Source organism: Spea bombifrons, chromosome 5, assembly GCF_027358695.1.
Source record: "Spea bombifrons isolate aSpeBom1 chromosome 5, aSpeBom1.2.pri, whole genome shotgun sequence".
Taxonomy (NCBI): Eukaryota; Metazoa; Chordata; class Amphibia; order Anura; family Pelobatidae; genus Spea; species Spea bombifrons.
Window position 1 is genome coordinate 101,121,123 of NC_071091.1, and position 72,089 is coordinate 101,193,211.

Genomic DNA, 72,089 nt, shown 5'->3' on the forward strand with positions numbered 1-72,089 from the left:
ATGCTAGTATTTTAATTCTTTCCATGCAAGGGTTTTTGTGAAGATTGTGCTTGGTCATAAAAATAAAGCAAAAGTGGCATAGGTTAACAAAGAGTTTAAGCATGCATGGGATAGGCGTAAGGCTATCCTGCATATAAGACAATGCAGGAAGATCAGCAATCTACAAACAGATTTCCATGAACCACCCAGTATGCAATATTGATTCACATCCAAATTGGAGGAAGGGATTAGGAACTACAGCTCTTTAATGTGTAGCCCCCTCTTATTCAAGGAACCAAAGGCATTTGGAGACTTGACTCAAAAGCCGTTTGATGGACAGGTGTGGTCTATTCCTTCATCAGTTAAGCAGGTAAAAGGTCTAGAGTTGATTTGAGGTGTGGCACTCACATTTGGAAGCTGTTACTGTGAACCTACAACACGCAGTAAAAGGAGCTCTCAATACAAGTGAAACAGGCCATCATTAGGCTGCAAAAAAAAAAAACATCCATCAGAGAGATGGCAGGAACATTAGGGACGGCAAAATCAACCGTTTAGTACATTCCCCAGAAAAAAAAAAATTACGTGCTGGTGAGATCTGCAACACAAAAAGGTATGGACAACAGGGGTGTATGATCGTAGGATCCTTTCCATGGTAAAGAAAAACCCTTTTGCAACATCCAACCAAGTGAAGAACACTTCCCAGGAGGTAGGTATATCAATACCCAAGTCTACCATAAAGAGAAGACTTCACAAGAGCAAATACAGAGGGGTTCACCACAAGGTGCAAACCATTCATGAGCCTAAAGAATAAAAAGGCTAGATTAGATTTTGCCAGCACAGTTTTGGAACAGCATTCCTTGGGCAGGTGAGACGAAGATCAACCTATACCAGAATGATTGGAAGGAAAAGGTATGGAGAAGGCTTGGAATGGCTCATGATCTTAAGCATACCACATAATCTGTAAAACACAGCGGAGGCAGTATGATGGCATGGATGGCTTCCAGTGGCACTGGGGTTACTAGTGTTTATGGATAAAACATATTATGAAAACAGCCCAGTAGTTTTTTTTAAGGCAAAGAAGAGGAATATTCTGCAATGGCTGAGTCAATCAACTGATCTCATGCTAAAGACAAGAGATAAGGCAGGAAGCCGCAAACAACTGAAGACAGCTGCAGTAAAAACCTGGCAAAGCATTACAAAGGAGGACACCCAGAGTTTGGTGATGCAAAGGGTTCTTGACAAAGTATTAAAATCAAAAACATTTTATTTATGATTTTGCTGACTTCTCCAATTACATTTGAGCCCCTTAAATGAGGCTGTGTATGAAGAAAGTAGCAATTCCTAAACATTTCATACAATATTTTTGTTCAACTCCTTGAATTAAAGCTGAAAGTCTGCGCTTCAATTGCCTCTCAGTTATTTCATTTCAAATCCATTGTGGTGGAGTACAGTGCCAAAATTATGAAAATTGTGTCAGTGTCCAAATATTTCCAGACCTAACTGTATATGGCTGAGGTGTTTAGGGATGTGTTACAGCGTTTAACCCAATGAAATCCTCTGGGCTCTAAATGCCATGCCTTTTCTTAAGACTTCTATACATTTCCTTGTTTCATTCTTTGTTTTAAGTACAGATTAAGTTCTTCTCATTTACAGCACCCAAAAAAAATTATATATTGCTTTTGATTCAGAGCAAGAGCTTTCTTACCATTATTTTCATCATATCTAATTTACTATAAAAAATATATGGTGAAAAAAGCAAAAAAACTTAATTGAAAAGTATTTTATTCATCTACAAAAGCTAATGAAAAAACCTGCTAAATAGATTCCAATTGTCCTGATTTTAGAAATTTCCAATTAACTCCATGATATGCCAGGCATGTATATTGTTGGTAACTGACTGTTTTTCTGTGACGTGTCTGAGGTAACACTGCTGATACACTCAAATTTCAGTTCTGGGTAAAACATTTTAAAATATTAATGCGCACTAAAATGCAGACAATAAAAAACTAATAATGTAAAACTGCTTTATTCACAAGTATGAAGTTAATACAAATTGTTTTATTTACAAAAGTAACCAGTTTAAACAAACAAATGATAAATGATTGCTTCGTATTGTTACTATGTACAGCCTTACTAGTAAAACAAAATTCAGAAAAATATACAAAATAGAGAAAAGCGGACTGGTGGTTATAACGTTCCTGCAGAAGCCTGGAATTATTCTCCTATATTCCAATTCTAATCAACGTTATAATTCTGACTGTTTTTCATACGCCATTAATCAAGGAACTTTTGTGAACCCTGGAAAGGCTACATTTGGTAAAGCTGGTGCTTCAGTCTGGAGGTCTGAGTTACTTTTGTGATTAGATATGCGTATTGTTTATATTCAATGAATATTAGAAGCTATCTAAACTCTTTGTTTTAAAATATTGCAGTGAAAACACTGATTTATTTTCCGCCAGGCATGTTATCAGGCAAACATCGTAGGCTTTTGTTTTGTTTTTTAAAGAAATATGATGTTGATACAAAACAAGGTACCACTGAGTTCAACTTGGCAATTTTGGTTTCTCAAAAGTAAGCTTAAATAACATGGTAATCCAAAAAAAGCCATTAAAGGTTTATAAGGACGGTAACACTCAGATTCTTTCCAGGTGCCAATAAGGGGGGAAACTGTGAATTCAGCAATGACTGCCCCCCCCCCACGCATTATCCTCCAGCAGTATGGCTGAAGACTGCACCCGGCTAGTAACCATGCAGAACAGGCTAGCATGTCTAAGAAAAACAGCCAGGGCAGCGGGCTCTGCAGAGACAGGGTAACTTAAGAAATGTAATTTAAAAACTTGTGTAAAACAACTTACTTTACCAATTACTTAAAAATCCACTTTGGACTGAATTTAGATTTCTGGCAACATTATTTAGGGCTGACATTTTCTCTAGCCTTATTGGCCTGATTTTTGTTTTAAATCTGTGTTTTTGACACATGTACATTGTGGGGTTTTTTTCAGCATAAAGCAAACTACTGCTTAGACAGGAGGTGACATTAGTTGTATAGAATTCAGCAAATATTTTTGAAGAATTATAGATTTGATTGATCGACATGGGTAATGTTCTTTAGGTTGGGACGTTTAGTAAAACACTGCTGCATTATTACCATATATTAATTAGTGTAAATAAAAAACACACACAAAAGAACCGCAGAGAACTAGTCCTACGCCTTGTGAATTCTTCACTGGAAGGATAATTCAACCTCTCCATTTCACTTTATAAAAAATAACGTGGTTTCAAACACTGGCTCTTATTCAGGACCACAGGTATGGATGTTTTTAGTAATATTCAGACTTAAGGCAGGTGTTTCAGCCCAAACAAAAATATCTGCAGCCACCTGGACCCACTACAAGATTTGATTGCTCAAGGTTAACGGTGGTCAGAGCTGAGAATGGCTATCTGTGTCTTTACGTGATTGGTTAACAGCATGCCAGAGAAACATTAACCAGAGACTTTTGTAACCTGTAAGAACAGGCCAGCTCAGTCTGACAGCGACGGGGAACGGAGTGAGCGCCCACTAGCGGGGCTGTTTGAGAAGGCAACAGGTTCGCGCTCCTTATCTTTGCTTTCATGCTTGTGTTTGTGCTTATGCTTGTGTTTATGCTTCTTCTTCTTCTTCTTGTGGTCATGGTGGTGATGATGGTGATGGTCACTGTGCTTCGATGATCCTGATTCTTTAATAAAAGAGGACAGAGGTGTCGGGGGCATGGGATGAATGTGCATGTCCAAAGAGGACTGTTCTTTCCCTAATAAAAGAAAAGTTCAGAGTTAGTAAAATTTGTTAGGGTTGCACTAAATGAACCTAGATATTTACAGTAATTTCTAACAATTATCTACCTGGAGCTTTCGGACCACGTGGAGTTATGTTTCATATATTTGTTGCCATTTTCTTACATGGTCCATATACGAGACCTGAATTTGATTTCTAATTCCAAACTCTGTACTGTAAAATAAGACTAAGTGCAGGCAGGGCCAGGGTAACTTGCCCAGGGCCGGTGGCATCTCACTCTGGCTCTGGTCATTAAGACTTTTATTTTACATTTTTAAACAGCAAATTATTTTACCGAAACACATGTTTACAAGTGCATTTTTTTGTTCATAACAGTAATAAAAAAAAACTATTAATCCCTGAAAGGATCCGTTTACATTTAGTATTTAAAGTGTTACAGGATCACAAGGGAAATGTGGCAGGAATGAAGTGACACACACCAGGACAGGGCTGTATCAGCGTCAAGGAACTTAAGACTTGTAGGTTCATGCAACTAATTAATTGATCGTCGTTCTGACAAGGGCTTTATTGCAAACATATGATTGCTTTCAGCCACGGTCTGGAGTCAATAATTCACTTGTTGGGGGCTCTGTTTGCACAACGGAGGAAACAGCTGACAAACACAGCAATTATATTCTTTATGGCTTAACAAAAAAAATATGGTAGAAAACTTCTAGCTAGCGATCGAAAACTAAGTTAATAATCCAATAATGCCCTTAAAGCTACTGTCCCAAAACATTAACTGATATTTCACGCAGGTTAAGCAAATACGTCTCTATTAGATCCATGATTATAGTCTGTCTATTCAAGTTTAATATAAAGACAACAAAAGACTTTTCCAATTTCTATGGCAACAACCAATCCGTGCCTGCTCTTGGGGTCTGTTATGTACGGCATAGTTAAAATCACTGCGATTTCTTGAGTTTACTCACACATCAAATGGTGCATCGCCATCATCCCTTATAAAGAGCCATAACCAAAGTAATGGCAGAAACGGGCTGATGTGTTTATTAACCTCAGGAGCAACGTATAGCACAACTGATGTCAAAATACGGCTAGAAAACGCATTCGAAAAGGATAAATGGGCAGCCCACTGGGAGCGAGCAGCACATTAACACAGAGAACAGATGTCCCCTTAAAAATTAAGGCTCTCTTTGGCGGAGAACTCTGCGGAAGATCCTCCATATAACTAAAAGAAGGCAGAGTGAGCGGGGTCATGAGTGTTTCCATTTGTGTACACACTTTAATTAACTGCGTACAGAAACCAGAACGTAATTATAAACAGGGGATGCGACCTTAAACATCCAGATGGCTTCGATTTGTGCAAAGACTCAAGAGTATTAAAGGAAAAAGTGCTTGCTTTGCAAAATCCTGAGGTTATGGAAATCCCATTTCTTACTTTTTTTTTTTTTTACATGATGATATTTTTGTTCCCTTCTAAATAATAAGAATATAAAAATATTAACCATTATCTATATATGTGTTGTAGCTCCCCTGATGGATAGTAGTCTGGATAGTCCTTGTAATTGTACTGCAGCCACCTGCAGATGGACTCTTTTGCTGCGCATGAGAATTCAAGGGCCAAAGTACATAATCCATAGTAAACACATGAAATCAAACCCAACTGTACCTGGTGTCGATGGTCTTTCCAACATATTCAAATGATGATATATGAAAGCCTGGCTGTCGTGCACTGTATCCATGTCAATTTCTTCTTCTTCCTTGAAGTTCAAAAACAGAAAAAAAACGTTTCTGACACTGAAATACGGTGCCCAATATCAAATGTTGGGTTTGTAAACGTCCTTAACGGTATATGTGCTGATATTTTACGTCTGAGAACGGCTTACTCAGTCTAATGAAGTGTTCTCGGCCCTACTTTGTGCTGGAGTTTATAAATATTTTAGTGCTATGCTGCTGCTTATAACCCCATTTGTATTAATATGCATATGGATTTGGGATAGTGCGCAGGTAACAATTTTTTTGGTGCTTATTCTATGTATTTTGGACTGATGAATACTATAGCTTTTGCTGCTGCCCAAGAGTGATGGGAGTTTGAGCGCAGGGCTTTCTTTTATGTGTTTTGTATTTCAATTTTGTATTTCACAGCCTGGTAACTATTGCTGCCGCCCATCCCATGTGGTCCCTATTAAGGGTTAATAAATGTGTAGGGGTTCAGAGAATACCCCTTCCTGCCTCATTAGAGATTTTTACCTGTAGCTCATAGTAGCAGGGTGAATTACTCAGTGCAGGACTCGCCTAAGAGGTTTGCCGTGACGTGGCAGACGAGCTTCCACTTTAAATGGCCATTGGAGTGAAACTAAAAACCTCCATTTGTCTAAATAAGCATAGAGATTTGCGCAGGTAACTATTTTTTTGGTGTTTACTATTGCCATTGCTGCCACCGAAGAGTGATGGGAGTTTGAGCGCAGGGCTTTCTTCTATGTTCTGCTTATAACGATTGTATCATCGTCGTGGCCCCGGTGGTATCTCAATGGTAACCACACACTGGCACATGCGATGCCATCGACACTGGCCTTCATACACCCAGAAGGTTTTTACTGCACACTTGATTATTGGCAATAAACCCATACAGCAACACCACCGTTTCATTGCATAAGATCAGGACAGGAGTTCAGAGCTAAAAACAAACGACTTATCCAGGATAAGTTCCCCTCTCCTCATATGGGAGCTGAAGCCCAATTTTCTTACTCTGATTTTGAGTTTCACTTTATTGCTGTCCTCATTCTTCTCCAGTACCTGCCCGGGTTCCAGCTGCAAGTCGAGTATGGCGTCCAGCTTCCTTTTCATACCCTGTGGGATGGGCATGTTTTCCTTGACTACGGAGTCTTCATCCTGAATTAAATGCGGATTAGTAACTGCATGGAAATGAGTTCCCAGAGTCACAAAAACAGAAACATACCCAGCGCCCGTACGCGCTTATCCTAAGCACGGCCATGTTACTAGAAAATCACTAGAAATGGTAGCGACGGCTTTCAGTAACCTGAATATTTCTCTGATCCCATCGCATTACAATCTCCCTGCAACAAACTACTAAAGATTTTATTTTATATACATAACTCCAAATGTGACATTAAAACCAGCGGCATTTAGATCTTTACACATTTCCAGGCCCTTGTTGACCTTCATGTTTTTAACCCTCTCTTTTATTCTGTAAACAGGGCTTTTTGGTCTTGCCTGTTCTATATTTGATATACTTTATAAATATTTTAGTCAATATAAGCCTCAAAAAAGGTATTCAAATTGTCAATCTAACATATGAAGGATCTTTATTCAACCTTGCTTTAAAGCAGCGTTAAAAAGCCTTATTAAAAGGTGTCTCCTCCTGTAAGCAAATACCGTTCTGCTTTCTTTCTAGAGAAATTAGACGTTTACCAAGAAAAAAAATACCGCGATACAAGGCGACAGTGTTTTCTGCCTAGCAAGTCACAAGAGTCAACCCTGAAAAGCCTATTTACATCACAGCAGCTGGCCTGGATTAAATGCATATAATTTACATGATTACCTAGATAGTTCTGCCAACATTGTGGATTAATTCAGTGCTAAGAACGGAACATGACCTTAGCTGTGCATTAAAGCATAAAGACATTATAAGAGACTTTGTTAATCTTACGTGGCTTTGGAATCCTGTAACTTGCCCGTGCATGTTGGCATTTGGCAAAGGATCCAGGCTGCTCGTTACGGGCTCTGGGATAATAGTGGGGTTCAGGACAGCTTTCTTCTCCTTCAGATTAAGGACTAATCCAAGCTCTGGCAGGGGCAGACACGAGGGTCTGCTGGGGCCGAATAGTATGTGGTACAGGTCCACAGCCCCACATCGCAATCTCCAGTCATGCGAGGTACCTGAAACGTGAGCAAAACGAATACTTAAATATATTTTCACAAACGGCATATTAGAGGAAAAGAATTCTCAAATCAGAAATGAAGCCATTTTACTGAAACCCAAATCAGTGAAGGATTTTCGGCCTCATTTTGTTTCTCCCCCGACTGCCTCTATTGAACGCACGGCGTAGGTTGAAGTACACTTCCTGCGCATGCTCTGTAGCGCACCCACTTAACTCAAACTGAGCTGAGCTCCCGTTAACCACTTCAATCCCAGGGGTTTTTCGTACCTCAAAGCCCGGCGCAATTTTGCCATTTTTGTTGCAAGAAGGGCAGGACGTACCAGTACGTCCATAGGGGATTGAAGAGGTTAAAGAGTAGCAGTTAATCATATGTACGGCAGTTAACTGTGATTGCCTGTCACTGCTGCCCTTGATTGCAAAGGGGGCACTACTTCCTACCTTACTTAAGCATAAAAAACATACCTGTGCAACTTTGGCCCTCATGGGCATCCTGTGTTATCCAATCTATATCACAGATATCATTTGGAAATGCATGTGTTTTTCCTTGACCCTTCAGCATCATTTAAAAATGTCAGCCTTCTTACAGAAACAAACTGGATTAAAAGTAACTGAAGTAACTAAGTAGTCGCTGTGCCTATTTTTGGACAATTTAAAATAATAAACTTATCTAACAGCATCTTAAACAAGTTGGAAGGAGAAGGCGTAGCAATAGATCCATCGCATTTATACAGAGAATAGGGCAACGTCTAGTTAAACATGGCAACAAATAAAAAGGTTCCCTGGAGAGATCTGCTCAAAAGGCTATTTAGTTCGGACAATAAATGGTTTAATAGTTTCTACCGGTGCATGAAGTGTGTCATGAAATGAACATAATCCAGACACTGTGTACTTTTATACCGGAACCACAAAGCATAAACAACACGGGTTCTGTATTTTGGAGGGGACTTAAGAGCTCCGGGATACGACACAATCCTACGGGTCCTTGTTTTAACATCTGGCAGCTTTCTGTGCTTGGCAGGCAGCCCCCATTCACCCCGTGCCCCCCAGAGTGCAATGAAAACCAACGAAAGAAAAAAATTATAATAATTAAGACGCTCAGAGCAGGACAGCAACAATAAAATCCTTGTTCGTGTGTCTACAATCGAGTGGGGTTATTTTTTTTTTGGAACAACTTCTGCAAATGATGTTTCTTTTTCACCAATAACCACTGCAGCTTTAGCACTTACTCTACTAATCCAGAGTACTGAATACTGATTCCGTTCTGGAGTAATGTCAGTTTTGGATAACCTTAGGAGAACCTTTAGGAGAACAAACCCAAAAGGCTAACCAACACTGCTAGTTATTATGGCAAAATAGCTGTCTCAATAACAACAAGTATTAATATAATTGTGAGTATAGCGTGAGACGGCTACAGGTGAGAAGGCACTCCAGGTCCAGTAATTGTGCTCCTCAGGTAATACTCCTATACCCATATACCTTACCCCTGCCCAGCGAGAGAGCTGGCGTGAGTTGTGGTTTCAACTCTCTCACTACACTATTATTAAGGTCCAAAACCACCAGGTTTTTCCCAAAAAGGGCTCAGCTGGCCCTGTATAATGGAAACTTTAGTAGTGTGAGCACACTTTGGAAGAATCTCACTGATTTATATATGCAGGTCCAGCTAATTTCTTCCTGTAGCAGAAGCTTAATGGTGATGGGCCTTCATAACAAAAGGGGACTGAAAACAACTCTACTATCAACTCTTTCATTAGTTGCCCCCAACATGACATCCCAATCACGTCATCTCCATTTTGCTTAATAACATTTTATGGAAACCTTTGGACTTGCAGCGGGGCACGTGACCTTCCATCCTATCTTATTCCCCCATGCAGTCAAACCACGTGGGTGATATAAAAACGATGGGTTACTGACCCAAATGCCAAGAAATGGAAACACATTGCATCAGTTTCTTCTTAAAGTAAAACACTTGCACATGGGTTGTAACTCCTTGCAACTGTAATTTTATTAACATGTTTATTTCCCATGGCGTGACACCATATAGAACTGTATGCTTGCAAGGACACAGTCCTCTTCAGTATCAGAATGTGTTAGTGTGTGTTTATGGTAATTGTTATTGGTAATTTTCTACTCTACCATATTAAATGAAATCTGCTGGCACACTAAGATAAAAAACAAAAACAAAACATTTTTTAAGATAAATATATAAAACAACACTAACCTAAACTTTTTAAACAGCCTCGTCTGTGTAAGGCTGTAAGTTACAAGATGTGAGCTAAATATCAACATTAGAAATACGCTGTGTGATTTTTATCTGCACCTCTTGGGGAAATGAAGACATTTGCTTGTCCCTTTGAAATCAGAACACTTACACCTCCAGCCATATGCTTAAACAAAATAATAATAAAAGAAGCACTTTTTTTTTTTTTTTTTTTAAGTGAAAGGTTCAAATATCTACTTCACACATCTTGACAGGAACTTGAGCAGGAAAACCAATTTCCCCAAAGGAGGCCTTGATGGATAATTAACCTTGCAGTCTGTGTGTGGCATCCCGTGGGGTTTATAATTGGTGGTTAAATGCATATGCTGATCACTACAGTTCTTTTCTCAGTGAATTTCTACAATATGAAGTTTGTAAACTGCAGACTGGTTGTCCCTACATGCTCGGTTAACCCCTTCGTGACAAGACTATTTTTTGTACCATTTCATGAAAAGGGCTGTTTTAACATTTCTAAGGCATTTGTATTTATCTATAATTTTGTTCTCGCTCGTTTACTGTACCCACACAAATTATATAATTTTGTTTTCAGGACAAGAAGGGTTTGATTACTTTAGATACCATTATTTTGATAAGCATGGATTCTATAGTATATAATTCTAATTTACTATAAACAAAATATGGCCTTTTCTGACTAATTTTACAAATATTTTACTCATCTACAAAAGCTAAAGAAAAACCTAATAAATAGATTCTAATATTTGTCCTGAGTTTAGAAGTACCCAAAGTTTGTTATTTTTGTAAATTATAGTACCAGTAGTGTATTATTTCAAAATCTGGTCATACTGCGCCCATGCCCTATTTGGGACATTTTTGAAGCTGACCGATTCAATTTACCCTATTAAACCATATATTTTGAAAACTAGACAGCTCAGGATATTTCAACATTTTCCATCCACCACTTCTACCACCAGCCTTGTGGTAGTAATTTCTTGGGTTTATTTCTTACTCGCATTGTACTTCGGGTATGAATTTACAGCTCCTGGTATGTGTAACTGACAAATAACCAAATATGTGCAACATCTTTGTACAGCGATAGCACCCATGCATAGGTTTGTGGAGTTGTTTGCGGGCTAAAAGGTCCCATTTGGGACATGCACAATTTTCTACTTAACATCTGGTAATCCTGCCCCCATGTCCAATTTCGGACATCTTTGCAGCCGACTCATTTACCCAATTAAGCCATATTTTCTTGAAAAGTAGACACCCCATGGTATTGAAAACGCTGGTATTTTAAATCTTTCCATGCACTAATTCTACCACCAGCCTTTGTGAAAGTTTGTGGTTGTAATTTTTTGTGTATTTCTTCACACACATTGCACATCCCAATATGTTGAGCACAGTGATACACCCCATGCATAGGTGTGCCAGGTTGTTTGGGGGCTAAAGGGCCACATTTGGGAGGTGGGCATTTTTTTCAATATGGAATTTTGACATCTGGTCATCCTATTCTATTAGTCCTACTTGAAAAATCTTTGAACCCGGCTAATTCAACTTACCCAATCAATAGGCTAGAGTGCAATTAATGTTTGGTCTAAATGGAACAGTTCCTTTCCATTAAGGTTAAGTGGCTTCCTTACCCAACACCTTCGAAAAGCTATTTCAAACTCAAGAAATAATCACAGAAATGAAAATAATTACAAATGTTAGAAAGAGGGTTCGTACACAGAGCTTAAAACGGTTACCTGAATTCATGAGTTTCCAGAGCTGATCAACCAGAGCTTCATTACACAATGGAGAGTCCACGTTCTTTGTAAATGGGGGGTTCTTTGACAACATGTACAGAATCTTGTGCCTAGAAGCAATCATAGTCAGTTTATTATTCAAAAAGAAGAATGATTGTCCTCTTACGGCAGTCAAGTACGTTTAAGTACCAAAATGTTACTAAATACTTTCAAGTAACGTAATTTGAAACAGATTTCAACAGAAACAGACCAATTTCAAGAGGCTGACTGGTGAACGTTACATTATAGCATCCATGCTGTGGTGTTACATAGATGGTAAATATACCCAAGTCAATTTGTGGCTTTAACTCGCTCATGTCACTATTCATTATGCAGGGCTGAGGTATATTTATATTGGGAAAGGTTTGTGTCTGCCAATGTTTAGCTGCAGGGGTCATCCGTATCAAGAATAAAATCAACTAATGCTCTACAGAAATACTAAACTAATATTTTCTGCTAACGGAACACTAGATGCTGTTTATAAATCACACCAGGGAAAACAGGAGCCAACGGACACCGATGTAAAACTTTATGCAAGATTTCTTGCTTTGGTACTCAAAAAATCCAGTTAGAGTACATTGCTGGATATTCTACTGCAGGGGTTGACAAATTTGGTTTGGATCTATTTAAAACAAGTTGAAAAGGGGCTCAGAAGGCGGCAAGTTAGCCAAGAACTCCATTAAAGGAGGAACAGCCCAGACCCAAACTTGATGACCAACTCAGCTGGACATCAGTAAAGACCTACTTAACTTAATGATTAGAATTTTTCTTTAGTAAAACCAGCTGCGTTAGCGCTCTTATCCGATGGACAACTTGCTGTTTGGTGAATGGTCTGGTATTATTTTAATGCATTATGCAAATATTCTGTTTGGGGAGGAACTTGGCTAGTCACAATAGCTAAAAATGAGAAAATCTGTAGAACTGATGCAACAAATACATGAGAAACACACACACAAAATAAGATTTTTTTGCTTTTTAATTTTGGGTATTTTAAAACCTTTAGTAACGGATTGCAAAATCATTCCGAATAACAGATAGTTTGTACTAAGTGTTAGAACACTGGCAAACAATATGAAAACATTGTGTCTCAAATCAAGATACGAGTAAACAGACAAGACATTCACGCACTGCTACAAATAGCACTTCCACGTAAAAACATGGGGGAAAGGCTCTTATATAAATAAAATGTTCTATAAACCCAAATCCTACCATTTACTATGTGGAATGAAATTCTTATTGGACAATTGGGTCTGCCCTTGGCAGCAAGCGACGGAATTGCATTTAGAAGAAAAATCTTGGGGCCTAATCTATGCAGGGCCATTTGGCACCGCTGGCTTTTCGTAGATTCAGATCGATGGTTCATTTTAATGCCAACAGTAAAGCAAAGTGCTGCGATACCCATTACGCTCAGCCTCCCTATAAAGCCATCCTTGACCAAATTCCCTGTACCACAGGTACCCGGACACCAATCCATCACACCGTCTACTGTTAATCGGAGAACATCTTACTTTGGACCCACGTGAGTTCATGTATGATATCATACATTCAATGTAATTTTTTTGAACATTGTGTCTCTATTTCTGATGTCAGACAGCAGTACTCTTACCGATCAACTGTGTGTGTGTCGATTTCTAGTGTTCTTATGCCACCAGCCTCATGGCGCACCCCAACGCCAACATGGTTAATGGGACGAAATAGTCAGGGTTTACTTATCTTGGTCACGTGCATATTATTAGTCTTATTCTACTTTTTATTACGTTACATACTTTAACACCGATCATTTTTTCCACGAATAATTTGCGCGCGATAGAGCTGCCTCGGAATGACTCCCTTCGCCGATTCCCGTGTCAGCAAAAATGGGATTTATACGTTTTGCCTTCTATGCTGGTTATATATTTTGGGGAAATTTCCTCTTCAATAAAGGATCTGTTATTATCTAATTACATCATATATTATGTCATTTAGCAGCCATAAGCACACTACAAAGGGTTCAGTATTAAAAAGCCCTCAGCGTCCTGGAACAGCTCTGACGATGCTGGCACTTTGTCTATGAGCTGCTGTAATGGGGGTAGCTGAACGCCTGTTTTCAATTCCATTTGGCGTTCGCCTGCTTTTACTGATTTAAAAAAAAAAAAAAAACAAAAAACGAACACAAGTAAAGTCAATTCAGTAACCAAAATAATAGCCGCCTCGGTGAGCTTTACAAAAGGACCCCTTACAGTTTTACGAGCTTTTTAAAAACCAGAGTTCCTTTTCTAGAGTAAAGAAAAACAGACAATATTCGGGCTTTACCGGGGTCTGTGTCGGTCACCACAGAACGGGGGGGAGGAAAAAAGCTGTTATAAATGTGTAAAAGATGACTAAACACGTAAATGATCCAACAGAACACACGCGTTGTATGAGAGCTGCTTTCCACGCATACAATAAATGGCGTTTGCCAGATGTCTGATGTATTGCTAGTCAAACTCTTGGCAACATTCATTACAGTTCTAACCGGTACTGGAATACAGTTTCCAGTAGGTGAAGTAATGACGCGTACGCATAGCGCCCATCATTCTATTATTGGGCTTTCATAGAACACACACACACACACACACACACACCGAGATATGTAGACAGACTGTTTACCACACACACATAGACCAAAGCTGGCATAGATATATTGTTTGGTTGCTGTAATGACTCCTTATTTTAAACTTCAATAATATAAATGATTTTGCCTCCCTGAATAAAATGTGTTTTTTTCTGTGGTTGATTATCTTTCCTCTCAATTCTTGAGGTATAGACCACGCAAGGTTTTATAGAACTGTCTCTTGTCTTTAGCCTTGTGTCAGGGTTTTAGCTCGGCGCAACCACAAGGCCACGAAAGGTCATTTTCATGAAAAAGCTACGGTCAGGAAACGTATTAAGCCCCTTAACACGCGTGTTTTATTTCTGCGTTCGATAAAGCATGCAAAATAGCGTTCCCATGGAAACTTATGGGGGCACCAAATGCACATGTCACGGGGTTCCTATTTAACCCCCTGCTTATTGAATGCCTCGCGCATGAGGAGGTGATACAGCCAAAGGCATCACCTGCAATAGACAGGAGCGGGGAAAGGTGATTTCAGCAAACAATCTCACTATGTCACGCAGTAAATGCCTGTATTTTTGGTAAGGGGCTAATTCCAATTTAACTAAATTTAAATGATGAAAACAAATGTCCTGGAGACTGAGGAGGAATCATTTACACGCTGCACTTTACTGCTTGTGCAAAAGGCAAACCGTATTCCCGGACAAGATGAACAATATGTTTCTTATTAAATATAATCCCTGAATATTTAAGCCCCGCTTTATAAATCACACAGACATTCTACAATATGACGCTAAAAGGAACAAAATCACTTTTGCCCCATTGTACGTGTTTCTGAAATCTCGGACAGAAAGACACATGTTGGATGACGTCAAGCAAGCAGAAGATAACGCGTGCGGGTCCTCTGGAGTAAATCGCAACAATAAATTGAGACCTTAACAGTGGAGCTACAGATCAAATATTGGCCAGCGTCCGGCTCGCTGACATCACCGGCATCTGGATGATATAATTAAATAAATTTGGAGAAGCAGGGGGAGAAGCCCCCCCTGCATGCTGAACAGGCTTATTCAGGATTAAATCTTCTTATAATATACTTTATTTTTCCAGCAGCTACACGCGCTGCACAGAAGATTAAACGCATAGCCTGCCTCTGAGCGAACTTGGAACTGTTATACTTTAACTCCATCTAGTGCGAGGGAACCAATTTACAGCCTGCGGTTTCGGGTCAACCTGTAATGAAGCCGCAGCAACCGGTGAGACCCGAGCCGAGGTCAAAGTAAACATCTTATCCCAGCAACCAAAGTATGAAATCATGATGATCGCACAGATTTAACTACACATTATAAAGGGCTGACTCTATTTTTGTCCCATGCAGAGAACGTTGAGGGAGCTGAAGTGAAATCTCACTTCAGCTCCCCAATAATTCCTGCCTAAAGCAGACTTGTTCTCTTCTGCAGGCGTTGAGCTCTAAATATGTTAGTTGCTGGACCTTCGGTAGATTATTACTAGATATAATATAACCGTGGCATAAATAAGACTCGTTTAACTCATTCGTACTGATAGCAAACCATAAGAAGTATTGTAATGCCAAACACTGTGCCCTTTAATAACAGACACTTGTCTTATATTTAATGAGACAGTCATGTCTGTTTTTTGTCTTTTAGACTAGTGAAGCAAACATCTCACGCTTCATTGAAGGCGTTCGATTAGAGGTCCTGCTTGTTGTGCTTCCGCAGCGACCAATTCTTTACCTCTAGCAGCCTCGCCGATTTGCTTATGAAAGTACAAATATTGGTAGCATTTAGCCCAAACGTTTATACGCCGAGCGTCACCGCTTACCGTATATAAGGCAAAGGATCGTTCTGGGCCATGTTGAGTAACCACTGCAAATCTTCAGAGCTCCTGTCAACTACAAAAACAATATTTCTTTTAATAAAAAGTTGTGGTTTTTTTTAATAGCAATCATGTTAAGTCAGATTTGAATGAAAGCATCTCATACATGTAAATTTATACGAACATTAAACATTTCCACTTAAACAATGCAAATCTGTAAAACGGTGCGAATATTCTTTAATTACTGGAGTCACAAAATGTAAACTCCTCCACCTGTCAGCATTTACAGAAAGAGTACTTAAATACACTTCCTTCAAATTAACTAATTAAAGATAGCATTCAGCCGTGATTGGCTGCCACAACACCCATTAGTTCTATAACAGGAGCTCTACAGCGCATGCCCTGGAAGCGAACTTTAAGAACACCTCCTGCTTTCGGTAGAGGGAGCCGGGGAAGGAGGATATAATGATTGCCTGCACTGACTTACATGGAGCAAAATGCACAGGAGCTCACATAAAATGCAATCCAATATTCATTATTTTTCTCTTTAATGGAGAACTAGACTGCTACAGATGACCTAACCTCACATTCATAAACCATCTAAAACCGCTACAATAAAAGCCCTTGTCCTTCATTTCATTCCAACCCAAAAATCAATGTAGCACCCGAGTATTTTCCCGCAACTCCTATTCTGCTAAAACAAATCCATTTATTTTTTTATTTTCATTTAGGAAAGGAAACCCAAACACATCTCTTTTCCAATCTTATGCTGACCAAGGCTAATCCTTGTGTGTTTGGTTTTCTGTAGAAACCGATGACTTTGGGAGACTGAAGGAAGTACAACATAAATGTTTACATTTAGTTGATTCTTTCACTCTCACTTCATTGGAAAGTCTCCCTACATTCCCTGTCAACCACTTCCGTGTCCCTGTCTCCATCCTCCGCAGCTTCTGATCTTGCATCTTCTTATTCTTCTGTCTTCTATTTCCCCCTTCTTTCTCTGAAGCTCAGCTAAGTCTGCAAGGAGGCCATGTTCCTGTCCAGTGGTCCACGGAGAAGCAGACAAAGAACAAAGACTTCTTGGAAGAGTGGCAGACGACAGAAGAACAAGAAGATGCAAGATCAGAAGCGATGCTGTGCGGCGTGGAGACAGGGACACAGACGTTTTCAGCAGAGACATTCTAAGAGAGCATGAGAGAGTGAATGAGGGCGAACAAATTTATTTCCGAATGAAAAAACCCGGAACAAATATGCAGAAAACTGAACTCGTTGTACGAAAATGAAAATAAATTTACCAAAAACTAAACCAAAGTGACCAAATGGGAATACCAACTATAAAACCATTATTCAGAAAATCTAGTGAGTGAACAGTGCAGACAATGAAAGAATGTAGGAGTAAAATATTTTCTTGGCAGATGAGAGTATGCCGTACACCGATCAGCTTACAGCTCTGTGAGGCTGTTGGTCCAGATGACTTTTCAGCTTCTGGCCAAGGGGTAGTTTAGGTCTGGAGAGTCACACGTGGCCATCACTTATTGAACAGGATCAGCAGAAAAAAATAAATCAAATTTACCTTTAGTGTAATCAACAACGGCCTCCAAAGCTGCAACTCTGACATCCACAAAGTGTCCATATTCTGCGTAGGATTTAAAGAGTGTTGGGTCACTAGGAACGTGCCCATTCTTCTGAAGGACACGAATGGCTCTGAGGCAACTAGAAAAGAAAAAAGCAAACAAAAAAGAGCTATCAAAACATGTACATAATCTTGAAAAGTCCACGCTGCTCCAAACAACAGCTACAGCGGCAACGAAAAGTAAATTAACCTTTTGGAATTTCCTGGTTTTATGCATTCATTGTTCATAACATTGGATCTGATCTACACAAGTATCGACCAACACAATGTGCTTAAGCTAATAACACACAAGCAATGATAATCTTTCACGTTTTTATTTAACACAACTATTAAATATTCACAGTGCTGGTGGAAAAATTAAGTGAACCCCCCTTGGATTTAATAACTGGTCTAACGCCCTTTGGCAGCAATAACCTCAAACAGGCACTTCTGGTAGCTGCGGATCAGACCTGCACAACATTCAGGAGGAATTTTAGACCAGCATAAGAGCTCGTGCTCAGCCATATCCCTAGGATGTCTGGTCATGACGCCCCCCACACCATTGGGGTGATGTCTTCACGTTATGCCCTTTTTACACCATACGTAGTGCTTTCTGAACTGCTCAACCTTTGTTTCATTAGTCCACAAAACATTGTTTCCAGTAGCATTGTGGAGCATCAAGATGCGCTTTGGCAACTTTTACTCGAACAGAGATGTTAAACTGGAGAGCGGTGGCTTTCTCTGTGGTGTCCTGCCACGGACTTCATGCCTGTTGAATGTTTTGCATATGGTAGACTCATAAACATAGATGGAAACCAGTTCCAAGGATTCCTCCAAGCCGCTGTTTCTCTTGGGTTATTTTTTTACCTCATCGAGGATTCTGCGTTGTGCCCTTGGAGTCATTTTTGCTCAGCGTTAACTTCCAGGGAGAGTAGGCACAGTACTAAGCCGTTTCCTTTTACAACCAAATTGTCTGTGGACTGCTGAATACGTGAACTCCTTGAGATTACTTTGTAATCCATTCCACCTTTATGCAAATCTTCAGTTCTTGATTGTAGGTTTTCTGAGAGGCATGGTTCCCATCAGCAGATGCTTCTTGATAATAGTAAACTGAAAATGTTGAGAAAGTGGCTCTAAAGCACACCTCCAATCCTGTTTCATTGATTGGACTCCAGGTTCGCTGACTCCTGACTCCAATTAGCTTTTGTTAAAGTGATAAGCCTAGGGGTTCACACACACTTTTACCCACCCGGTGAATGTTCGAACAATGTATTCAATATGGACAAGAACAATACAATACAATCATTTGTCTGTTATTGGTTAAAACAGATTGTTTGTTATCGTAACTTAGATGAAGATCATATTTTAAGCCAGATTTCTACATAAATGCTGGAAATGCCAAAGGGTTACTATTGCCACTGTATATTACATCATTAAACGCTGAGCAGAACAGCTTAAGCTGACTGAAAGTACAGAGAACAAACTCAGATTAGTACATTGCCGACACCAAGCACACTTACTTGCATTGATTGCTGCTGCTATATAAATAAATGTCGTGTTTTACAGAGTGGGAAACTCAAACTGTGTTCCGAGACGCTTGCAACATCTCTTACTGGTCCAGCATTCACAGGGGAGATTTGGGCTTGAAATCCTGTAAATGTGAGATTGTGGAATCTCCTCTGACATTTTACAATATAAATACTTGACTATTAAAAGGCATCTCTGGACTATCTTCTCTAGAAACAGATACACTATAATTGTTTGTGTTAATCGGAGACACGTGATAGGGATGGCCAATCTCACAAGATAACATATAGAACGCACCTGACGGTTATTGTATGCCTGTAACCGGGGAGTAGTTTTTCCATGTTTAGGAAGCGAGTGATCTCCTCTAGAATAAGACGGACTTCAGCATTCAGATTATCCAGAGTCCTCGATTCATTATTGACACTCACAGCAGGCGTTACCGAATTCGCAAGTGCGTCGATCAGCTCTGCGCGGTAATAATTATCTGAAAACTAGAAGGAGAACATCAAAGTTAAGGCAAAGACATAATTTGTCAATTAAGGGAATTATTGTGCCATTAAATGTCTACATTACAGCAAACTGACCAAGAACAGATTCACAGCAATTCACCGTCACCTCTTCAGCTTCATCATTTCATACAAACGGTTAAAAAGAAAAAATACATCCCCACGCTAAACTAATTACAATAATTTCCTGGCAACGCATCGCGTAAACAAAATTAGTCAAATGTCTTTCCAACTAAGATGATTCAACGAGTGGGAACAAGATCAGATATGAAGAGAAGCTCATGATGTTTACCAGATCTGGGGCCAAACCTATTTTCTATATACATATTAATCTTGGGCCAGCTCCATAACCCGTGTATATAAAAGAAATCATTCTCGCTGGAAATGCTGCAATCGGGGCCAGGTCCATAGTGAATACAAGTAAAGGGGTTAGTGTTGCTATTTGTATAATGTGTCCAGGGAGTAATGTGTCATTGCTCTGATGGTATACACCAAGGGTGTATATTATTACATATATATTGCTTATTTTAATCACTAAATACATGGCTTTATTTAACATACAGAACTGTGAAATGATACATTTTGGGATCTATTAACTAAAGAAGGAGTTGGCACGAGAGTTGTGATTTCACTATTCATTCTGTTTAATGTATAGTCACCCAATGAACTTTGCATTATACAAGGCATCGTGCCTTATTCTCAAAGAAACTCCACTTTTGACCCTTTATAATGAATAGTGAACTCTCCCTTTATTGAATAAACCCCTTTCCGTTAGAGTCTTACCTTGTTTTTCCTGTTGTCATTGTACTTGATGAGGTCTAAGATAAACGAAAGTACTTCCTTGGGGCAGAGATTATGAACATCTCTCAACAAAGCCATAGCGACCGGCATCGTCTGTAGGAAACCAAACAATATTTTTCAGGCATACATCGATTGTTTACAAAAAGCCATAAACCTAGAACTTATACAGTAAACAAGCCGATTACCTAGAAATCAGGAACCCACTCTGGACGCGTAACACACAAAGTACACCACAAACATTTGGAAAGTTTCTCTCCGAGCTGCGCTGTGCAACACAGAGGCATGAAATCAAACCCCTGCAAAAGGAATCACTAGGAGCGGGGACATTTATAAGGACAAAATATACCGGCTCGTGTTTTCACTGTTTGGCTCGTCCTGTTCAAGCTTTTTGTTCTAATGATCATTATTTTGCCTCGTTAATGCATACATGTATCTTATTATTATCTTTTTATTTATAAAGAAGGAATGGAGTGAAGAGAAGCATAAGATATGGAGAAAGGGGAGAGATCGTGCCATAGGGGGGTGTGGGGGTTGTATTGGTGATAGAGGAGTTCTATATGGGAGGGAGAGTGAGTTCCAGAGGTGCGGGGCAGCACGAGTGAGGAAGAAGTGATAAGTGAAAGCCTTACTTATAAGAAGAATGTAAGGATCGAGTAGGGGAGTATTTTGTTACAGGGCAGAAATGTATGGAGGAGCCGTGTTATGGAGGGCCTCATATGTTATTACACGGATTTCAAATATAAGGAGTCAGTGGAGGGGAGGGAGTAAGGAAGCAGAAGGAGAGCATCATGTAAGGAAGATAAGCCTAGCGGCAGCATTTTGGGTAGATTGCAGAGGAGAAAGTCGAACCAGAGGGATAATAAAAAGAAGAGTGTTGCAATAGTCAAGGTGGGAAATGATAAGGGGATGAACCAGAAGGGTTTTTGAGGCTACTTGGATGAGGAATGGGCGCATGGGAGAATTTTTTTTTTAGGCGCAAGTGGCAGGATCTGACGAGGGACTAAATGTGAGGGAGGAAGGAGAGGTTTGAGTCAAAGATGACTACAAGGCATCGGGCCTGGTTAGTGGGAGTGACGTGTCGTTAATGGGGACAGATAATTCAGGTATTAGGGTGGAGACGGAAGATAACAAGCTCAGATTTAGACAGATGTGCCAAGCGCTATAGTCAATAACCGATTCCAAACAAAAATCAAAACTCAAACAATGATGTGGGCATAGCCCGCTATGTAGATAGGCTGTAATCATACTTATTTAAATGATTATTCAGAACAATTACCGCATTTGTTTAACAGCTAATCTGGTAGATTGTGAAATAATGCCAAAAATGACAAATAAATATTTATGATAAGATTATTTCTAAGTGTGTATCTTTCCTTTTAGTTCACTAAACACTTGCGTTATGCCAGGGCTCGACAAATCCCAGGCGCCAGGTCGCCATGGCGACTCAGAATTTTGTCCTGGCGCCTAGGAGTTTGTCAGCCTCTTACATTCACAAAAAATGCCACCGTGTCACCACGCGGGGGCGCTGCTGTTGCTGTCTGCCCAGGAGTCTGGGCAGACAGCACAGCCACTCCGAGCCCGCCCCCGAGCCTGAGATCACTCCCACGGAGTGATCATGTAGGCTGAAACCGCGATTGCAGAGAAACCTGCAATAGTGTTTTCAGCTGCCACAGGCAGCTTCAGGAAAGGGGGTTCAGTGTTGATTGGTGTGGGGACCTGACAACATCCCCCTGCTGCCTGATCGCTCCATGAGAGCGACAGGGCAGCGTTAACCCCTTCAATGCCGCGATCGCGGCATTTAGGGGTTAATTCCCGTTTTTCAAGGGGCTCTGCTGCTGGTGGTCTGCCTGGAAGTCCAGGCAGACCAGCAACAGCAAAAACGAGCCCCCACAAGCCCTTTGATGACTCCTGTAGGCATGGAAGCCTACAGCAGTCATCAGAGACTCCCCCCTGCAATGGCTGGTCTATAGACCAGCAATTGCTTCCCAGCTGCCAGAGGCAGCTTCAGTGACAGGGGGAGAGGGCTCTTTGGTCTCCACATGAGTGTGGAGACCAGCCCCAACACCCCCCTGCTGCCTGATCGCTCCATGAGAGCGACAGTGCAGCGTTAACCCCTTCAATTCCACAATTGTTTATAACACATTCGTGGCATTGTAGGGGTTAACATTTGTCCCCACAAGCCACAAGTGATCGACTGGATTATGAAATCATGTCTTACGTATAGATAACATAGCATCCGACACTTCGAGATCTAAGAACAGTCATGGAAATACACGTATAATTTGGTCATCCTAATTGTTATTGGGGCCAAAAAGTATTAAATTCACTCAAATATAAAACACAAAAGGGCCCAGCTCATTGCCGGTGCTTGTCTGATACAGTCTATGACATTACCTCGCATGTATTCTGCACAAAGCACTGTTCAGGAATCCCCGACAGAATATAATATTACCTTCTGTAGGAAATAGCTCTGGAAGTTCATGAAGTTGTTGGTCTTGACAATGTTGGGGCAGCTCTTACAACAGAACATGCGGGTAAAGAGAGATTTCATTGCGGGGGGTCCCGTCCACGTGCTCACCATCGCATTAGCTATCTGCGTGATCGAATAATATGAAGTTTTGTTACGACATGAAATAAAATGCTTAGCGTTGCAGCACATTACACACTATCATCTCCTAGTATTGTACCGAAGCTGCTAGAAACTGAACATTCCTAGATTCTGAGATCTGCAAAATATGTTGTATTGCTCTCTAGACCGTTACAGAGTCATGGGCACTTACTGGTGGATAACCTGCGCCATGTTCAGTATCTCACCTTGGCGAGGCAGAAACATGCCATCATTCTCACTCGATAGAAGCACTGTTCTTGTTCAAGGATGTCCGTCAGCGCCAATCGCGATGCGGGAGTCGGGAAGGATTCCAGAGCGAGGATGGCTTCTTCCTGCGCAACCACGTCTCTTTCAAAGCGCAGCTGATATTGCCACATGAAATCTGCCTGCTCAAACTCAACCTTCCTCAACACCGACATGTCCGGATCAATTCTTATCCACAGCAGTGGAGAATCGGCACTGCAAAAAACAAAATATATATTATATATATAAATGAGATAAAATGCATATATCACGCGACCATACTGATGCCCCCAAGGTCCGGTCGTTCAAAGCTGTACGACTTCATGTAGATTTTCTTGGCACATATTTCATATAATATGGCATCGCAGACACAGAGCAGACGTGTGCAGGACTACTGCATTCCGCTTTGGGAAGGGTCTCCGCAAAAAGGGATGAGCTGGTGGAGCAGAACGCGAGGTGCAATCCTTAAAGTCAAGAAAACTCACTGACTGAACAATACATTATAAAGGGACAGCAAAGCTTTTCACGCAGGAGACGCTCACCGGAGCGAGTCCTTAATGAGTAGTCAAGGAGTTGGAACCCCCATTCACTTTTAAAGAGTGAATATATACATAGATACATATGGATCACACAGTGGCCGCTAGGCACAGACGTTTGTAGAGTAAATGGGCCCAGATAGTTCTGAGGAGGCTCACTGGGAAGCCAGAGATGATGGCACATCCAATGTAAAACAGGACAGTCGGCCCAGGCCAGAATACTGAGCTGTGTATAATTATTCATACAGTGTCAGGAGCCTTTGGTTATTGCTATGGCCCATTCACATTTTTCTATTTTACACAGGTCTATTAAATCAACAAAATGGAAAAAACTCAACTTACTCCATTGCAGACAGATCCATGTCTACTTCTTCTCCGTTCATCAATGGAATCTTTTTCTTTTTGTTCCTGGTGAGAATAAATAACCGCTAGGGTCATGTCTAAAACGGTAACAGAACACGTAGGTCTAGGCTGCGATGACATTGACACAATGCATTCACCGGCTGCTGTGATAAATCAAATGCATGCATAGAAAAGGAGCGCTAACCACTTATTGATGTTTTTAGATCACCTTTTAGGCGTTTGCTGTAAGTTGCAGGTGAATTGTAAAAAATAAATAAATAAAAAAAAGAGATGGTGATGAGATGGTGACTGAGATGGTGGTAGATCAGGGCCGGCCACTCAGCATTCCCAAAAGGGGGCAGCGGGAGGACATGCAACATTAGACATTTTCCCCAAACATTTTGAACCTTAAGAAAACTAAATGCGAGATCGTTAAAAGGGGCTGTACCTCCAAAAGCGACATGGCATAATCACACTGATTGCTGAACAAAAACATTTCCGGTCCAAAATTTTGTAGTTACAGCTGAAAACCCTGAGATCCCGGGTATAAAAAGCAAGCCCCTGCGCTGACCCAAAAGGGAGCGAGGGGATCTATTCGCTTAATAGTGCTCATTGCTGCAGCAATTACCTTCTGCTTTTCGAGTGGCACGGTATGTCATGCTTCAGGCTGTTTTCTTCAATCTGTAGCGTGTGGTTAAAAGACCCATCAAGCTCTTGAACAGTTACTTTAAGTGGACCCTGCAGACGATAAAACAGGTTAAGAGTGTCCTCAGCCTAATATATTAACAAACACTAAAATCACGCACGGATCCGGTAAGGTTAAAGGAGGTGGGAAATAACTTTATGGGGATGAAAGATTCCGCAGATCCTTATAGCAAGAGGTTAAGATACCTTTTCCCACTGTCCTTTTTTTATTACACATGCACTGCCACTTTTATTATGTGAGCACCTTTTGCATTTGGGGAAAGCGACAGACCCACTTTAGATCCCAAAAAGATTATCGGTAAAAGTCCTTCGTGAGAGATATCACAATTACAGCAATGCGGCAGAAAACATGGGATGGCTTAGGGTTTAAACGAATAACACCTTGCAGGCTATTAAAAGAATGACATTGTAACGGATCTGGGTTCCTCCGCTACTCCAACTGCCGAACCTCACGCTTTTTATCGGCCGCTACCGCCTTCCCTTAAAGTCGTGAAATACTCTACATATGCGTTTTAACTCTCTCTCCCAAATTTTACTTGGCAAACGGAGCGTGGCAATTTATAACAGAAGCTTACCACGTATTTCTGAGTCCCCAGAGAACTGCAGTCCTGCTTTATTTCCAATTCCAGAACGTTTCGCTTTCTATTAAATGCAAAGCTGCCGTAGAACTTCACAACCCCGCTCTGGTCTCTGCAAGATACTGTTAAGACGTAACGTGCTCATAGGCGGTGGGTGTATTAGCCCTCACAGCACCCAACTCTCTCCCCTCACAGCACCCAACTCTCCCGACTCTTCCACACTGGCTCAAATTGTCCGAAATGCCTAAAGGCTATAATTGCTTATTGCAAATATCTTAGAAACCACCTACAGTGAGCTTGCTTAGTTGACTGATCCATTTTAGAGACGATTGTGTCCAAATGAATGAAACACCACCACATAGATCATTATTAAATGTGTTTAAACCCAGATGTAGCTTGTAATTGTAAGATGCAGCTGCCATCTTCCACCTGTGGTCTTATGATTAATGCAGCTATGCATTGTGCGCATGCATTGCTGGATCGTCCGTTTAATCCATCGCTACAAAGCTATTTAAGGTATTTAACAAAAAAACTAAAGATGAAAGTAACTGTAGATCACTGCCTCAGGTGTAAACACATGGGGTAGGTTTCCAATAAGTAAACCAACATTTTGTAAAGTTGCCCATCCTGTTGAAAAAAAACCCCAACTATATTATGTCCGACTTTCTTTCATTTCAGCACATCTATTTATTTATTCTCTAAACTAAGTGATTACTACCAAATGGATCTCCCAGCATTAACTATGCATCGTCCAGGGCAATACTCGCAAGAGAAGCTTGTCTATCTTAATGCAGGGTGCAGCCATGGCAAAGTTGAACTTGCAAACTCCCAGTTTAGTGAACAAAGCCCTTAGTGTCTCCGCCATGTTTAATGCTGTTGGTCTACATCACCAGTTTGACTCTGTCCCCAACCGCATTTTAATATTAATATATCTATATATATATATATCAATATATATCTATATAAGTTGCATTCTGCCTTTTCTTCCTTTTGGTACATAGATAGCCTTGTCCTGTCCACATATCCTAAAGAAATCAAATCTGTTAACAGGCCAAATGGCACGACCAGTAACAGATTATTTTCAATGCAGACTTTTACACTTAATTTTGAATTAGTACCGCCATGTTCAAAGCACTGAAGGCACCCCGCAGTTTCACTGGATCGCCCCCACCCCTGCTGCCAAATTAAGTGACATTTGGCAGAACGTCTCCAGAAATCACACATGTGCCGAGTTAGCCTGCCTTCTGCATTGAATATAAAGAAAATATGTTTCTTACACAAGAAGGATACACCCACTGTTTTATTAAAGGTTGGATGTCTTTTCCAGACACGTTGGAGATGGATTTCAAAAAGCCAGATGTCGAAACCAACATTTGACTCCACATGTGGCACTGGAACTTTTGAGATGAAGCCGTGCTGGCCAAACTTAAAAGCTTGTTGAAAACCTACAATGGAAATAAAATATATTTTAGAAAAAGAAAAAAATTCTAGGTGAAAATCTTTCAGTAGCTGTCAATCAGAAAAAAAAATATCTTTAAAAGGGGAACAAGCCCAATTTAACTCAGGGAAGCTGATGTGACAAGGCCAGTTCTATGAGCTTTCCTCACTTACATAGACCATCTCAACCAATTAGTAACACTTAATTCAAAATGAATGGAAAAGATAACCCCCCCCCGCCCCATGGCACTGCAAAGGTTAACCCACTAGATGGTATACATTAACTTTATGAAACTTACGAATAAGTCAAAGCGTTTTTATTATAGAGCTATCTTCTCTGAACAAAGCAGATCGAGGCATTTCGCTTACCTGGAGCATGAATTCCATACTGATGCGGTTTTCAATCAGTCGCATGACCAGGTGGGCCTTGCACTGGAACATATTGTAATACTCCCAGGACAGGGTATGCGGGTGTTTGGTTGAAAAGTGGAAGTGTGAAGATGGGCTGAAAAGAAAAAAAAAACACGCAACGTATGTCAGTCACCGGAAAATATTTTTCCAATACTTAGGACAGCTTAGAGGATCCGTCACACAATATGTTCACTTTAACCCATTCATTAAATGAGCATTGAAGTATGTGCAAATGTGTGAAGACATCGGACGTTCTCAATAGAAGTGTTCAGATATTTAATATTCTTCCATATATGAGAACAATCCGGTTCTATATTGGAATGCGGCTGGCAAATAATGGCCTTTTCAAATATAGGGCTTTATTCTCCAAGTAGGGTTTCTTGTATTTACTAATGAAATAAGTTAAAAGGAGGACAACGGTTAGAGACCATAATCTTAAACTAGGGGGTCAGAGGCTTATCTGTAATGTAACAAAGTCTTCCTTTATCAAGGTGGTAGATAAACGGAACAGGCTCCCAGCAGAGGTGACGGAAGTTAATACAGTGAGGGATTTAGACATGCATGGGACAGGCAAATGGCTCCTGGACCTAAGACGAGGTCTAGAACTGGTTAAGGTTTGAGTCTTCGGAGCAGACACAGTGGCCAGACACGATGGACAAATGTTTACCAAATTATAATATCAATGAAATGCTTCTGAAAAGTATAACACAGCTGTGCGGCTTTACACGGGTTATTTCTTATAAAGCCCCCTTTTTTATGCAAAAGATGTAAATTCAGTATAATCCTTACTTATCCTTTTCTTTGCCAGCTGTGAATGTCGGGTGCAGTAAAACCCCTCCGGTTTTTAGTTCATAGGAGACGATCATGTCCAGCTCCTAGGAATGAAAGAATAAAACGCTCAATGGGGATGGGGATTTGGTGCATCGTTTGCTATACGTTCATTTTCAGCTTTAGTTTCAGAATACTTTTTTTTTTTTTTTTTTTATATTTAATAAACAAGGAATATAGAATGACGAATATTTCTGTGTAATTTAGTTAACTTATTAAAAGAACATTTGAATCTACTTTTTGTCTATTTATTTTGAATGACACAAAAAACCTTTCACAGCATTCGTTATAGCAGGGCTCAACAAACCCGAGGCATCAGGTCAACATGGCGACAAGAAATGTCTTCCGAGCCCAGAAGGTTTGCCCGGCATACCCCACCGAGCTCAAGCGCGGGTTAACACATTTCCCTGATGCGAGGAAGCAGAAGAGCTGCCCGAGCCAACAAATGTACAAGTGAACAAAGCGTGGTGTAAATATGTATGTTACAGTGTGTGTAAATATGTTAGCGTGTGCGAGTTAATGCTACTGTGTGGGCCTATTAATGTTAGATTGCATACGTGTAAATATGTTAGTGTGTGTGTTAGTACGTGTATGTGTAAATATGTTACTGTGTGTGTTAGTATGTGTGTAAATGTAAATATGTTACTTGTGTTAGTATGTGTATGTTTCTGTGTGTGTAAGTATGTGTATGTTAATGTGTGTTAGTACGTGTATGTGTTAGTACGTGTAAATATGTTCCTGTGTGTGTTAGTATGTGTATGTGAATGTTTCTGTGTATGTGAGTAAGTGTATGTTAGTATGTATATGAAAGTTTGTTTCTGAGTGTGTGTTAGTTTCTATGTTTAAAAAAAAAAAAAAAAAACTTGGCTCCTAAATCAGTAGAAAAATTTGCAGCCCCTGCCTTATAGCATTTGTTTCTTAAGCTAGCGTGACACTTTGTGCCCCCACTTTGAAACCCCCCAATGTTACAGAACCCAACTCCACGGAGCGAATGCACTGGGAGAATCCTCGCTTCTATGTAAACCATAGAACGGCCGGTGCACCACTGATCTGCAGTCACTATAATAAATACTAGCCGATGTCACCAGAATAAACCACTGAAAACGAGGAAAAGTCTTTTCAGGTTACAAATGTGGGGGGAACTTCAGTGCTATGGACCAGCCAACGTGTTTGTGACTCTTCCCAGCAATATCATAACATTGTAAACACGGGTTTACTCACTTCTTTGATCCAGTGCCGGTACTGATTAACACCAAATGTCTTCTTCATCCAGAGGCCGTAAATATACCCAGAGATACCTTTCAGAACCCACTCGTCTGACCTGTTACCAAAAGGAATAACAGATGACCGTGAACACACAGAGACTGTCACCGCTGTACATGGTCTTAAGGGTTCCAGCGATCTGTGTACTCAGCTGGGTAGCGTGTTATACTAGACTGAAGTGGATGCTAAACACGTAAAGCACTCACTATGTTTCCTGATAAGCAGTCTGGACATAGTCTGTGCGGCCGCGCTTTTCTTGTTTTTAGATACCCCATTATCTTTTCTATTTCATCCAGACAAGGTTTCTCTGCATTACGCCCGACCTATGTGACTTTTCTCGCTCTTAAAAAGTGATGCCGGACTCCAGCTTCTAAATAAATGTGTTATACATCACGTACATTTATATGTCGGGCATCTTACTGGTGCACACACAATTGTCATATAAAAACGTAAACTACCTATACACAAAACCTTCGGCCAGTTACAACATGATCGTATGAAGAACACAGACACCACATGTATAAGTCCCCCGGGCACATCTATGTTTTTACATGTTCATTTCTTGTGGAAGTCAGGCCCAGAAGTCCCCAACGCTATTCTATATACCTTTATCTCAGTAATGTTCTACCAGTCCTTTGACGTGTTAATGAACTAATAAGGATCATTTGCGTATTTCTTCCGTTTTTTTTGTATATGTGGCTTATACAGTAGTTGCCTATTTTGACAGGGCTGCCAGCTCACGCGACGTACTCACCAGGACATTCTCGAAATGAAGCAACCGAAAAACTGCTGAGCCAAAGACTGAGCCAGAAACCTTCTGGTTAACGGAGTCTGGTCAATAATCAACGTACTGTGCAGGAGGTTTGTACTGCCAAAAAACAAACAAAACAACATTAAAATAACCAGATAAATTAAAATGCTGAATAAAATGAAACCAACTAAGGGGAAAAAAGCAGCAGCTGTTGAAACACAACACGCATTGTGAATTACGGAAAGCTCCCGAGGATGAAATGTAAATTAACGTAGATCTAGTATTATTGCGCAACTTACATATATAATTTTCTGTATAACAGCTGCTTGAGTTTTTCAGTAGGGATTAAATGTAACTTCTCATTTGAGAAGTAATTTATAGACACACGTTTAAAACACTCTTGGTTACGCAGCAAAGTGATACTGGACAGAGATGTAACAAGCAGGACCCAATTTATAGAAGCGGACGATTCTTTGCCCCAATAAACTCCCCACAAAGTCCGCTGTTGCACTCCGACCTGGTACATCATGGACCATACTTGAATGTTAAGAAGATAGAGCGGGCTGTGACAAACCTGAAAATACTCATTGATGCGTACGATGATACTTCCGTATACGCTTCATCCACAAAGACCGTTTTGAAGCAAGAATATGGATAACGGCATGTGAGAATCTCTTCATAGAACTCAAACACTTCATGCAGGTAAGAGGTAGTGTGTTTCAGAAGAGGGAGCAGCTGTGGTAAACAGAAGTGGGTCACCTGGAAAAACAAGCACATGCATCAAAGGCGACATGTTTAGGGGCATTTAGCACATAGGAGACCATCCATGAACTGTATCGCCAAGAGCATAAGTTACCTCATGCATATAGGGGTCAACAAGGATCTCAAAAGGCCCAACTGCCAGGGAAATGTTAGGGGAGGCTGTGGGGATTGGAAGCGTGTAATGGAAAGTCTTTTTCCTCATGTCATGGGTGTAAACTATTTCTACAAGATCTCCGTTGGAAACAGCCACCATGGAGGCATCAACCGTATACTCCAGCTTCCACGTGCACAGCTCTGAGTACGAATCAACACAAGGAAACCAGAACCTATAAAGAAGTTACAAAGATGAACATTAGCGGCCAAGCGGAAAGTATGGAGTCCTGTTCGCTAAATGCTCCAGAGCCAATAGGAAAATAATCTTACATTAGTTATTACAACAAGAAGCGTATTTGTAGTAGATTAATGCTTTCAAATGTCATGATCAAAAGATTTTAATTCTGTTGATCCTTCACTACCCACCTACACTGCTTTAAGCACAATCCATATCTTTGTCTACCATCGTTTGTCTATCCTTTATATGCTTTTATACCTTTTACAATTGGCTCTGGTGTAAAGAGGCTATGTATGGTGTACTAGCTATATTTATATTTACATGCGCAATGGGCTTCCTTGCCATTCTTATAATAAGGGCTGGATTTTTAAAACATTTACACAAAAAGTAAAATAAAAGCCTGGTGTTAATAATTACTAGATTTTGCTAATAACATGACGTAAAGTCATGATTTATAAAGACACGGAGGTGAGTATTAAGTCATCTAATATTACTGAAGCCTCATCAGGAAGTGGAAGCCTTCTTCCATTTCCGCACCGTTTTTGCCCGGTACTGGGCTCTCTTGCGCGGTGGTAGCGTGCCATCTGTCACATGACCATGCACGTCAGTTAATTTTTTGGAGGGTTCATGGAAACCGTAGAATACATTCCCCTGAGACAGGATCACGGCAGCTCTCAGTCAGCAATATTAGATGACATAATATGAGCCTTCCGTGTCTTTATAAATCTTTATCGGCTTTGCTGCTTGTGCAGAGACTGACTAAGAATAGTGTTCTGTTGCCCCTACCGGCAGACCAAGGTGCAACACACAAGGACTGAGCAGAACTTACTAGAGGAATATAGAATTATTTCAGATCGTTATAAATTGTTAAAACACAAGGCATTTTGTTATTGCCAAACATTTTCCCGCTGTTTTGATGCAAGGAACAAAAAGGAGGAAATGTTTTCAAAGTTAATCTTACCTGGAAGAATTTTGATAGCCGTAGGAAAACACATGCGCTCCACGTTCAGCCATGCTGCCCTCAACATTGGGGACGACAAAATGCAGTCCGCCTTTCGGCTGGTCCAGAGAAAACTCAATGTATACTTTCAAGCCTTTTAACTCTGAAAGAAGTTAAAAGGCAAGATGAGATTACGAGTTATTTATTTTTCTTACAGGTCCCAAAAGTGGTCAATAATCTGCCGGGACATCATCAACACAATCAACAGACACACAATCTGTGACAGATACACTGGAGCACAAAAATAAAACCGCTAAATCACAGATTCTTAAATACATCACAGCGTATGGCAGACCCCCTACACGTGTGCAGTATACACCGACACTTATAAGGTAATAGTAAATATACTATAATAGTAAATATAGCAAACAGCCAGGTCCTCAGTTGTCACCATCTTTATTTAAAAAACATGCATAGGGTACGAGGTGAAGTGTTGCAGCTATGGATCCCTGTTTTGTCCAAACATAGAAAATCCTCAAATACGAGCAGGGCACTCACTCGTCCAATGCTGGATGAATACTACCTTCTGTTTCGCCTTATGAATTACTTCCAAGTCGGTAGAAAATAAGAGATGCTAGTGAAGAAAATACAGAGTGACAGACACCTACCATCAACATGCTTCCATAATTCAGAAGGAACTTTGATGCAAAGCTCCCCATTTCCAGCATCTGGATCCACCGCACTCACCGCGGCTGCATATGCATTGGAAAAGTAGTTCAGATTCCTCCTAGAAAGACAAAGGTGATGTTGAGGTTTTTTATTTATTATAATATAAGAATATAATATTCTCTCTCTCCTAAACATTGAATCATTAAAAGCTTTCTGGAAGTTCGCGCTGCCGCATTCTGTGCACAGGACAGCGATGCTGGCATTCAGAGCTCGCTTGGCCAGTTTTCCTTATTTCTTTAGTGATATCAAATGAACCTTAAAGTATATGAAAGCTCTGTGATCCATTTAAATCATGGTGTCCCCTTTGCGAATCCCCATATGGATTTACCCATCAGCTTTAGAGCTGAGTTACAGTAAAGATCATTACGGCAAACTTGCTATGAAGCCACTATCACTGGCATTTGTATTAAGCAACCAGACCAAGAGCGAATAAGGCTGCTCAGTCTGCGTAGGGTCGACCCAAACCACCCAGAGTTTAACATAAATGACTAATAATGCAATCTGATTGCAATCATAAAATGACAGAGGGAAATGTGTAATTGTGTAAAAGTTTGATAATCTGTTGACAACCACTGACAATAATCGCATTAAATTATAAGCAGGCTCCACAGGATTAGCACACTTTGCAGGCTGCTATTACATATTATGCGGTGATACATTTGCAGACCCTGGTTATCCGCTTTCTAATGTACATCACGTTGTAATGGTGCTGCTGTAATCCTGCGCTATTGGAGGTAAAACACATTCATCTTGGAAATGCATTCACTAACACCATTACGAGTCTATCATTTCTCCAGCATGCACCGACTGTGCCCCGGAGGACAATACTCACTGCTTGGACTCATGGTGGCAGACCTCCAGCGTGGGGTCGTTGTATATGAAGGCCGCTTCCAGCTCGTTCACCTTCACACGGTATATCCTGCACTGCTTGCTGTTCAGCTTGATCCTGTTCAAGTTAGCGACTGTTGGGAATATCGTCAATTCGACAAAGCCCTGAAAAAAAGAGATTTAATATCAGCAATGCGTATTTAAAAAAGACAATGAAAAGCCAGACGCCAGCAGCATTATTTTATCCATGTGATACTCAGTTTATTTTTCCTTTTTTTTTTTCTCTCTACCCAATCAACCCCACAAAATTCTATTGAAAAACACGCCAGGAATCCAGCAGACTCGGCTATATTCATAATTCATGCAGGGAGTTTATAAACCCGACCTAAGTTATTAACAAAAACGTGCGTTTATTAATGGAAGAAACGGAGAAAGACCCTCACTCTTTCTACAGGGTCACTTCGCTTGTAAACAGTAGTGAAGTGATGATACCGCGTTTCAGGGCATCAGTGTATACAGCGTAACATAAAGACCTCAAAATAACCTTTACTGCAAGAAAAGCAGATATTTAGTTTAGCGGCTCTACGGGAGTCATACTTACAATCACCGAATTTCTTTGGAAGTTGATGTTGTTGATGCAGACAACCTGGTGGGTCGTGAAGAAAACAAGAAGAAACGGGGAAAAAAATTAAATTCCATAGAAAAAAAACACACTCGGTTTTTCTTTGTATGAAGAATTTGGTAAAAACCTGAAACTTGTTAAAAAAATAAATAAAAAAAACACACAAGAAAAGCAGTTGTCATAGCTTTAACACAAATAGTTTTAACACAAATTCCAGCCATTACACTAAGGAGGCGCTACACATTTACTATAATTATTATTATATTTTATTTATATAGCGCCAACTATTTACGCAGCATGGAGACCTACAATATCTCACATGATCCACACATGGCCATGTACGTGGCAGACACAGTATCCAACACAACCTCATCCTACGCAGCCGACACATCCGTGACAGACCACGGATACGGGAAACCAGACGCAGTTACACAGCGGGCAGAACGCAATCTTGAGACATTAGGCGTCCTGTTTGGGTTGCCGTTAAAGGTGTGCAGCGGGTCACACGGATACTGCCGTTTACAGGTTTTATACACTGCACACTAACCTCAGCGATCATACATTGCATGTCACAGGCATGCATACTGTACTGTCTCATGACCCGTGCGTATTGCAGATTATCCACGGCACACCCATGTGACATTTCAGCGGGTTATAGTTAATGCAGATAATTAAGTCGTGCTGCTGGATGCTGGGTTCCTGATCTTGTCAGATTTTGGATAGGTTTGTGTCTATACCATGCATGTTTACATTTCCTCTGTATTTGCCTCTGATGGGTGGATGGTCCATTTATCTACTAACCCCTAAGCACTAGACACAAGTTTTTGTAGCATGCAGATTGTGCGCTAAACATTTGTACAGCGGATAATGCTGATTCCACTATGTATACTATAGCTTACACACCACACACACACACTGTGTATACAATAGACACACAGTCTATATTATAAACACACACAGACACAGACAGACACACACACACACACACACACACACACTGTGTGTATACGGCAGACCTCACAATAGAGCAGTTGTAGAGTACAAGGACAGACAGACACAGCAGGCCGGATACTTATAATTTATAAGGCCGCGGGCTCTCGAAGCCCTTGTCTCCCTTCTTTCTGTTCATTGTGCAGAGGTGCAAAATGCTCTGTCCTCGGGGTTCTCCGTCTGAGCCCCCAAAAAACTTTTACACCTTCCCAGAGGTGCCCCGGTGACTAGCCCTCCCAGGGGCCCGAAACACAGGCGGCCTGGCTTCGTTGCTATGGTTACAGACCGCTAGCAAGGCGACTTAATGGTGTTCCCGCTCTCCTTCACTGCCGGGGCCATGGGTAAGCAGCGAGTCTTCCGCTTCCCGGCTTCTTGGCGCGCGGTTCTCGCGAGACTTCAATCAATCACGTGACGAAGCGTCCAGCAGGATTACGTGACCAGCAGCCATCGTCCATCTTTGACGCGGGCACTCAAAAGTACACCGTTCACCGACAGAAGCAGCATAACCCAAGCACAACAAAATAGTTCCAGTGAGGAGGGCAGCAACTAACTAATAACTAAAAGCCACAAGGTGTCACTCTGCAGAGGGTAACTTGTCCCCCCTACTGGCTGCTACGTGAATAGGAGAATAGTTATGTTTTATCTTAACTTTCCCCTATATTATCCATAAATCAGTGTAAGGATAAACACTGTAACTATACCCGCAGCCGCCATCCTCCACATTATATAACAGAATTCTAGTATTAAATACGCATGTTGAAATGCTCCAGGAAGTGTGTATATATATATATATATATTATATATATATATATATATATTGACCCACCCTCAAAAAAATTAAACATATATTATATAAAGTATTTTTACAGGCTGTCTAATTTCCTCACGGTAGAACCTGCTGCCACCTGTGCTTGAAGGCTGTTCCACTTATCTGCAGTTTAAACCCACGTTATTTGTCGGCGTTGGGAAAGTTTGTGACACAGTCACATACACTGAACATTAAGAATTCCTGGAAGAGATACTTCCATTACATTTCTATAACATGCTAAAAAATGATTTTTGTACTTTTTACACGTTTTCCTGAATTATCTATTGAGTATGTGAAGATTACAGCTTCTAGCTCGTCTTAAAACCTGGAGATCCTCCCCATAAAAACCTTAATACTGAAATTATGAGAAGGGCTTGGGATTTAAAATACTGAATAAAGAATCCGTCTTCTGCCCTCCATCCGTAAATAGAATTATCCAGTTTTAACAAATCTAGCACTTTATATGAAAATTTGGGCGTCACGGCCCATTTAAAGTTACCAGATACCGAAACTAATAGTTTCTTCAAATAAAACATTTACTGATAATCAGATTCTTCAACTCAAACTCACTGGAGTATAAATAGAAATACAAAGAAATTGCTTGAGAAAAATCACAGATTACCAAGACCGGAGTTTTATTGCTACAACCTAAAAATGTATTGTTTGTTACAAAGTCACACATTTTCATGATAGAAACTGATAAATCATGGAAATTGCAGAAAAGGAAACTTCAACTTAAGGATGCAAACAGGAACAAAGTTGTTTTTTTTCGAAGAAGGGACATCTATTTAGAAGAATTGGCAAATATGTTTATAAAAAATACAGGGCATTCTGTAACTTATATTATACTCCATAACCAACTGACACTACACCCTAAAACCGGTGTATAAAAAATGCACATATACATATTTTACAAAATTCGTAAGGATGACAAGAATGTTAAGTTAGAAAAGTGGCCGTCGGGAATTGTATAATTTCACACCGTTCTGCACAGACGATCGGGCGTATTTAGTGAGCAGTGCCCCGATGGTTTGCTTCTCTCCACATAAGTCCCTAGAAGAAAAAAAGAACAGAGAACTCCAGGAAGACATAAATTGGTCATTTAGAAAAAATAAATCAAATAAAAGAAATGCTTGGAAATTGGACTTAAATGTAGCGGATGCCACCTAAATTTTACACGCACACATTTTTTCATAAATCCACGTATTTTGTTGAATTTTTCATTAAGCTGAGGTTTGTCCTGGGCATATGCACGGACTATGATGGTGGTAGAGATATAGATATATATATATCTATCTATATCTAATATAAATATATAGGGTTGGAAAAACATGACAGTATATTTAGGTTGACAGAAACCCCACTCACTTGATATACGGGGCAATATCAGCTTCTGTCCACTTCTCTCGCATTGTAAACAAGCTGTTGAACCTCTCTTGGGTGTCCTCAGGCAAGTCCTCGGTTTTTAATAAAAAGATGGTCTCTGGTCTAGACGTTCGATCCACCAAGGCCAAACCCTAAGATAGACAAAGGTGTGTGAGAATAGCATTTGCTTGCCAACAGGAGGAGGCAGACGGTATGCTATTTACTATAAGGGTCTCAAACATGTTCAAAATCTCGATGATGCCACTTATAATTTTTTTAGTATCTCTCAAAATCGCCATTTAATCACAAGTAGCCTTTATTAAATAAAAGGGTGGAAATACTAGCTTTATTATAGGCTATCCATTCTATGTCACAGGAAAAAGTGCTTTCTTGGCCCAGAAGTGAAAACCTATCAAGAAATAATTCCAGCTCGTAGACGGCATCTCACTGCACCAGTCTGATGAGTGAATTTGTTTTGGGCACATAATTTACCAAGTGTTTTATTCAAACAGTGCCTGCCTTTAGTTGATCCATCCGTGTGGTCATGCCCTCCGGGACGCTTTGCTGCCATACTTCCTGAAAGTCTCCCAGGTTAAACTTCACTGCGTTCTGTAAGAGCATCTGGGCTGTAGCTCGGCAGATCTTCTCCTCATCCAGAGCAAAATACACTTCGCCTAAATGAAAAAGTCTATATAATCATCAAAATATATATAAAAATATTCATATTAATGCATGGAGAAACAGAGCACTATGTTAAAGTAGCACATTTTATATGCCCAGGCCATGGGGGTCATAAACGGATATTAATATTTTTTTGAGGCCAAAGGCAAAACTGACATCAGAAATTCAGGTGCAACAACTAAAGGCCCAGGGATTCTACGTCATCATGAGCCATCCTGTAAAGGCGAACACCATGTTAAGAGGTCCACCTCCTCTTCTTCTCCCCAGCCTTCTATGTGGACTAAAACTTCTCCATGCCCTATATTAAAACTCCCCACCTCCAGTGCACTGGTAGTACTCAAGGTAAGGATGTAGCAGGCCAGACCCCATACAGATGTATCCCACAATGGCTGCCCCGTCTGGAGAACTGGGGGGAAGGAGACTTTAAGACATTGAAAACAGAACCAGCGCTTGTCACACAATACTAAAATATTGCGAGAATGCGCATGAAACTTTTTGTATTAAAATACACAGTAAAAAAATATGTCTATTGCTAGAAGATCTGCAAAATAAAAGCACTGATCTGAGAAGACTGATAGGCAAAGGGGTTTAACTGTATGTAAATATAGAATGGATCAATTTATCTCGAGAGACAAAACCAATCTCACCGTCATCAAGGAATGTCTTCCCGTAGAAATGTAAACAGTGTTCAATCATTTCCCTGGGGGGAGGAAAGATTTTGTAAGAAAATATCATAAAGCTCAATGTTTCATACCAATTGATCTACTATATTTAAAGAGCCGCATTAGAAACGTCATTTCTGCTGAATTTCTGGTCATGTGACACAAAAGCAGGCAATGGTAGGCTGTGTGAAGAGCGTACGAATGGCCACGAAAGCCAACCCATGCAGAATTACACGAAAACGTACTACAAACTACAAACCGCAACAAATAAACGATACTTACTCCGGCTCCAGCATGCCGAGCTCCTGAAGACAGACCTTCAGGGGAACTCTGCTAAAGGACCAAGACTCCGAGTCTACTAACTGGGTAACATGATTCAGAAGCTTCATTTCGTAATCAAAATCCAGAACTCTCCAGAAACCTGATAAACCACAGAATAGCAAAAATTAGCCAGTTCTTCTTAAACACGTTGCCGACGTATTATGGGAAAATGTGCAAACAAACAAGGGATGAGCAACGTTTAGCAAGCCAACCTTAGTAATGGATGACGTGATTATCTCTGGCCGGGGTGAGGACATTCACAGGGAATTATGATACTTCCAGAAACAGAGAATAGCGGACAGCTGATTATACGAGAATGGCTTCTTGTCACTCCTAACATTATTAGAGTTATAAGGCATTTTTTCCAAAAAGCAACTACAAGATGGCAAGATCCCTTGAAAACATTAAGCGCACCTTTAATATTACACGCATGAATAATTTTCAAATGGTTCATCAACTCTTCACTGCTTGCTTGAATTTGATCCAGAAGATCATTTGTGGCGTACTGAAAATATGATTTCAAACAGATTTAATTAGACTTATGCTGAATCGCAATCGAAACACGGAATTGCACGGCAGAAAAGACACATTCAGCCCATCTAATCTAATGTAGAGACTCAGATCAGTCTTTGGTCAGGGCTCAGAGATTCACTATGGCTTTAAGGCTATGCCATGCGTGTTTAAATTCTCACTGTTTTTAGCCTCTACTACTTCTGTCGGGAGGCTGTTACATGTATCTACCACGCTCTCAGTAAAGTAAAAACGAAGCAACTCCGCATCGTTTTACTGAAATGCTCTCTGCATAGCGATGATGATAAGCCTGTGTATATAAACAGGTTAAACGTATCATATAGCAAAGAGACTTTGGCAGTTAAGCAGTAAGTCAAGTTGATCCCAAATCCACCGGTTAGCACTTTTACTATTACTATTTCATACATATGTGTGATGGTGTGTTAATTTTTATAAAACATTACTGACATCAGAAATCACAGATGTCAACACAGAGCCCAGCTTGTCCAATTCTTTTTAAATAATAAATTAGTCTTCACCCTGTTCTAGTGTAAAAGCGGTCTTGTAACCAGTGCAATCTTCCTAGGTTGCTATGGTGACAGCACCACACTTCAAACCTGGCACCACAGTCACTTTTGAACTCCCATGTATCAGAAAAGGTACATTCTTCCCATGGGTTAATTCTCTCCCCCTCACTTATCACCTCTTCCTTGTCCTGTCTGCAAGATTTCACTTGGGCTGCCCCATATCTCTGGAATCTACTTCCACCAAACCTTCAGCATTCACCATCCCTCCCAACATTCAAGAAACTTCTCAAAACCCAAGAAACCTCTCAAAACCCACTTCTTCAGAGAAGCCGCACCATTACTTTCCCATCATCGATACAACCACCACACTACCTCTCACCCTTTCTCTGTGCCTTATGTTTGTCACCACATTCCTCTCCACCTAATGTATCGGTTTGTCTTAGTCTGTCAATTCTCATCTTGTCATACGCCTTAAATATATGTATTGTATTAAGCGCTGCGTAAACTGTTGGCGCTATGTAAATGAAAAGATGATAATAATAATAATCTCTTAGATATCAGAGGCAGCCAGCCAGCCAGCGTGGCACTCACGCTACGATAACTCTGGTCGTGACTCTCACCAGCGGCAGGTCTTTGTTGTTTTCACTTTCATTCTCTGGTCCTTCATACGTATTTTCCATTAGAAGTTTCTTGAGTTTTTTAAGCTTGGGTCGGCACCGTCTGAGTTCCCAGTAGTGGTTAGAGAATCCAGCAATCTGCAGTAAATAACTGTTTAGCCGGCAGACATGGACTCAGTTTCTTACAGTTTTATGACATATTTGGACATAAGCAGATCTGGTAAAGACAACACTGATTTTAGCTAAATTCATTTTATTCAATTGTTAAGACTGCCAGACGACGTAGGTCTCATCCTCAGGCATATCATACAGTTGAAGATAGAATTTCATTTAATTGCAGAGATTTAGTGGCAATTCTTATTTTGAATGCATGCTATAGCTAATATTTCATGGTATATTGCCACAAGAACAACAGACCTTACCTCACATTGAACGACATTAAGCTCTTTCTGGTCAGCAGGCAACTGGTCTGAGGTTTTGCCTCCAGGTATAAAAAGCAGCAGATTCGAAGTGTCTGCAATCTTTAGATCATAGGTTTTATTTTGACTGCAAAGAACAGCATGGTCATTTTTGTCCCCTCGGATAACAAGACTGTAAAAGACGAAAATGTAAATTAGCAACTGGTTTCATCTGTGCAATAGCACATTTCTAAACAGATTTCAGGATATTCTCAACTACCGTGGATGTAGAATCCTCAACTCAATGTCAGAGGCGCCACCTAACCCGACACCCCCTATTATACATCTCTACACCCTATGTTGGCGGGCTTGCTCTTTGGGTTTATTTTCCCGACAGCACCACACTTTCTAGACGTAACCGGTATACTGTGCAACTCGTCGAACAGTTATAAAGTTTACTGAGAGAGCATCAGACAAGAAAACAAGGCAATTTATCATGGTTTTCTTTTTGTGTATTTAATCGTTTTCTTGGATGTCATTTGTTTAGCATCATGAAGATAAGTGGAAAGAAAATATTGCTCTCATAACACATCATTAGGTTGCAAACTAGTGCATTATTGTAAAGAATGTCAGAAGCTTGTATGCACATATTCTGTGCCATCTCTTATGTATAATTAAAATAAATGTGTTATTGAATATAGAATACAAAAAAAGCATCCTGGGTTCTCACATTCAGGTTTCGCTTATAGAAACTTTGTTTCTGTAAGGGCAGGGTTCTAAGCACTTTATAGTAACATTATATATATATATATATATACACACTAATATTATATATTAAGCGCTGCATAATTTGTTTGTGCTATATAAATAAAAAATAATAATAATAATAATAATAATAATAATGAAGATACAGCTAAAAAAATCAGCTACAGTTACATACTGAAATAACGTACGGATGCAGCCAACAGACCGGCTCTGTCTTTAGGGGAACAACGTTTCGACCTCACGATGAGGTCTTTATCAAGTTGATAAAGACCTCATCGTGAGGTCGAAACGTTGTTGTCCTTCTCCTTCAATAAATCTGCCTGATGGAACCCTTGAATGCCTGGAGCCTTTTTCTATTTTGATTTACTAGGGAGCTGGCCCTTCCTGGCACAGCTAAGCACCTGAGTTCCTGTGGGGTGTGTGTGCAGATTCCTGATTCTGGTGACTGTCTTTAGGGGAGTCATATATAAAGATGAGCTGGTAGCTGTTAGACATCCGTCCCAGACCCCTTTTACCAACAGCCAGTACACGGATCAGACTTTAAACTGGTTCTGCCGCACTAAGTGTTGATAAGTGTGGATTAGGAATCATTTGTCTACCCGCTAGAACAGTCACGAGGGTGCCGTTCAGTATATTAACACAATACAAACTGGTCACTCGTACAACCTGCCGCCAGTTTCAATCTCTTTGCATAGCGTGTCATCAAGCTCCATCAAGGTGTATTCCCCAGAATCAAAGGCTTGGTTGAATGACAGGCAGTGCACGGTGCTGCGCAGGTCCTCCGCATCCAGCTTGGCAATCTGCAGAGTGGCCTCTACTTCCTCTGGCGTCCGACTCATGATTTTACCTGCGGTAATGCGTTGATATGTTAGCGTGATGTCACATACATGGTACAAGCTGCCAAAGCAGTATGTGCAATGGACTTAAATACACTGCATGGGACCTTTAACCTGCATGCAAATATATTATTAGTTTGACTTCATAATACTTTATTTCACCGAGTGACAAAACAGTTCATGGGTTTCATATAATCACATATAATAAAGACTGATGTGAGTCAGATAAGATACATTCGGCCTGTCTAGTCTCCCCGTTTTTTTTCTGATGTAAAGACGCAGACCTTAATCATACTTCTCTCAGATTCAGGATATCTCTACGTCTATCCCATAAATGTTTAAATTACCTCACCGCATTAGCCTCTACTGCTTTTGACAGGAGTCTGTTCCATTTATCTACCAGTAAAGTAGAACTTCCTTACATTACATCTAATTAAACGTTATTTTACTGTATTTTACGATTTGCCATATACCAAATAAAAAAAAAAACTACACATAGCAAATTGCATGAAACACGTCACAGCAGGTAACACGATCTTCACAAATGCGGGAAAAATCATCGTATTAAAGACTAAAGTATTATAAATTCAGACCTTAGCAGGCAAAAGCTCTCTCCTCGCAGCGATGCCTGTAATGCGGGAAACGCAGAGCAGTCCTACGGGGACTCAGGTCCGTAAACTACACCGGAAATTCTATTAGACCGGCTGTTACCACAGTTACGGAGTAACATCCTGTCACTATTTCCCGCCACGTCTCAGCGTGTCCCGCCCATACCGCGCGTGTGCCGAATCCTGCATCAGGGGGTGTGGTCTACAATGAATAAATCAATTTAAAAAAAAAAAAAAAAAAAAAAAAATTGAATGCGAGCGTCTTATTGGGCAGCTTCTCTCTGGCGCCGGAATCTTACGTTATAAGTATGTGCGGGTGGGCGGATGCCGCCTTTCGGTTGAAAACTGGTTTTGTTGCCGTGTATTGGGGGAAGAAGGCAGCGAGAATAAATTTAAAGCCAAAAAACAAACTCCTCGGTTTAGGGTGATTAAGTAATGGGCTGAATATTCTAGTTTAATTAAATTGTTCCTTGAGCAGTAGTTTCTAGGTTCTAAGGTTATTGAAAACCATAATTTTGTATAAGAGCCGCAAATGCTCTTTTCCCATGGCAGGCCCATGATCTGTGGTACTGGGTTCTCTTCGCAGGTGGAAACGTAGTGCTGGGGCCCCTAAACTCCCACACACACCCAGCCGTACTAATGTTGTGTCCCGGAGCTAAAGGAATGGGGCCCCTACGCTTGCCCAGCCGTACTAATGTCATGTCCCGGAGCCAAAGGAATGGGGCTCGTCATATCAGACGGCCTCTTTATGTTAAAATTCTAAGCATGCTGCCAATGACTCCTTTAGAAAACTGCAAAGTCCCCATGTTACAAAAGTGACCTACTGCGGCTTCCGAGACGTCACCTCATGGCTCCCTAACTAAAATTATTGGCTTCTGCTTCACGACTGTTAATTGCAGAGACTGGCGGAACCTCTGGGGCCATTCGTTCGGGAAGTCCACGTTTACTGGAATATATAATGTGCCACAAAAAAAAATGGCTTTTTTTAAGCCTCTGACCCTCTTTTTAGATTTTGGTCATTCCTCTTCTTTTAAAATAAACTTTTCTCCTGTACTTTGTTAAATCCCTTTATGCATTTAAATATTTCTATCGCCTCTCACTCTTCTCGGATATACATATCAAGGCCAATTCTAATGCAAAGTACAAAAAGTGCTTGTGCAATTTTGTTGCCATAGCTACTGCTCTACTTTTACTTCTTTTGTTATTCAACTCCCAAGCTACCAGACTGTGTGCTCAGAAGTAACGGCGGATCTATCACGGAAGGATAAAGCGTTCTGGAATAAATATGTTTTTGGGTGACGTGACCTATTTTCCCACAATTACGTATTCAAATATTGGAACGTGTCTGAATTTGATTGCTGCGCTTCAAAGAACGAGCTTTGAAAGGATTATGGAGCGAGATGAGCTGCTTTCTTACCTCGTAACGCGTGTCTGTAATCACAATTAGCAGAATCTCATCTTCCTTAGGAAGTCTTTTTATAGATTTTGATTTTCTTTGAAGAGAAGGGCTTCTTTTTTAGCTTATCTTCAGCATCAGGCTCACATCTTTTGCCCCCAAGTACCCCAGTGCCCTCCCTGTGATCTGTATGGTAAAATTGAACTTGAATAGTGCCTCCCAAAGGTGGTGGTTTATAATGTGGATTAGTTTAATTTAGATATGGGTTACTTGTAATACTGATGATATTTAGGTGTGTTGTTTTAAAGGGACAGTCACGCCATTTTTATCCATTCATTTAATGTAAAGACCGTACTTCCAATGAGGCTTCTATAATGGTAAGCAAGCTATAGGGTGCTTCAATATAATGTATCAATATAGTGATCATATATACTTTAATGCCAGCCTGCTCCAGGTCTGGCTCCCAGGGGGTCTAATGATTCCCCCCTGTGTGGCTGCATTACTTTCTATGAGACTGCAGCAAAAACTACCTTTAAAACCAAATCACAGAGGGGCATTTTATCCCAGAAAACAAATGAATATTAATCCTAAAGCACTTTGAAAAGCAATCTTTGTTGGTCGGGGATCAGAGGGGGTGCTGGAGCGTTCCTTTAGTTTTCCGCCCCTTGTGGCCGATGGCACAGTGGAGCACCGTTGAGGAGACTGTGCCCTGCGGACACCTAAGAGCTACCTGCTGGGATAGTCAGCAAGCCACGAAATGCTACTCGGAAAAACCCACTACTTGTCATGACTTCAGTACACACTGGAAAACACTTCCCTTATAGACAAAACAAAAATTACATAAAAAGCCACCGCTTTTAACGGGAAAAAACGCAGTCATGGCTTTTTTTGCAGTACACGTAACTGGAAAATCTGCAAGAAAATAGTAATATATATATATATATGACTGTTATGATAAATAAATGTGTTCATCTGTGCTTATTAATTAAATCAATGTGGATATGACCTCGGTGAAGGGAAGCAAGCCTTTGTGAGTAATACATATATTATGTTAATGTTAACGCTTATGTGTGTATATATATATATTTATATAATATATTTGATATATTGGGTAATCAGATGCTGTAGCAAGGCCATGTTCTTGGTGGACCGCATGATAAATGTAAGATTTGGGAAGACGGGGCTTCCATCGAAACATAAAGTCTTCCTTTAACACAGAGACAATCTATTAAACCTTTAGGAATGTGCAAAATACGGCTTAACCCTCAATATTTGTACATATCACCTATACGCTGCTGAGTGACCTGCTTTCACAGCGCCTCTCGATGCCTGGACCCGCACAGTCGCTGCATTTCCCCTGGCCGATGTGATTGTACCCTAGGAACGATCCAACAAACTGATAGTATGTCTTAAAATAGTGGAGCCGGTATATTCTCATGGGAATGCCATATAGAACAATAGTGATAATACTGATTTTTTATTTTTCTTTAATGAAAGTATTTTATTAAGTGATCAGCAGGGGGCAGTATAGCACCATACCAGCCCAACCTTATGGATGATGTAATCTTGTGTGTTTATGGAAGTTGTGTGAACGTTTTTCTTAGCGTTATAGGATTAGCGTTGGGGAAAAAGTTGTAGAATAGTCTCATTTTGATAGGTGGTCTCCCATCAAACCATTGCCTCTTCTACATCCTCTCACCTGTCAGAGAAAGACAATCTACCCATTAATAGTGCGCTTTACGAGGAAACGTGTATGGACCTGCACCACGTGTATTTTGCGTATAATAACATTGTTTAGATTGTCAAGTCTGATTATATTAGAACTGACAGACCGAGATATATATATATATATATACACTACCTTTAAAAAGTTTGGGCTCACTTAGAAATGTCCTTGTTTTTGAAAGAAAAGCCAATTTTGTCCAAATAAAAAAAAAAAAATAGAAATAGATAGAAACAGAAATCCAACGCAGACGGGGTTAATGTTGTAAATGACTATTGCAGCTGATTTTTAATGGAATCTCTTCATAAGCGTACAGAGGCTTTTATCACTCCCATCACTTCTTTATCACTCCTCTATCATTCCTTTATCATTCCTTTGTTCCAATGGTATGTTGTGTTCGCTAGTTTAAGTTTGAAAGGCTAATTGATCGTTAGAAAACCCAAAAGTTTGAATGGTAATGTGTATATATGTATGTGTGTGTTTGTGCATATATATATATATATATATATATATATATATATATATATATATAGTTTAAATAATGTAGTGTTTATTGCAATGCACTGTATGTAGGCCTCCCATAAAAAGGAGTTCACAAACTGCCAGACTATTAACAAATCAACCCCGCTCATGCCATATTACACCTATTTTACGGTCTCTCCATTGGCTTCCTATCAAATGGAGAATTTGCTTTAAGATAGGCGTTTTATCATTTAAAGCCCTAAAGGCATCCCTGCTGGCCCCCTCTGATCCACACGTATGTCTCTTCTCTCATTACCCAAAGTGCGTACAAAATCCGGCTCCAAGGCCCCAACTTTAGAGACTTAAAAATAAAAAAAGACTTAAAACCCATCTTTTCTCCCAATCTCTTTATAAATACTTGTTGTAGTGTTGATTCTATTATGTACATATCTGTGTGATCTCACTGTTTTTATCACAAAAGCAGATTCCGTCATGTAAAGGTTACACCAAAACTATCTCCCATCAGTCTCAATATTATTATATATTATTATATTATATATTATATCTTTGACTATACATTGTACATACACTGTCAGAATTATAGGTCGGCTTACAGATGCGGTAACAGACTTTTTTTTACTTTTGTTTAGCATAATGTGTAAATTGACTTAGGAGGACTGTTATTGAGATTTATGTTTTTATGACAAATTAACCTATAAACATAATGCATTTTTAGCTGTTTTTTTATCAGATAAATGGCAGGATGTATAGCATATAGGGCTTCGTGTCATCTACTCTGTATAACATTATAGGGATGTATAGTATATATAGGGCCTCCTGTCCGCGGTCACTATGCAGTCACAACGCTAACATTCATTAGCTTCCGGCTACTAAAATGATTAATGAGTAACTGTCACGGTCAGGACTACTTGCCAAGCCGTGACTGTGTGGAGGGCGTGGGCATGAAGGGGTTAATAGCACCAGGCCTCTGGATTTACTAACTACACCCCTTAACAAGGCATCAGTTATACCAAATTAACCCCCAAATCCTGCCTGTATCCCCCCAGGTAGTCTGCCACCACTCACGATTTTGATACCGGATTCGTGAGAAATCCGAATAAGAACCTTTATCTCTATATATATATCAACCCACCCCGGGCAAACAACATATATATATATCCTGTAGAACTCAATAACAATATGGTAACGTGTTATCCTCTCTTAGGGTTCGTGGATATCGATACTAGAGCCCAAAGACAGACTTGGATTATGAATATTTTAATAACAAAAAGACAGAGATTACACAGTGCCAGAATTACAAAAAACAAGACATACAAAAGAAAAATAAAACAGGCAAACAGTTCTTAAAAACAATGGGACTTAAACACAGGACCCTCACTCACGAGTCTCTCCAATAAGCAGGCCTGTGGGAACTCCTTAAGTCCAGATGGTTCTTATGATGTTGTTCCGATCAGAGTATATCGTGGAGTTCTGCTTTTCGGACGCTGCATTGTCCCTAAATCACACTCTGTTTCAAGAAAACCCCCCTCTGACCACATGACCGATTATATGACACCATCCCCAAGAATCGGGTCCCATCTTTGATGTGCCAATAAGTTATGGTGGGGTAAAGGTGATGGAAACCCCTCCACTTAAGATAGGAATGGAATTCCTATAACTAAGGATCCTTATCTGTTAGGCCATGAATCACCACAGGGGTCCTTTGGGAAGATGACACCTCTAGCCAGAACAGATACAGAGGGCATTCACAAAGAAACACATTAAATCAACCTCAGATTAACTCGTTGAATGCTTAAACAAAGAAACTAACCACCTCTGCTGGGTTACCCTTCCATGCATCCACTACATTATATGAGTTAATCATGACACCTCCCCCTTTAAGATGGTGGACAGAGGAGGTCAGCACACGCTGATCTACTATGTCTGCCTAAATTCTAGTCTCCCCCTGACAAGACAAACTGTCAGCATTCCCATAGAAGCTGACTTGTCACACCGCCCAGTAAAACTATACTGCTGTAGCACCGGACTCCATCTGAGCAACTTGCTAAGCTTCCCATCTACTCTATCCGCCTGAAGAGAAGGGTTGTGATAGATTATAACAGTGAAGTCACAACCATACAAGCATGGCTGTAACTCCTGCAAACCACACACCATAGCTAAGCACTCTCTGCCAACCCTTGAATAAGCCTCTTCCTTTGGCGATAAGTTACTCAGATGTTTTAAGGCCTCATCCATTGGTTTCTCTGTCCTGCTTAGGATAGCTAAACGCTGCCCATTCCCAAGCAAGACAGCAAATGGGTGTCCATTGTCCTGGGCATCCGGTGTGGATCCCAGGTTCTTGGCTTCACCTACACTCACAGGGCGAGGGGTTTCTTGCTGACTGGTCAATGTAGCTGTCTTTTCATCAACCCATTCTATATTATCCTCTGTAGCTGTTGCCCCATCATCTTGCTGGTATGTCACTACAGCTACAGGGGAAATATTCTGCCCCTCACATTGCCCACTCAGTGAACACACAAAAGGGATAACATGGTGTGTATTTTCCTCCCCCTCCTCCTCCTCCTTATCTCCAGACTTTACAGCTTTAGGGGTCTTAAGCACAGTTGGGAAACTATCCCCTTCCTGCTTCTTAACCTCCAGCACTTTAGGAGTTACATTAAGCATTTCATCTGGAGCATGAAAGCAGGGGTTTGGCTGACACACAGAAACATCACAGTCCATATACCCCTTGTTTACCCTTTGAGAAAAGTCAGTAATATGAATATCCTCAGACATCCCAACATCATGCATACTTTCTCCTGTACCCAGATCTAAGTACTCAGGTGCTGTACACACGGTTGGGCCCACATCCCCAGTCCCCTTTAGTTTTCCAGGGATAATACCTTCAGGGCATACAACTTCTGAAGACACGTTGACAGAAGTATCCCCAGCATGCCCAAATCCCTTGGCTACATGATCACCCATAGTAACACTATGCTTTTCCGTATCAGGGGGCATTGAACCAGAAGAGCCACTACAGACTCCCTGTTCCTGAACCTCTGCCCCTCCAAAGGTCAAACCACACTTTTCCCCTAGAGCTTGCTCTCTAGGTGTGGTCCCTTGGTGCACATCCCCCTCCATCTCTTCAGGAGACAGGATCCTGGGTGCTGGTTCAGACAGGCATACCTCTACCTTCTGGGCTCCCTCCCAGCTACCCACTACTCCCAAAGTTTCAGACAGTACCTTAGGTTGGACAGGGCTCTCTACCAGCCCTCCAGGTTTGCAGGTTTCCTCAACTGGGGCATACTGGCAAACAAGTCGACCCAGATCCTTGCCCAGCAAAACATTAACAGGAATATCCTCGGATACCCCCACCTCCCGCAAACCCTTGCCCACACCCCAATCAAGGTACACACGTGCCACTGGCACTGCAGGGCGCACCCCGCCAATTCCATGGATGGACATGGTCTTCCCAGGGATATGATCCTCCAATTTTACCATCTCAGGCCGCACCAGAGTGCAAGCAGCCCCCGTATCCCTGAGTCCCATAGTCACACAGTCACCTACAGTCACTCTTTGTAGGTTCTCATCTTCATTCCCCTGAACCCTGGAAACAAACAAGACAGCTGGGTGTTCCTCAACTGCTACACACTGCAAATTGTCTCCTTGTGCCTCCTTTGGTCTAGCCACAAATAAAACAGGTGCAGCTCCCCCAGCTGTACCTCCATTTCCATTTGTCTGTGGAGATGGTCTCTTAGAAGGGCAGGTGGCACTCAAGTGCCCAATCTGGTTACACCGATAACACCGGCGGGTATCCCCCTGGCCCGATGTGGCCCCTGCTCTGTTGGCTAGAAAAACTGTTGGTGATAATCTCCCGGCTGGCTTAGGAGTTGGTGGCTGGTAGGCTGCTCTTTTCCAAGTAGATGGTCCTTGTGATGCTTGTACCCGCTTGGTTGTTGGAGTACGGTTGTTGGCATAATCGTTAGCAAGATCTGCCGCCTCTGCCGTGGTCTTAGGTTTTCTGTCCAGAATCCACTCTCGGGCCTCCGGACTTCGTGTGCTCAGGAACTGCTCCAAAATCATCAGATCCTCCAGGGCCTCATATGTAGTAACTTGTAGGCCTCCAGTCCATTGCCGGAAAATAGTCCGAAGCTGTCCCGCATATTCGGTGCAACTGTCCGATGTAGCTTGCTGCATCTCTCGAAACTTTTTTCTGTAGAATTCAGGGGTGAGGTTAAAACTTTTTAACAAGGCAGATTTTATGGCCTCATAGTCCTGATCAACTTCCATTGGTAAGGAAGCAAACACATCCAGTGCTTTCCCCTTCAGACGTGGGGTTAAATACTTTCCCCACTCTTCCTTGGGCAGCTGGTACTGCCGGCACACTTTCTCAAATCCTCTCAAAAACACATCCAAGTCAGTGTCCTTTTCCAGCATTGGAAAGTGTTCCAGGCGAGGTCGGTTAGCATATCCATCCCCGTTAACAATGCTTTGGGGAGACGGACTATATTGCTTTAACCGTAGAAGTTCCAGCTGATACCTCCGCTCAGCTTCTCGTTCAGCCCGCTCCGCAGCTCTCTCAGCAGCCTCCATCTCTCTCTCTTTCTCTCTTTCCGCAGCCTCCCTCTCTCTCTCCTTCTACTGCAGAATCAGGTTGAACTTTAGCTGAGGATCCACGCTCCCCAGATCCTTTAGTAACACTTGTAACTCAGAGTCCATTACACTCAAGGCGTTAACTTTATCAGGAAAACATCCTTGATCCACAGGCTCTTCCAAAATCACATTTGCTCCGATGGCCTGCTCTGCACAGAGTTTATCATGTTCCAGGAGATCCAAAATCAGCTGCTCTTTGCTTTTGCCAAAAATTTGTATATTCCTTTCTTGACAAACCAGCTCCAGAGATTCTTTTGGCTGTCGTCGATATGCCTCCATTATGCAGTATGGTAGAGAAAAACAAAAGGAAGAGGAACGAACTGTTTTGCACTGTATGTCTGTAATTAGGCACTGAGTAATGTCTTTGGGAAATTACACAAAACCCATGTAATTTCTTCTAGTACTAAAATCACCAAACCGGGCAATACAAATAGCACTAAAAAACTCTAGATATCCCACCTAGCTGCCGCCAAGTTTGTCACGGTCAGGACTACTTGCCAAGCCGTGACTGTGTGGAGGGCGTGGGCATGAAGGGGTTAATAGCACCAGGCCTCTGGATTTACTAACTACACCCCTTAACAAGGCATCAGTTATACCAAATTAACCCCCAAATCCTGCCTGTATCCCCCCAGGTAGTCTGCCACCACTCACGATTTTGATACCGGATTCGTGAGAAATCCGAATAAGAACCTTTATCTCTATATATATATCAACCCACCCCGGGCAAACAACATATATATATCCTGTAGAACGTAATAACAATATGGTAACGTGTTATCCTCTCTTAGGGTTCGTGGATATCGATACTAGAGCCCAAAGACAGACTTGGATTATGAATATTTTAATAACAAAAAGACAGAGATTACACAGTGCCAGAATTACAAAAAACAAGACATACAAAAGAAAAATAAAACAGGCAAACAGTTCTTAAAAACAATGGGACTTAAACACAGGACCCTCACTCACGAGTCTCTCCAATAAGCAGGCCTGTGGGAACTCCTTAAGTCCAGATGGTTCTTATGATGTTGTTCCGATCAGAGTATATCGTGGAGTTCTGCTTTTCGGACGCTGCATTGTCCCTAAATCACACTCTGTTTCAAGAAAACCCCCCTCTGACCACATGACCGATTATATGACACCATCCCCAAGAATCGGGTCCCATCTTTGATGTGCCAATAAGTTATGGTGGGGTAAAGGTGATGGAAACCCCTCCACTTAAGATAGGAATGGAATTCCTATAACTAAGGATCCTTATCTGTTAGGCCATGAATCACCACAGGGGTCCTTTGGGAAGATGACACCTCTAGCCAGAACAGATACAGAGGGCATTCACAAAGAAACACATTAAATCAACCTCAGATTAACTCGTTGAATGCTTAAACAAAGAAACTAACCACCTCTGCTGGGTTACCCTTCCATGCATCCACTACATTATATGAGTTAATCATGACAGTAACGAGCCAAACTTTGGTTTTTGTATTGGTTCCCAGTGCTGCTTTTTTTTTTCGAAGGTGATGAAAGCAGAAGTTTTTTAATGGAAGAAAATATTTTAGGTTGAACTCTCTAAGCTGTCACTTTTGGCTCAGATAATACAGCTTGATAAATTCTCGGAGAGCCGGACCTCTTAATAAACTCAGCAGGAGCAGAAACACTCGGTTATTAATCTTATTTTAGTGTCTGCCCAAAGGCGCAATTCACAATTCTTCATCCGCTACCTGCTATAAAAGTCGATTGCTGACGGTCAGTAAGTACGGGACATCCGGGAGATCTGGAAGTCACTTGGGGGGGGTGTATTTGGAAGGGGGACAGGATAACAACGGGAGCACTTAGGTATCATGTGTATTAACCCCTTTTTTCACTACTGGACCAAAACCGTTATTGAAATCACACAAATTATATATTTTCCAGGGCAAGTAGGGCTATTTTTTTAACCCCTTCACAACAAAGCCCGTACCCGTTGTCCTTAAGGGGTTAATATTCATATATATGTAACCCATTTTTTATTAATTCAATTTTAAATAGGGGTATTTAAAAAAATATATATATACAGTTATATAAATTATACACAGCTAGTATAAATGGGGAAAAAATACCAAAAATATATTTAACTTGCCCTGATTTGGAAACCATATATTCGTATACAATTTTCATTTAGGTTTTTCAAACTATAAACATAACTTTAGCTAACCCTTTAGGGTCAAGCAAAAAATATGTAAATGTGGGTCATGGGACCCAGGAAATCACTGATTGGTCTCTCTCTCTCTCTCTCTCTCTAGCTCCTGATCACATTGAGAAGGACCGAGGCAGAGGACGGGGACATCTTGCTGTAATGGCGCATGTGATTGGCTGCAGAAAGGTGCTTCGAGGTGTCAGTAGGGGGCATCGCTTTACCCGGACTCAATGCAGCTCGTCGGTATTTAAAAAAAGAAGTCATTATTGTGACTTTTTCATACCTTCATATCCAGCAAACATTCTGAGCTCCTAGAAAAAGTCATCAAAAACAGCAAAGATAGAATCGGGTCCTAAACAAAAGGGTAAGAGCCCCTATACGGGGGTCACTTGGGGGCTGTGTATGGTAATGCTAACAGAAGCTTTATATATGCAGGGCAAATACTGTGCAAAGTGGTAATAGTGAAGCAATTGGTAGAAACATTCCATTGGTTGCCATGGTAATTGCACCAAGCAACAGAATTTAATATTAGTTAAAGTTGACATAATGGTATTATTACGCAACACAGTGAAATATATAACTCGCTGTTTTGCTCATGGTGGGCATTTACTGGGGTCTGCGGTGGACAATTTAATGATGTTCTATGGACCCTCGCAAACCCTGCCGCGAACACCGGTGTCCTTGTACGGACGCGTCGCCTCTCCCTGTATGGAAACACGGTTTTGCTTTCCATGCATTGGACCTTCCCAGACACCGTAGCAGGGCTGTCAGCTGCCTCCCCTCCCTCCCCCCTGCTGCTGCCTGTCTCCAGAGCCAGCAGAGGGAGGAGGCGCTTTTGCCCCAATGTGGCTTTTCTTTTAAAGTCTCTTTCTTTTGCATAATGAGAATGTATTAAATGTTTACTCGGGGCTGACATGTTTTCGCCGGAGCTGCTGTGCGTTTGCAGTCAGAACCCGAGCTGATCGTTGCATCATTTTTCCGCCCCATGGCACGGGCAACGTGCTCCTTGGAAGACTTTGGTGACAGCCGCACGCAGAAAGCCAGCTAGCGTTACACAATAGATCACAGTAGGATCTCCTTCTCTTTTGTGCAGGAAACCTGCCCCAGGATCCACTCCGGAAAGAAGACCACCAACCATAACTTAACGTAATCTATTCATTCTTTGCAAAGGGACACGGATCGCCTTACGAGGATCCTGACAAGTTGCTGTTGGATCGTCAAGGGCTGCGAAAACAGAACTGTCAAAGTGGGAAAGTGACATCTGACTGACACCGACACTGGAATACTGCACGCTTTTGTGTATTTGAGGTTTTTGTTTGTTTTGTTGGGGTTTTTTTTGGTGGGGAGGAAAAAACCTGGCAGTGCGGGGATTGCACTTTTTTGAGACTTGGGCTTGTTTACATTTTAAGAACTTTCACATCTGTCTCGTTGGATCATTTCACGACCACAGGCTCAGTGTTTGTCAATGATATCAAAGTTCAGCCTGGTGCGGATGACGTCATAGCCCCAAGCTGCACACAGGACATTCAAACCATTTCTGTGTCTCCCCTCCGCTTGTCCTTGGTCGCTGTGCGTTCGCTTCGTCTCCGGGGCGCTTTAACTCTCTGATGTGAAGCAGATTATTGTAGGAGACCCTGGGAGGTGTTGATGGGCGATATTTTTTTTACAATCGGTAAGAAAAGAAGGGTCACAAAATCACTTCAGGTCAGTATTATTATTATTATTATTATGTTATTTATATAGCACCAACAATTCCCGCAGCGCTTCTTACAGTCCTTACATTCGAGGGAACTGACAATCCTAGAATAGACCGATTAAGACAAACCGATACATTAGATAGAGAGCCCTGGTTACAGTTGACATGTTGACTGCTTGTTGACGATCGGATGTTTTCCTTCTTCCTCTGGAATGACTTGTTGATGTGTAGAATCTCCGGTGGGATTGTATGATGATGTAATGCAGCAGGATTTCTACCCCAGATCCGACTTTGTGTTTTTTCTAGCTCTCCTTTCTCCTCCGCAAAGCGCTGCTGGGTTCTAATTTTGTGAGATTAATACAGAGACAAAAATAATATATTTAATAAATCACCCCCCAAAAATTGTGCGGTGAGCGTCTTGGGAGTTGCATTCCGCATCGTGCGGTTCAAATCTTATTGAAGCTGGCCAAACTATTTGATGGCTAAACACATGCATAACGATAAATGTTTTTATTTCATGATTCAGTTTAATTGATGGGATTCCAAATAGATCTACCAGCGAAAAACAATTTTGGAAGCTAAAATATTCATATGGCGGAAGTATCCTCATTAGAAATGTATTTTTATTTTAAATTAATTCATCTGTTTTTTTGTGTATTATATTATATAATAATTTATATTATGTTGCAAATAAGTGCCTTTAATACAAATATATGATATTGTTGCTTGTTGTTATTATTCAGCTGTGGAAGCTTTTCGAATGTAATCTTTGCTTTGTTCTCGTTTCATGCTAGGAATGGATACGCTTAATATCGCGGTGCTGAAGAAAGCCACGGAGCTGGAGCAGATGACAGAGGTTCTTATCATTGGAGAACAGCTAAGGTATCATACAGTAGCCGAGTGTCCCCTTTACATTAAACAGTCTTCACCTATGTAAATGCATTGATGGATTTATGAGAATCCTTCCCTTCCCCTCTGATTGGTTATAGGGGGTCTAAGAAAACACCCCCTCTAATGCAGGTGCAGAAAGGCTGCCATTGTCTTTTAGTTGGAGAGGTCACCATTCACTGATTGGCTGTTTAAAGGGACAGTCTGGTGGTCTCCGACACCCCCTCTAAATAAGAATCCATATTAAAGTACACTGGAGAAATAAAAAGAAAAAAAGAAAGCTCTTACCTGACACAGAAGCTGCAGTCCTGCTGCAGCAGCTGCCCTCCTTCTCCACTGTTCTGACATTTGTTGCCACTGATTGGCTACTTGAAGCGGCCAGTCAGTGGTTGGAAAGAATTCCCAATGAAATAAATGGGAGTGCTTGCCTCATGTGTGCACGGGGGTCTCAACAGACCCTCACACACAGTGTATGATGGCCATAGCGGAGAATGGATGGGGCATTTTACTGCAACTCATGAGCTGCAGCATCTGATAGTCAGGTATGTGTCCGTTATTTACCTTACAGGTAAACTAGTTACAAAATACTTTAATATGCATTCTTTGTTGGCGGGGCTGCACGGGACGCCAGACTGTCCCTTTAACTGCTGTTAGTGGAGAGGCGATCAGTTTAAATACGTCGGAGACTTCAACTTAAACTAAAATAAAACTTCTGAGTGAAGTAAAGGTGATCGGCAGATATTATCAATTTATCGGCCCGTTAAAGGTGCTGTTCCACCTACTTCACGGAATACAGCACAAAAGAAAAAAAATTTCCCCAAATACAAAGGCAGGAGCTGATACGTTGTTGCCGTAGAACCATAAAAAAATAAAATGACAGATCTGCCAAGGTTTATTTGATTAAAGGGAGGCTTTATGCGCATGAAAGCATATACCGTATTGTCACGATTATGGGCACTTTTTCCTTCCTAATTTAACTCTTTAATTCTTTAGCTCAGTTTACAGGCATCGCTTACAAATATTATCTCTTATATTATTATCTTATAGTAGACGGAAGGCAATGGATGTCCCCGACCAGAGACCTCTAAAGTTATGGTCATTTTATTAAGTTATTTATAGTGTACAGGGTGCACTGTAGTAAATGATATCTATACAATTGTGTAGCAGATGTATAGATGATAAATAACCCAAGTTGGACGTTTTAGTCAGGGTGTTTATCTCTTTTATCTATAGTCACATGGGCTGAGATAACAGAAGTAGAATAAATACAAATAGCTAATATGCAGCTGCCCGAAAACTGCAACGGAAGACAACATAATACTTGTGAAAACGTATTTTTCATTTGATATAAGTGATAAAAATATGGTAGGAGTTTCCCTTTGAATTATACACTACTGTTCAAAAGTTTGGGGTCACTTAGCTGTTTTCATGAAAAACAAGGATGTTTCCAACATAATTGCGAAAGCATTTTCTAACAATCAGAAACTTAAACTTGGATCAGCGAACACAATGTGCCATTGGAACGCAGGAGTGATGGGAGTGATAAAGGGCCATTGGAACACAGGAGTGATGGGAGTGATAAAGGGCCATTGGAACGCAGGAGTGATGGGAGTGATAAAGGGCCATTGGAACACAGGAGTGATGGGAGTGATAAAGGGCCATTGGAACGCAGGAGTGATGGGAGTGATAAAGGGCCATTGGAACACAGGAGTGATGGGAGTGATAAAGGGCCATTGGAACGCAGGAGTGATGGGAGTGATAAAGGGCCATTGGAACACAGGAGTGATGGGAGTGATAAAGGGCCATTGGAACACAGGAGTGATGGGAGTGATAAAGGGCCATTGGAACACAGGAGTGATGGGAGTGATAAAGGGCCATTGGAACACAGGAGTGATAAAGGGCCTTTGTATGCCTATGAAGAGATTCCATTAAAAATCTGCCGTTTCCAGCTACAATAGTCATTTACAACATTAACTCCATCCGAGCTGGATTTCTGATCCATTTCATGTTATTTTAATGGACAAAGTTTTACTTTTCTTTACAAAACACAGAAATATCTAAGTGACCCCAAACATTTTGAAACGTAGTGTGTGTATGTATGTATGTATGTAGGTGTGTGTGTGTGTGTGTGTGTATATAATCTTTCTTCTTGTAGGAGATAAATATGACTTAAGGCCATGCCGTTCACTAAAAAAGCTATTTATTACCACAATGTTGCTCAATAATCAACCTGTAGAAAGTGGTTTAGATATGAACAACAAAGTACAAACTAGTTTATGGCATCAGGCAGGTTGCCTGCTAAGGATTAACCATTTAAAGGGAAATACCCGTCAGTGCTGTGCGTCTTGATGCAGCGTATTAAGTGTAAGTTCTTAATTTTGCACAGAACAAAATCTATATAAATATTCCCAATTGGATACTTACTGCATCGATATACGTCGGCTGCGCATTAAGTGACCATCGCCAGTCCACCCCTCGTGAGTTTTGGTGAATTGGAATATTTCACCATCCTTAAGGTCCTCCTGTGAGAAGATCTGAGATGGACCTGTTGGATGCATCAGTAAGATGGCAATAATAATAACTATTATTATTATTTTTATTATTATAACAATTATTGACTTTGAAACGAGTGGGTTAAAATGTAAAAGCCACTTATCTACAAACTCACCGCTACAGTGAATAAACCCCAAGTGAGCGCAAAGGGATTAAAGGCTGAGATCCTCTTCAAACTGGCGCAGGTACTCGGCAAATATGTTCTGCGATCTAGATCATTAAAAAATATTTCACACCTTTTTAAATCTATCATTGGTCGTGCGAAGTTGAGAAATCCTATTCTGCGCTCGTTCCAATCTCCCATTCTCTCTAAGTTTAATATGTTTCAGAAAAATGTGATTCTGAATGTAGTTTCTGTACCAAGATTCTGTTTCAATGTAACAGAGACGAGGTTTGCTATTTTATCTCCCACAGCGCCTGCATTTTGTAAGTTTTTTTTCTTAATTTCATCTTTTTTATTATTGTTTTTCTTTTTTAGCTTGAAAGGTCACAAAAAAATCAGATTAATGTGTTTTGAGAGGTGTTTAATGAACAGAATACCGTAATGATTACACTGCAATTGAGTAAAATATCAAGATATACCAGTATGTTCGCTGTGAAGTTGTAATCACGGTAGTTACATGAGCATTAAAAACAAAAAAAAAAACATTTCAAAATATTATGGTAATTAGTCACTGATTTGAGTTAAACATTAATAAAGAAGTGATAAAAAAGCTGATGATGAGGTTATATACACAAGAGTGAATCGGGATTCGGGGGCGGCGCTTGGGAAGTAGAGTGTCACTGAAACTGGCAGCGTTATTGTGCATGCGCGGTATGCATTCTGTGGTGTCCCAGACATCTGAGAATGAAATCGTGATCACATTATCTGTAGTAATAATATTAGTAATAAAAAAATCCCCTCGCCAGCGGGACCTCCTACCCGCAAGGGGGTCTCCGGAGCCAGAAAGTTCTCAGGTATGGATACACTGGGTGCTGTAAATACATACCTGAAGTACATTGTTTCTGAATTTGGCTTATGTTTGTTCTTGCATTTAGGGTCATTATTTTGTTGAACTTTTTTTCCCCGTAAACCGGTTAGTTTAGTCATCGTGTTTGGTTAGCAAACACAGTCAGTGGGTATGTTAAAGGGGTAGTCCCACTGAAAAAAAAACATTCTCCTTGAGCATAAAATCCAGCGCTGTATACAATAACGTAGGTTAACATTGTCAGACGGTGACTTTCCCCGCTTAAACACCACACTGAGCTGATGCTTTACGGCAGTGCTAATGAAGTCCGTTCCTCCATAGACTTTCATTAGTCGGAGTGTCCTGCTGGGTGGTCAGCCACAGACCGTATGAAAAGGGGTCGAAATGTTTGTCTGGTAAAGATAAGAGAGCTAGAATACAAATAGAGCACAAAATGCAACTGCATAAATCTCGATTTATTAATAAACAGCCCCTGTTAAGATCCTCCTGTGGAACCGTTTAACACAGAATATTCCCGAGGGACACTTTTGTGTTAGTGGGCGTGGTTAGGGGGTGGGGCTAAGGAGCAGCTTGACTTATTCATAATGTTCCTCCACTGCTTTTATACCTACTCTCCTTTACCGCAGGGGGTAGCTAATTGGAACAGCCTTCCAGCAGACGTGGTAGGACCTAATGGATGGGATAGGCATAAAGCTATCCTGAATCTAAGCCGAGACTGAGGCCTGATTATGGTCTGACGTTTTTACAGCAGGGAAAATGGGGAGACTATGAATGCTGGCCGTTGTCAAGAAAGCAATGGAGAAAGCTGTAAAAGAACGGCCAGTGCAATCTTCATGCTGATTGGGCTATTACTTTGTTTGTTATGGTGATAAAACTTGGGCCGGTGCAATCTTCATGCTGATTGGACCATTACTTTGTTTGTTATGGTGATAAAACTTTGCGCCGAATCACTTTTACTCGTTTGGTCCCTCTGACACTTTACACGTTGTTGGAATTTCAGCACAGAGTTTCTGGAGTATCTTTTGCTTAATGGTTAGATTTATTTTCTTTATTGTTAAGTGTTTTTATACTTTTTTTTGCACTATTTAGAATAAATGGTGAGTGACGACCATACCCACTGTGCTAGTTAATGGTTCTCCCATTCCCTGAAATAATTCGCCGACTTGTTATTCATTAACCAACAAGGTGTATGGCTTGTCACTTGTGTTATTACGGTGTAAGAATGAACCGCGCACGTATGTTTAGCTACATTTCACACACTGTACGCGGGAAGCATTTATGATTTTAGGGTTAAAGGGCATTTGTATTACAACACATTGACTTTAAAGGTGCTGTTCCACTTAGACAAGGCGTTGTTGGCACTGTGTTAATCCAATAAACCTTAGCAGACCTGTCGTCTTATTCTTTCTCAAAAACAATGTATACAGTGGCCGTAAGCAATGTATAGGTATAAGAAATCCACTTTGTGAAAATCCCATGGAAGTCACTACCCTAAATTCTGATTGTCAGGATCTGCATGGTTATTCCTCCCCATTGAGTTACTTCTGCCCTTTTGATGGAAGCTGATTTGTTTTGGCAACCTAGAAGAAGGAAGATAAGCTAATGGAAGAAAAGTAATTTGTTATGCAAATACACGGGAAGTCATTAATCCAATTGCATTGATTTGCTAATAGTGTCACCCTTAAGGGTTATAATGGTGCTACTTAAAAGAATCAATATTTTTTTGGAGTGAAAGATATTCAAGTCAAGTCACCTGTATCCAAGCAGGGTATTCGTACTGGTGTGAAAAAAACATAAGCTCAGATATCCTTAAATCTGCCCATGCACCCTAAGACCCCGAGAGCCAAGGTCAGATCTGGCACGGTCACGCTCAATGCTGCCCACCGGTTTGGAGCCTTGGACAGGTACCTGCATTGCCACGAATTTCCATGAGAAGCTTCACCAAGTATTTATATGTCATAGCTCCTTATGATTTGGGGTGTTCAGAAGAAAAATAACAGATTTTCTTCTGTTTCTTTTCACATTACTGTGGCTTTTATGGCCGTAGAACGCTGCGATACCCTCATACCCGGCATATATTCCGAGCTCCTAGAAAAGAGCGATTTGGGTCCAAAACACCTGCCTAGGTTTAGTCTCGGCTTCTCCTCGAGCGGTTATATTTTCCAAATCCCACCTTTTGTAGTCAGGTGTAAATGTATATAAAGGTGTTAAAGGATGAATATATAACTTTGTATCAAAAACATAGAATGCATACCCTTAACTTCCTGGTCTCAAGATTCACATGGTTATTCCTCCCATTCAGGGTGGGGGTCCCATACAATTCCACCTAAATGGCAACTTTAAATTAGTTACCGTATTTTTGAATAACAAAACTGGATTTAGAAGAGAAAAAACAACCTGTTAACAACATTTGGGTTTTATGAAGGTGTTAGAAAAGGAAACATGATCAGATTTTGTTCTTTCCTTTGCCATTGCCATAAATCGCATTTCCTGTCCCCGATGATTAAGGTTGTTTACATGGCTCCTTTCTTTGGCAAACCGGAAACTACTAATGATGTCCTGTTTATATAGAGTGTTCGTACGACAGCCCAACAGAATCCAGCGGTGGGGCTTAAAGTCCACTAGAGAGAGAATTCAATGAATTCAATGAAAACATAGGATTTGGCAACAGATGAGGACCATGTGGCCCATCTAGCCTATGAGTTGTTTTTTTATTGAAATGTTGGTGTGTATCGCACACATGGACAGAAGGCACACTCGTGTCTTTATGGATGTGCACAAACATTCTAAGATGGAAGCGGATCACAGAAGGGCATCTGGAAGCATATATATCAAACCACCGTACTAGATTGCAATACCTAATGAAATGGCCACTGAATGTGCTTATATACATACATACATACATACATCATCTGTCACGCTGAAACGCATGTGTGGTTTTCTTATTCACTTTGGCTCCACTAACTGCTTTAAATTGATTATCTAAGTACCGATAATGTGCTGTAAACAAGCTTTCAGGAGCTGAAGATGACCGTGTTGCTGTTTCCCTAATGCCTGGGGAAACGCTGTGTTGAGTACATTAGCCGCTGTATTATGTATTACTTAAAGCACTAATGCAGCTCCTGTCCTTGATGTTTGTTCTGATGCTATAACCCAGCACAATTATTATTATTGTGCACCATTATTGCACAAGCTGTTCTAGACGTTGCCAACCAAATGTTGGTTGGAGCCATCAGAGCTACATTTAGGCTACGTTGTGTGTACTGGAGTTTTTGCTGGTCTCAAATTTAATAAGAAAGTATATTCCTCTTTAAAAAAAAAAAAAAGTTTGTGAGATTAACCAAGATACTTGTACGGTATGTAGATCATGGCAGTCATTTCACCTTGGGCTCTTGTATAAGGCGCTTGGAATTATCTGCCCCGTTCACCAGGGTTTATCACTGCTTGATAACCATGCATGGGAATTCTGTTGGTTTGACCCGGAGTCTCTGACTGAAGCCCTGCTTCCATGGGTCTCTGAGTCAGGTTCTTCTTTGTCCGGTCGGGGCAGCAGTGGGTAGCCACACCCAGTCCCCGCCCACTTTTCCTTAATTCCAACACACATTCTGCCCCTCACGAAGGTATAAAAGTAACACTGCAAGTGCAATGAGCTAACCTTGTGGAATCATGCATGTTGCAGTCGGGTATTTTAGCTTTGTCTTCTTTTCATAATGCAGACAGAAGAACCCGGAATGAATTCCTTCATGAAAAAAAGCTCCTGGGTCAACATTATCAATATATTTTGACAAGCTATTTCCAGCCATGTACCCCCCAGTTGTACTTTGGTTGTCCCATGTCTATAGGAGCAACTTGGCATATCTAAAGCTCTACGTATGAGAATATTATATAGGATAACTATGATTTGTACGATGCCACGTGTTTGGGAGGAGAACAGGTTGGCGATGAATCCTGTTTCCGCGTACATTTCAATTTCTATAAGTATGGCTTATGGCACCTGGAGCAGCCGCTGAAATATACAGCAAGAATGCTTTGAGAAACCCAAGAGTATCTTTCTTTCTAAAATATTAATGAAATACACATTAATCATTCATATTGCTTCATATTTTAGCACACAGCTTTTTCTACATATAGAACCATACCCAGAAAAGAAATACATTTGAATAATTTAAAAATATTACAGCTAAAGTCAGATTTTTTTTTAAAATTTAATACCCCAATGCAGTATGCTGCAGTCTCAGAATCGCAAGTAATCGCATGCAATGGAACAGGGGCATAAAACAATATAACGAGGAAATAGGTCAATTAAAATACCGGTTTTTGTCAAGACTAAGAGTGCCAACACGCCGCACATAACTTCACGCGTTCTATATCTAGTGGAGAGCTAGCACCTTTTGGCATGTAGGCAGATTCAGCTGAGTGGCCCCCACGGCCCCTTTACATCCTCGCTCTAACGCACACTAACACATCCTCACTCAAACCATTAGTCTTAACTTGCCCAGGACCTTTTTTCCATCTACTCACACTATGCGGGTGGCTGGGTGACATGACACTTTGCTCCCCTCCTTTGACCAATTTTGGACTAGCTTTGGGGGTAATTGCCTCCCCATGCCAATATAATTAACCCCTTAAGGACAATGGGCCGTCCCTAAACCCATTGAAAACAATGCATTTTGAGCCCGTACATGTACGGGCTTTGTCATTAAGGGGTTAATATCAGAGGAGGTTTTATTCCTTATAAACACTCCATTAAGGGACAAACCGGTCAAAAAGATCCACTGTAAAAAGTTACAATTCCAGATCGCACGACGAACAACTACGCCAATGCGACCGTAACAGCCTCACACCCGGCCACTGCTTCCTCGCGTCGTCTCTCCACCCACTCAGTGCTATCTGGGGCTAGCTCCACCCTTTACCCCTTGTACAGCGCTACGGAATATGAGGGCGCTATATAAAAACAATAAATAATAATAGTAATGATCACAAAGTTTAATAAAACAATATTATTATAATATTAATAATAATATGTTATTTTAAAAATTAAGAATATGCTGTTAGATTTCGATGGCTGGCTGGAGTAAAGAGCAGAGGCGTAGTACACAGCGGCTGGGCCCGGATTAATTATTATACATTAAGGAGTTATCTAAACTCTGGAACGCTGAACAAACACACAAAAGATTGTGATTTATAATGTGTTTGCCGGCTCCAGCCAGGTGTTCGCTCGCTTCTATCCGCACACTGATTTTATCTTAGAGTTCTCGTTTGGCTTGCGGTTGCTAAGTGCCGATGCTCCGTCACAGAAGCCGCCTGGTTTCCCGAAGTGTACTTTTACCCAATGCTTAGCAAACACACCAAAAAAAAGTAATGCTTTTATGTGTGTTAGGAAATATTTGCACTTTTCTGATATTTGCCTTACGTCTACAAGTAGCGTATAGACTGGAAATCAAAATCTGATTAGGTTTCATGAAATGAATGAGATTTCCTGAAAGTCACCTCTCTGATTGACCTATGCATTATACAGGGCTAGCTCAGCCCGTTTAGGAGTTAGATATGCCAGGGGTGGCTCTCTATAATGCAAAGTGAAATGAGAGTTAAAACCACAACTGCAAGCTCTGCAGCCGACTCCCGCTTTAGTCAATAAGCCCCCAAGAGACTTTTGGCCAGTGGTGGAGCCGGCCTTGGCGATGTTATTATTCGTGGAAATACCCGGAACACAGTAATTACAGAAAAAACAACTGCTTGACTTAACGGGAGGCTTTCTCCGTAATCTGTGTTCCTGGAATCATCTGAATAGTTCATAATATGCTAATCATTTCTCGTCTGTGTTATTTGTCTACTATGGAAAATAGTGTATTTATTTATTTTTTTTAGATGATTTTCACAAACATAGACTAATGGGGCGAGAGGATTTAATCCAAACATCTTAAAAAGTCATATATATCTAAAATATGTTTTTCTATCAGGCTGAGACCTTTACAATAAGAGGCTGCAAAGTAACCCTTCAGTGAATGAATGATGATCATTTTGAGAGGTTCCGTGTCTCCTGAATGGCGTTAAGTCTTTATGGTGACAGAAAGGAAGGAAGGAGAGGAATGCTATATATATATATATATATAAATGCAAACGCTAAGTGAGGGGCCATGGGATACATACATACAGTATACAAGAAGCAGTGAAAATGCTCCGTCTATTCATGATCCTAACATGTGGAGATATAGGCGTGCAGGCTTTGAAACAATCACTAATGTTTTAGGATTAAGGATAGCTTCAGTTAATCCAAAAACCTGCATATCCAGTTCGTTCTGGGTGTGTAAAAAACATCGTAAATTAATAAAATGTATTTTCTGATCTCCCAGAGAGAATTTAGAACCTAATTTTAAGGTTTTCCCATTACAGCTTGTATTATACTCAACGAACAGGAGAGATAAGCGTGTAGCGTTACGTTGTGGAAGAGCCATGGCTTCCAAATGTTATTGCTGGCTCCTATATATTGATGATATTTTGATGCATCCCACCCTGACCCCTAAATCCCTTAAAATAGAACTTTTATGAAAAATAATTTTCAGTCTGTCATAGTAAAAAATGGTCGCTATTACCCTTTGACCGTGTGTTTGTTTAGGACCGAGAGGCAGGCATGTTGCTGACACGTACGTTCGCTCATAACATAACAAACGCGCTTTTTCCCGTTAATACATGCATTATCCGGGCCGCCTGTCTCGGTTACCAGTAGGAAACGGCAGCGTGTTTAATGTACGCAGAAGTAATCTGAACCAACAGCTTTAAATAATAAACTGTTATTATCTGTGTGTTCTCTGTTACTCTGTTCCGCTTGTACCGACAATCCTTTCTAAGATTTCTATTTCTTTAAGTAATGCAAGTTTTGAGGACGTCAGATACTTACATAGTTATTCTGAGCCCCCCCAAAAAGTCTCCATTATTTCTCTTGTTTAATATAGACAAATTGGGACATTTAAAAAAAAAATATACAGAAAGGGGAGCACATAACCTAAAAAGCATACTAGGCATAAACATTCAGATTCCGGGGCTGCTGCAAGAATAATAATGACCAATAAAGGCACAAAACAAACCCAGAATTCCGCGCATATCCAGGGATTACCATTCAAAAAACATCTAAGGCATAAATATTGGGGATTCCGTCACACTATATGGGGATATATTGCTTAACCGCCTCTAAGCCAAATTACCCCAAGTTTGGTGAGTCCTATAGGATTTTTATGGCTATGTTGCTTGCCAAGGAGCGGAATCAGTGGGACCGCACCGCATTTTAACCCAAAAAAGAGACTCTCAAGCAATTTAAAGCCGTCTCTGGGCACAGCTCGGTATGGATTATTCAGGTTTTTAAACTTCTGAATCTTTTGTATGTATATTTTTATGTACGTAAATCTTTACAGATTACAGTATAAGAAGAGGTGCATTAAGTGCAGTCATATAATAAATGGATGGGGTACGACAGGTTATATTATATTAGGCAATGCGTTCCCCGCCTCATAGAGCTTGACGTTAAGTTACTTTTCCCCCGAATTATAATAAACTCCTTTTATTTCCAGATTTAGGCTGCATGAGGAGAAAATCATTAAGGACAGGAGACACCATCTGAAGACTTACCCAAACTGCTTTGTGGCTAGAGAGGTGGTCGACTGGCTTATCGAGAGAAAAGAAGCCTCGGACAGAGAGATAGCAATAAAACTCATGCAGAAGCTGACGGATAGCAGCATTATCCATCACGGTGAGTGACCCTCCGTCACGGTGAGTGAACCTCCGTCACGGTGAGTGAACCTCCGTCACGGTGAGTGAACCTCCGTCACGGTGAGTGAACCTCCGTCACGGTGAGTGAACCTCCGTCACGGTGAGTGAACCTCCAACGCGTTGCCAGACCGTCATGCGGGATAAATCCCATGACTACAAAAACTGTCTTGCGTTTGTCCAACTTTGGGGTTTTTGACATATATCTGCGATTGCCAGAGGATAAACTCTAGCGGCTACAGCTGGCACAAGTAAGTCTATACATGGCTCAGCTCCAGTAGAAGTGGTAGAGGCTAATCCCAGTGAGGGAATTTAAACACATGGGACAGACATAAAGCTATCCTGAATAGAAGACTGATTAAGGTCTCATTCGGCCGAATGGTTCTTATCTGCCGTCAAATTCTATGTTTCATATTTTCTTCTGGACTAGAACACTGATTATAAATTGTTTGCTAGAACGTAGCTCTGTTGAATGATATTTGGGTCTTAAAACGAGCTGCAGAGTCTTCTCAGGTCCTCCAGATTAACCGATGTCCAAAGTGATTAGGCTTCCTTGGAGGATTTGACCCCAAATAATGCTGGCCCATGGTCTTCCTGTTCAACGCACCTTTTGCAGTAGTTTATTTCGCAGGCATTTCAGGGCATTGATTGGGACAACCAGTTGGGTTACAAGTCCTACTGTTAGGACTGTTCTTAGTCTTGGTTCCTTAAGATCACCGGATAGAACTGGTCCGTGTTCTCTTGTTGCCGATTCTTTGCTTCCATGTGTATTTATCGGAAACGCGTTGGACCCATTAAGATTCTTTCTGTCGTAGTGTGCGACGAGACCAAGGACTTCAAAGACGGAAAAAGTTTTTACCGCTTCAGAAAGGACGATGGGACGTTTCCTCTGGATCAAGAGGTGAAGGTTTTCATGCGCGGGCAGCGGCTGTATGAGAAGTAGGTTTTATACTAAACGTATGTAGTAACGACACGTTAAGACTGTACAGAGATGGAGGAATTTTTGTATAAATGTGTTACTTTCTAATATTCTTAAGATTCTGTAAGATAGTAAAAAGAATGTAAAGTGAAATGATTGGATTGGGGAGTCCAAGCACGTTCCACCATGTTTCTATTTTAATCCGTCATTGTGCGTCACTGAGCCACGAGCGATGGATAATTTTAAAAAAAACCTGTTGTGTTTGTGCGTCAAGATCTGTTTTCCTGATATGTTTTGTGCCGACAAGGCCGCAGTCCGAACCATTTGATTTATTTGTTCAGCTATGACCTAGAAAACGTTACACTCGGGCTTTTGTGAAATTGTGAATTGGCTGATAAATGATAAAAAAACATTTCAACATACAAAGGGGGTTAAACAAGAGGGAAGCGTAATTTAAAGGAATATATCAAAGTGCCTTAGTCTAAAACTAGATTGGCAGAAGTTTAGGTTATGCAAGCAAGGGTTTCTTCATCAAGAGTGTGGTAGATACATGGAACAGCCTTCAAGAAGACATAACAGAGGTTAATTCAGTAGGCAGTACGCAATGTAAGACACCAAGTACAGTTTTAAGGTCTTACACATGGGTAGAAAAGAGGTCGGACCGACCACATGACTCTATCCTCTCGGCAAATTCTGTTTATATGTCATCATGCCATTGATTTGTCATTGAGCGTCCAGTCGGCTCTCCATGGATCAATGTCAAACTCTCACATAACTACCTATGAGGCACCTGTTAGAGCCACTCACTGCCAACCATTCACCTTCACGCTCTAAATTAGGAGAGTTAATGACCAATGAAACTTTAAGCCCCTTTAAGCAGAGTCACCCAAGCAACACACCGGGGACTGCATTCGATGGCAATGGAACCCCAACACTAAATACGGCATTCAATGGAATCCCAAGTCACATCTTATGCAAACGTGGCTCTAAGTATGGCCATCAGCAAGTGCGATAAACGGATACAGTCCACTCTGTTACATTATTGTGGATCGGTCTACAGTTATGGAAATTGCTAGATCAGGTCCAGGCAAGTATGACGGGTTTTACGTACATTGTAAAGGAAATGTATATAGTATAATAATGGCTGGCCGGTGTGTCAGATGGGGTGGGCAAACCCATAATCTCCACTGATCTATCACCAAATGCTGTGCGCGTGCAGACATCTTTCAACTCTGCCAGGGGCTATTCTATAGAGATACTTGTTAATTTAAATTAGAATAACTTTTGACCTATACATCTTGCTAGCGCATTTGCCTATGTCATGTATAGGTAAAAAAAAAAAATCTATAAAGTGACATTATATAATGATAGGCTCGCTTTAAAAGGATAAAAAAAGCCAGGATGACATTCTGGAAGTTCATGGAAATCCATGTCAAAAGGCACAGGGGTAAAATCCAGATGTCTTTGGGAAACAGACGTTTGGTTGCCTCCCAGTCTGCTTTATGGATATAACCAGGGACTGAGCAGTTACAGGATTATCTGAGCCCCGTATGTCATTAACTTTTTTCTGTATGTGATTATGCCTGATAAACTAAAAATAATTGAAGATGTTAAAACCTGGGAAATACATAAAATATATAATATATAATATTTTTTTATTATAAAACACCCTCAAATAAGGTGACATCTCTGCTTATGTCATTTTTACCCATTGTACAGCGCTGCGGAATGTGACAGCACTATATATAACAATAAATAATAATAATAAAAAAAAGTATTTCCCATTTTGATAGAAAGTAAACTACATCCAAAAAAAAAGGCATCCAGTAGACGTGCAATCTGTTCATGGGATCACTTTCCCTTTTCCAGGAAACACGGAGGACACTCCTTATAAGATCTGTACCCCATCCAATATAAACATAAGAACACTTATAAGCACCGTGCATTCTGGGTAAAGTAAAAAGTCCAAAATAGAGAGTATGCATTCTTACAAAACAGAAGAAAAGATAAACCACTAACTTAAGGTAAAAGCTGCCCTGCTTCTTTAAGATTAGACAAGATTTGACAGGAAAGTGTTCCCATTGAGATTAATGGGAGCGCTTTCTGTGCATGCTCATAGGGATCTGAACGGGGGTTTGCTGGATATGACTGGAGGTAATCATGGCACATTTGGGGAGATGTGATTGGCTGAACACATTACGGGTTGAGGAAAGAGGCAAATGCACGGGGAGGGTTCTGCAAAAAATCCTTCCATGCATTTGCGCCTTGTTTATATTGGATGGGGTAAAAGTTATTACACAGCTATAATATGCAGTAACGTGTATATGATGGCTGGAGTCCCCTATAAGCTTTCGGTCGCTCTTGCTGTTAACGAATGCATAGATTGAGATTTGTGTGTGTTCTCAGCATGCCATGGGTTAAAGTTGTGAATGTATATAGGAAACATCATTTCCTCCCCTTTGTCTGAGAAAATTCCATTCTTGTGTTTTCTGACCTCCAGATGTAATGTTTCCTATAGCATAGTCCACCCCGGCACACAATACCCAGTACATACACCCCGCCAGAGAGAACACTACTTTATTTACTGACGAGGCTAAAATGTATGTAACGAAGCCACATGGGGGGAAAAACCCCTCAAACCTGCACTGGTCTACGTGTTCAGAATGTCGAAGCATCCAGCTTATTTAGTATGACGCTTCCTCATAGGTTTTTGAACGCAGTAACCTTGAAATAGGAGCCCTTCTCTTATCTGTCCTTGTTTATGGAGGGCTGACTTTCTGATCCGTGTTGTGATTTGTTCTTTTGTAAACTATTTCTGTGTACACGTGATTTGACATGTTTTTATATAGACACGGTTTCGTCACGTCGGTGTTGCGTTCCCCAGCAGACCGTATTTTCATGATCTCTTCCAAAGGCGTAGGACACGCGTGATTCAGAAGTGTCCGCGGCTTCTTTTGCCAGCGATGCCCCTTTAACTTTTAAGGCTGTGCGTGGATCACCTTATCCAGGATTTCCATGCCGATCGCCCCATTTATCCGATTCTCTGTTATGCTCAGCGACGGAACCTTTAAGCGGAGCGTTTCTGTAGTGTGTATAATATAACCCTAATCGAACCGGGTGGTAATATGTTCTGCTTAGAGGACCTCCGAAGGTCCTATGACCCATATGGTTTTATGAACCATAAAACGTTACTCCTGTGTTTATCTTTAATATTTGAAACTATTTCTACTGGCTTATAGCCGAGCCACCATCAGCATCTCAAAAATGGAACCAACGCCACCATAGAAACAAAATAAAGGATTCACAATAGCTGCGGTTGTCCACGTAGTAGTTGTAGATGGGTATCTATCATAATGAAATAATGGCATGGTGTACATACTGTTTTATATAAAGAA

The 72,089-nt window shown here is 40.8% G+C and overlaps 3 protein-coding genes across 3 annotated transcripts in view; 1 reads left to right on the forward strand and 2 right to left on the reverse strand.

Moving 5' to 3' along the window:
* Positions 1–3,472: 3,472 nt before the first annotated feature.
* Positions 3,473–35,782, reverse strand: TAF2 (TATA-box binding protein associated factor 2). Its single transcript, XM_053466800.1, has 26 exons — positions 35,494–35,782; positions 34,397–34,451; positions 33,800–33,960; positions 32,907–33,025; positions 32,260–32,401; positions 31,062–31,293; positions 30,780–30,964; positions 30,209–30,322; positions 29,413–29,512; positions 28,153–28,238; positions 27,322–27,457; positions 26,806–26,960; positions 25,513–25,627; positions 24,861–24,970; positions 24,233–24,298; positions 23,318–23,570; positions 22,956–23,096; positions 20,486–20,596; positions 19,494–19,687; positions 17,631–17,770; positions 16,064–16,133; positions 11,614–11,723; positions 7,422–7,651; positions 6,500–6,643; positions 5,421–5,511; positions 3,473–3,767 (listed from the first exon to the last, which is right to left on the reverse strand). The coding sequence occupies exons 1-26, from the start codon at positions 35,544–35,546 to the stop codon at positions 3,502–3,504; spliced, it is 3,579 nt and encodes a 1,192-aa protein (XP_053322775.1). The 5' UTR covers positions 35,547–35,782; the 3' UTR covers positions 3,473–3,501.
* Positions 35,783–37,010: 1,228 nt separating this feature from the next.
* Positions 37,011–42,904, reverse strand: DSCC1 (DNA replication and sister chromatid cohesion 1). The gene is made up of 9 exons (XM_053467304.1): positions 42,728–42,904; positions 41,321–41,489; positions 40,902–41,036; positions 39,659–39,749; positions 39,206–39,344; positions 38,909–38,961; positions 38,100–38,254; positions 37,584–37,732; positions 37,011–37,268 (listed from the first exon to the last, which is right to left on the reverse strand). The coding sequence occupies exons 1-9, from the start codon at positions 42,898–42,900 to the stop codon at positions 37,160–37,162; spliced, it is 1,173 nt and encodes a 390-aa protein (XP_053323279.1). The 5' UTR covers positions 42,901–42,904; the 3' UTR covers positions 37,011–37,159.
* An 11,808-nt stretch (positions 42,905–54,712) lies between these two features.
* The window catches only part of DEPTOR (DEP domain containing MTOR interacting protein), a 31,527-nt gene continuing 14,150 nt past the window's right edge, over positions 54,713–72,089 (forward strand). Inside the window, exons 1-4 of the mRNA XM_053466951.1 lie at positions 54,713–55,613; positions 56,400–56,487; positions 67,580–67,758; positions 68,591–68,714. Of these exons, the coding sequence (XP_053322926.1) occupies positions 56,402–56,487; positions 67,580–67,758; positions 68,591–68,714 (389 nt within the window). The 5' untranslated portion in view covers positions 54,713–55,613; positions 56,400–56,401. The remainder of the gene's footprint in view (positions 55,614–56,399; positions 56,488–67,579; positions 67,759–68,590; positions 68,715–72,089) is intronic.

Coding starts and splice junctions, on each gene's coding strand:
- DSCC1 (XM_053467304.1), bottom strand. CDS start 42,900: ATGAGTCGGACGCCAGAGGAAGTAGAGGCCACTCTGCAGATTGCCAAG. Junction 38,255..38,908: donor GAAGACATTCCTTGATGACG/GTGAGATTGGTT, acceptor TTTTTCATTTAG/GCGAAGTGTATTTTGCTCTG. Junction 37,733..38,099: donor CACGGATGGATCAACTAAAG/GCAGGCACTGTT, acceptor TGTCTATCTTAG/GGTTTGGCCTTGGTGGATCG.
- TAF2 (XM_053466800.1), bottom strand. CDS start 35,546: ATGAACAGAAAGAAGGGAGACAAGGGCTTCGAGAGCCCGCGGCCTTAT. Junction 24,971..25,512: donor TGGGGACTCAGAAATACGTG/GTAAGCTTCTGT, acceptor TATCGTCTGCAG/GGTCCACTTAAAGTAACTGT. Junction 24,299..24,860: donor TGCCACTCGAAAAGCAGAAG/GTAATTGCTGCA, acceptor TATTCTCACCAG/GAACAAAAAGAAAAAGATTC.